General features: G+C 41.2%; 2 protein-coding genes across 3 annotated transcripts; one reads left to right on the top strand and one right to left on the bottom strand.

Moving 5' to 3' along the window:
* Nucleotides 1-12,689: 12,689 nt before the first annotated feature.
* On the bottom strand, nucleotides 12,690-20,537 carry GPR65 (G protein-coupled receptor 65). Its single transcript, XM_024568511.4, has 2 exons — nucleotides 20,455-20,537; nucleotides 12,690-14,582 (listed from the first exon to the last, which is right to left on the bottom strand). The coding sequence occupies exon 2, from the start codon at nucleotides 14,135-14,137 to the stop codon at nucleotides 13,151-13,153; it is 987 nt and encodes a 328-aa protein (XP_024424279.2). The 5' UTR covers nucleotides 14,138-14,582; nucleotides 20,455-20,537; the 3' UTR covers nucleotides 12,690-13,150.
* Nucleotides 20,538-27,610: 7,073 nt separating this feature from the next.
* Nucleotides 27,611-69,749, top strand: GALC (galactosylceramidase). 2 transcript variants are annotated; one of them, XM_053928650.2, is made up of 17 exons: nucleotides 27,611-27,830; nucleotides 34,141-34,209; nucleotides 34,469-34,532; nucleotides 35,823-35,936; nucleotides 37,798-37,937; nucleotides 39,793-39,831; nucleotides 41,297-41,427; nucleotides 45,415-45,570; nucleotides 48,328-48,452; nucleotides 49,505-49,632; nucleotides 52,479-52,568; nucleotides 53,304-53,390; nucleotides 55,484-55,634; nucleotides 58,177-58,357; nucleotides 61,668-61,831; nucleotides 63,057-63,133; nucleotides 68,765-69,749. In XM_053928650.2, the coding sequence occupies exons 1-17, from the start codon at nucleotides 27,633-27,635 to the stop codon at nucleotides 68,909-68,911; spliced, it is 2,061 nt and encodes a 686-aa protein (XP_053784625.1). In that variant the 5' UTR covers nucleotides 27,611-27,632; the 3' UTR covers nucleotides 68,912-69,749. The 2 variants fall into 2 exon arrangements, with proteins under 2 accessions (XP_053784625.1, XP_053784626.1); XM_053928651.2 differs by lacking the exon at nucleotides 27,611-27,830 and adding an exon at nucleotides 27,905-28,217 and having other exon boundaries at nucleotides 68,765-69,696.
* The last annotated feature ends 2,340 nt before the right edge of the window (nucleotides 69,750-72,089 follow it).

The following is a 72,089-nucleotide window of genomic DNA, read 5'->3' as shown; positions in this document are numbered from 1 at the left end:
GCCGAGGGGTCTCCCAGCAACCAGTGGGAAAGGATGGCTCTTCCTGTGCCTGTCAGCCAGTCTTTCTCATTGATTGCCTCTGTGCTGGACAATGGGCCCAAGAACAGAGTAGTCATGTGCCAGAGACAGAGGTTTGCATGGGAATTCTCTGATCTAGCCAGTGCTACACTTGACTGTCCAACCTGCCATCAGCAGAGACCAAGGAGATCAGCCAGCCTTTTGGTAGCAGGTTGATTACAATAGACATCTTCCACTTGGGGGGTACAGAAGTTTGTCCTAATAGGAACTGATACTTAATTGAATGTGGGTTTGCAACAACTCTGGCCCAACAGAGGCAAGGCAAATAAGGTCTCTGATTCCTCAGAGATGAAGGTCAATGTCACCCCACCAGGACATCAACCTAGACCAGTGTCTTCTTGAACACTGAGACAGGGATAATCTTCCTAAAGCACAAATTTGATCATGTCAATCAAATGCTTAAGTCTTTTTCTTGGTTACTTATTGACCTCAATAAAGAAACCCAAATCATTTATCTTAGCTAAGAGATTCTCTGAGACTTAACTTCTGCTTTCCATCTTCTATTTTTTGCCATGTCCTCCCTCAAAGTCAGCTCAACAACATTGAACTACTTTCATTTCCTTAAAATGGAGCCAGGCCTTTGTATGTGCTGCCTCTCAACCTGAAATACCCTCCCCCGCTTGACTAATGCCTACTCAGCCTTTGATCTCAGAGGAGACGGTGAGTTCTCGCGCAGGTATCCGGACCCTCCAAGACTGAGCTAGTAGTGGTCACACCCACCCACCCTTCTTAACTCTTACTGAAACACACACTATCCCATTATACTCACTCTTGCTTGTCCCTGGGTCCCCTATTAGACTATAAGCTGCCTACTACTTCTAGAACCTACCAAAAATTAGTCCTTTGACAAAAGTCATTGAAAGAATTAATAAATACAGTGCTTTTCTTTTATTCCAATTACATTGTTCACTGTTACTTGTAATATCACTTAAAAAAGATGAGTATACACTTTTTTTCTCATACACTTCTCCTGTGTACTTAATAAGTGAAATGAAGTGGAATACAAATGGCATGAAACTGACTGGGGACTTTACCAAGGGTGAATTTTTTATCAACAGAATTAACCCGTATAGTCATAATTTAGAAAAAAATGATTAAATTCTATATACAGATGTTTATCATAATAGCACATTGCAAAGCCGAACACACTGCCTCTTGACCATTTATCTAACTGGTGGCTTGAGTTGTATGTGATATCAGAATAATTAAAATTTAGACTTCATCGTGACTGACAGAGAACAGCAATTTGACACCACTGTTCCCTTCTCAGCTGTTAACATGGAGTCCTCAGGGGACAGTGACAGTTTTCCCAGGGAAGCGTCTACATTGTATCTGCAACATGTACACATGTATCTCCTGAAACCAGAACAGCAAAACTTCCTCTGCATCTTTAGCCGAGTAAGACCATTTCTTAATGGCAACCAGTCACATTTTACTGTAAAGGAGACAAGATAAGCCCGCTGGAACAACACAGTAACGACAGACTACGCGTAGCCTGGTGGCTGTGGCCACAGGCTTTGGACCCAGACATTTGGGCTTCTTGTTCTGTTTTCAGCCTTTCTAAGCTTCAGTCTTTCCAGATACTCACATCTACTTCAAAAGATTGTTGTTGAAATTAGTAAAATATTGGATGTCGACTTCTCAACACATAGTCCACTCTCAAACTACTCATGGCAGCTATCACTGATAAGCTCCCAAGGAACTGGGGGACAATAAGGGCATCTGATCAAAAAGGTCTTAAGAATCAGAATATCTAGAGAGGACTGGGGGTGAGAAAAAAGAGGGCGATGTGAGGGGCTGAGGGGAAGGTGGCTATTTTCTGTAAACTTGTTTGTTATCTGGCCATAGCTTCCAACCCGGAGTTTTAGAGATCTAGGCAATCATCCTAGGAATCAGTGGTGCAGAAATGAATTGTGACAAGCCTAGTTATATTATGGAAAATATCCTCAGCAAACTGCAGGGGAGAGATGGCAGGAAGATCCATGGCTAATGCAGTGCTTTTAAAGGGCTTTCATAAGTCACTGGGACACACAGGGATGCTCCGTGCTTCTGCCTACTCACAAACAGATAATATGCACAGTGCCTCACTTGCCAGCAGAAAACTTGATTAATTTTTTTCGGCATTAAACAGAATCACAGAAAATCATTTCCTTAATGCAAGCCTGGAGTAAATTGGAGGTTAATTTATCATTAATTCATTTAAACTCTGACATAGCAAAAAATACTGCCACATACGGAATGAGTCAAATGGGCTTTAGAACTTTTCCTAATGACAAATTATTAAAATCCTTAGCCATAAATAAAACATCTTAATATATTTCTTATGCCCACACATGGAGGTTGAAGTGATCAATATGCAAGTAGTGCTTTATCACTCCTAAACACTCTATATCCAGTATTTCATCTGTACTGAGTAAGAGAGAGCGCTGGAAAGGCAGGATGAGAAAGGCAGGAAAGAAAGATGAGAAAACTCAGTCTCTGAAAGGTTTTCTGAGTTGTTCAAGGTCACACAGCTAGGAAACAAGGAACAGAAACTGGAACAAATCTCATGACCTGAAGCCAAGGAGAAGTGCCAAGCGGACCTCACTGATGCCATTGTCACGGATGCTCACAATCCCGTGTCTCCGTGGGTCTTTATCATAAACGTTTCGCAGGCAACATTGCGGTGCAGGAACGGAGACAAGGGCGTATCATCAGACATCTCATGGATATGTCCCTGATTTGGCTCATGACTCGAGTGTAAATATCACTGAGAAATTGAACACCTGCCTGCTCCTCCTCCAGACGTCCTCTTCAACCTTCTCCATCCAGCTCTGTGCCCCAAGAGGCTGACCTTGTGAACCGTGACAACGGGATTCCTTGCCTCTGGCTTCCCTGTGGCTCATCCAGGAGGGAACCCCTGAAGAAAATTGGGGAGCGAGAAGTGAGGGAGTTTTGAGTATTTTTTCCTTTCCTGTGTTGAGACTAGATCACTACTAAAGGTCCCAGGTTCAGTCCATCTGCCCTCTCCAGACAGGTGTCTGTTCTCTATGCAAAGGAGTCTAATTTCTCCCCTTATATAAAATTAAGTAAACTGACATCCCTTTCAACTAGAAGTAATACAAGGTGTCTGTCTGGAGTCACAGGCCTAGAAGGATGCAGTCCTAGAGGCAGACTCTTTCCCTCCTTCAGTCACAGCAGTCCATGGTCCTTTGAGAAGTCACCATCTCTTCCTTCAGTCTCATGGCTGGGATGTGCCTGCCCCACCCCCCCTTCCAGGAGCAGGTGTGGTCTGGGTGAGACCTGAGACTCTACACCTCTAACCGCAGCAGCCAGTTTAATGTGGGGAACACGGGCAAGCGAACCAGAATTACGACTTGTACGAGAAATATCATCAGAGAAACTCCCTCATCCTATTGGATTTTCTAAGCAGTGGAAGCTAAGCCTAGAGGTGCTGATAGCTATCCTTGACATGCTAGCATAAATAAGTAAATAAATAAATAAATAAAGTAAAAATAGTGAAGCCCAAATAACAAAAGATGGAACCAGAAGACAGCTAAAATGTCTTCCTGGCACCATGAGTTGAGCATTTTAATTCAGCCGTGCCTGAATTTTTCCCTCTGACAGTTTGATTAATCACTTGCATTCGGATGAGTCTGCAGCAAAAGAAAAACTCCTGACCTGGGAGACTTAAAAGTTATTCCAGTCTCTGTCATTTAGAAGTTGTATGACCTTTGGTAAATTATTTTCCCTCTCTGGGCTCAGATCCCATACCTATTATAGGAGGGGTTTTTGCTCGATGTTCTTCAAATGCCCTTCTAGAGCTGGGGAAGGAGAAGGAGACACAGTGGCCAATCTCCCTTCTCAGCTGGAACTAAGAGGACAGTTATGCAACAGCCCGCTCATTGTCTGCTCCCAGCACACTGAGGATAGCAGCTGGGGGCCTGCTCTCCAGCCGAGAAAGGCTGCTGCAGAGAAAAGCCACACCCAGTCCTTATGGACCCCACTGACATTCCTAGGAGAGCTCACCTGATCTTCCCCATTGCAATTCCGTCAACCTAGTACAGAGATATCGGTCATGATATCTCTCCTCCAATCTAATCAGCACGTCTGATGACCAAGTAAATATTTAATGCCTACTGTACTTGAGATGTGGTGTTAGATAGCATGATTATTAACTTTCTGTCTTTATGGGTGATCTCCTTGAAAGGGACTGATTTCTTTTGGTCAAATAAATGCCTGAGAAACAGATAAGTTTTGAAGTGAATAGGAAGGACAGTTTTTGAAGAGTATTTAGTGCACCCGTTCTTCCAACATCCAACGTTTCTGGCCCATTCACAGCAGCTCTGCTTTCTGCTTTTGTTTTCCTGTAGATGAAAATTCTGCTTACATAAACAACGCTTATGTAAAATGAACGTGGCGGCATAACCTTGTCAAATGTTTGCCAAATGCTTGTTGAGTTGCAAGGTCCCATTTTTACCTACAACATTTGCATGTGGGAAAGAAACTATTATCATCTTGCCCTGAAAACCCCACTCCCACTCATGGTGAGAAAAAACCCTTGAATTTGCACATGGAAGGGATGTCAGTCTCTGCTGGCTTATACAGTCTTTTTTTTATTTTAAAGATTCTTTTAGTGTCTTTTGAATGCACAAACTCAAGATTTACGTGTTCCCTTAGGATAGATGTCTTAGGCATGGACAAGATGGATTCTGGGCGGAAAGGAAACATCATTCTTCTCGTCCGCATGCTGGTCCTGGTGCAGTTCTCTGAGGAGGACGTCTGTCGCCTGGAGCGTGTGCCCCTGTGGAGGCAGGGTGTCTCACTCTCCTGGTGTGGATGCATGCACCAACCCGGGATTACTCTGAACCCTATACTTTGGGGATTTTACAAAGGCTTCCTCAAGTGGTCAGGATCAGTTATTGCTAACTCCATTTCCAGCCCCTCTCCCCTCTTTGGAGGATGGTGGGTAGGACTGACAATTCTAATCTAATCATGGATCATTCATTCCAGTCCTCACCCAGAGGCCATCCAGGAACCCACCCAGTCACCTCGTTAAAACAAAAGACACTCTTTATCACCCAGGACATTACAAGAGTTTTGGGAATTTTATGTCAGGGACACAGTAAAAGACCAAATATTGGTCCAAGAGATGCCTCTAGTACTCTTATCCCTTAGGAGGTTACAAGGGTTTTAGGAACTCTGTGTCAGCAATGGGGATGAAGACCAAATATGTATTTCTTATTATAATTTACAATATCGCAGGGTCCCAACACTCTGCTTTTTAGCCTTCCAGATGATTCTGCTGCATGTGAAAGCCTGAGGATCACTGCTCTAGACTCTGAAATCGTGAACTCAACCCCTCGACCCCGGGCCTGAGAGCCTTGGTGTTACCTGGGAATTTGTTAGAAATACAGCATCTCCGTGTCCACCTCAACTCTATTGAATATGAATCTTTGAAACTCAGATTCTTGTAAATATTAAAGTTCAAGAACCATTGCACTAGTGATTGGACCTGGGGTCAGCCTGGCTTGTAGGCCACAGGCAGACAGGGTTATTTTAAAGCAAGGGATGTTTTCTTCTCTCTCTGTTCTGGCAGACCACCCCCAGTCAAAGCTTGGAGATTTGGAGATAGATATATATATAATGTGTGTGTGTATATATATATATATATATATATATATATATATATATACATATCCAATGATCACAGTATGACTCAATTGTGCCTGCAAAAATGTGCCTTCATTTTCTGTTCCTTGTCTGCTCTTTCTCTTGAGTCACCCACCTGCTGGATAGCAGGGTATAAAAATATCATTTCTCTCCTGAGTTAAAAATATCTCCATCCCTTCCTGCTTAAACTGCGCCATTGGGTTAAGGCAGCTACTGGGGGGTACTGAATGCTCAACCTCTCAGCTGTACTACACCTCTCCTAGCTCCTCCCACGATGACTCTGGGGTGAGTGAAGCTTACATGGCCTTGTGGTCACAGGAGAGAAGCAGGGTTAAGCGGCTCACGTGGATTTCTGGGCAGATTAGAAAAAGATGTGTTTTCCTTAAGACACGGTCCTTCCAGGGTTGGGTAATCGCCATGTTGGTTTTGTGAGAACACTTTGCTGCCATTTACCCTGAAACCGCCATGATGCGTGTACAAATCTACGTTGTCTGTGACGTGAACGGCGCCCCGTCGGCGTGGATGGCGTGTGCAGTGCTCTCCTGCACGATTGTACTCCAGTCTCAGTTTTCGTACTATATGAACGTGCATCAGGATGAACGCGGGGTTTCTCCCAAAGGCTTGCAGCTGCCAACAGGGAAAGCAAATTACAAGCATTGACTGTTCTCCCCACCCCACGCTGCAAGTGTCTACTGCTCCTCAGTCCATAAGGTTCAATTTTTGTGCCTGATGTTTTCATTCTAGTCCTTCTTTGCCTTCTCCTCTCGGTCCACTGGGGCCAGGAGGTCAGATTTTCCATATTCTTGCATGACAAGAACTTCGTTTGCATCATAACTGCTTCCTCACTTCCCTGAATTTACAGAAAACTCCAAATTTTAGTCACCGAGGCCTAGTTTTTTTCTATAAAAATAGGAGCCTAAAGGGATTTTAAGAATATTTTTCTTTCTCCATACTGCCTGGTTTTTGAGACTGTGCTCACCAGTGACACAGATAATATTGACTTCCTTTTTCTAGCTAAAATTCACTATTTTCCTGAAGCACGAAAACGCATTGCTTCAGTAGATGGGCCCCTCGGAGCAGCAGTATTTTCTAGGTTTGAAAATATATCTGGAAAACTCTCACAAAAAATTCGCACTATTTTACCTTTCTCTTGCAGGACCTGATTGAAGGTTGTAAAAAAGAAGTTCAAGGACACCAAAGTTTTGAATTTTTCCTGACAATTCCCTGATGCGAGAGCCCTGGTAGGCATTTTCTGAGTCCCAGGATGCAGCAGGAAGTGTAACAAGGGCTGCTGACCTCACCTCTCCATCACCTATTCAACCATCTGGACTCTGCAACTTACACCACCCTCACTTCCATGTTCCACATTCCATTAGGGCCCTTTGGGGTTCAAGAAAAAAAAATCCTGACTCATTTGAAGATCAAGAGGTTTATTTGGTCCATGTAACTGCAATGTGCGGGGACTGATCACATCATAGGATCCAGCTGCGGTGCTCTTCAATTCCCAGAATTGTCCTTCCTTCTATGTGTTGGCTATCTCACAATCACAAGATGACCACAGGGATTCCAGGTACATCATCTGCCTAATGCATCATCAAAAGAAAGAGCCTTTGTCCTAGCATTCTAAGCAGCTTAGGTCACATGCTCCCCACTGAACCAATCAGTAGACTGGACTGCTTTGATTGGATTAGCTTAGGTACATGCTCCATTCCTGAAGCCAAGAACCACATGGATTTTGAAGGGAATGTCTGCTTGATGCACAGGAGTCTGGGCCATTAGCTGGCTTCTACTAAGTCTTTATCAATGAGCCCTGTGTCCCCAAGGCAGTCAGGGAGGCAGCCAAGAACCACTGAGGTTCAAAGGACCACTGAAAGCTTAGATAATGTCACTGTCCCTGGTGATCCTTAGAGACTGGCAATCAAAGGCCCTGATCTGGGTGTGAACTGAGTGAAGGGACCTCCCAGGAATGACTGAGATGGAATTTCCTATAGCTTGGTGATATGTGGGCTGGGAGTCAAAATCAAGTTGGTTTAAAGAAAAAAGGCAGAAATATATATATATATTTTAAGCACTGAATCAGTGAACAGAGAGATTCCTGCCATCATAGAGTCTGCAACAAAACTAAGGAAAGAACATCCTTAAAAATTTCTCATGAATAAAGAATGGTAGGTAAAAATCAATATTGGCTCTTCTTACCAATTTAAGATGAATAAAATGTCATTGGTAATATCTCTTTCTCTTTGAAAAATATACAAGATATGAATAAAGTTTTCTTAAAAGAAACTCTTTCTTAACCTTATTTTCCCAGATAATCTTAAAATTTTGTAACTGAAAAGAAATAGTTCCAAGGGTTTCAAAAACTGAACTCAGGGGTTAGGACAATGTACAAAATCGTACCATTCTTAGTTCATTCCGATAATGATTACTTATTCACTGAACAATGCTAATCACCCTGGAGAACCAACCACCTTAATAATCCTTTCAAGGGTCAGAACAAGATTTGTGGATCAAGAAGGAGAATCTCTGCTTATGGAGTCCGCAGCTGTTCTGGGCCCACATCTAGAGCAGAAGAGCACTCCTCCCTGGGGCATTTCTTCGTCTACTATTGCCATCCTTTCAAGTGCTTCATTTAACTGTCAAAAGAATCCCTATTTCCTAGTTAACCATTTGTTAGTAAGTGTCAATAGCCCTGGAGCCAAGACCAGAAATCTGAAGGGGATTCTTTCAGAAGGATGTTCACAAATTCAATCAAATATACAAGGAAGATCAATCAATGCTGAAGTTAATATTTTCCACAACATTGGCAAGTCACGTCATTAGAGGGCAAGATTTCTTGATTCTATTTAATTTCCCAAGTAATAAAATTTCTATTTTTATTCTAGAGCTTGCGCTGAAGAATGATGAGAAGGCCTCCATAGCTCATTCCTTTATATGGCTTGCTTTTTGAATACCAAATTGCTACATTATTTGAGGAATCATAACCTATTTTTACATGTAAAAAAATCCACTGGTGCTTAATAAAGGGCTTAATAAAATTACAGGGAGAAAAATAGATTATGGGCCATTTGTTTAATAATATGCAAATGCTGTTAAATTAGAACATGGTAGCATTACTGTTCTTTGGAGAACAGATTTAAACAATTCAAAATAACAGAGGTGATTTTTTTACTGCTGAGCTCTATGGCGAATTATATCTTGACTTTTTTACATATAGTAATCTCATCATAGGAGACACAATGGCTAACAGCTTATAGCTCAAACGTTTTGTCTCTGTTTGTATGAAAAGTAGATAGTATTGTCTTACCTGGGTAAGATAACTAAAGGAGAAGTTACCCACGTTATAGCCACAATCTTGCAGAAATTACACTACTTAGTCGATGTTCTCTTACAGGTGGACCGACTTTAACAGGCTGAAAAAAAAATACTGAAATGACAGGTGGAGTTTAAACCAAGTGAAATTATCTGATGATTACTAAGCTTTCCAGAAAGCAGAGAAATAAGTGGTGCAAACTGAATTTCAGCACTTCTCCTGATTCACTTCCAAGTCATAGGAGATATTTCTAAATTGTTTCTTGGATAGAAAAATGTCACCCTAAGCTACTTTTTGCACTTGGGGAGTGGCCGTTTGCTACAGACTTCAAAGTTCCCAGTAGAACATGATCGCCACCTAGTGGCCACAAACAGGGTCCCTGTGTGATTTTTCTTGGCCGGCAGCAAATGATGTAGTAAGAAAAGAATCTTCAGAGGAGAGGAATCTTAACTCTCACATCACTTCCCTCTCAGCCAAGATGACTGGATTTTGTCGTCCTCGGCTTATTCCTGCAAATAAGGGAAATTCGGCTAATGCAGCTAATAACACAAACTTAAACACATTGTGCTCCATCTTCAAGCTGTATGAAATGCCAAAGAATAAAAAAAAATGGCCAAAAAATTCTTTACTTGACTTGAATCAGATGTTTATAATATGAAAAAAATAAGTAATACAAGATATACCCAGTAGATGTAAATAAAACATCTCCATCAGAACCGGACCTTCCCAGAATAGTAGAGGAACGAAAAACACGCAGATAGATGTTTTCTTCCCACAGCTCCCTTGGCAGCCAATTTTGGCCAGGGGGGAAGGGAGGGAGGAAGACTAGGGAGGAAGAACCTTAGCAATGGCCCTCCTGTGCTGAGTTAGTAAACAAGGAAATGAAAACACCCATAGGGGGCGTTATTGCAGAAGTTAGGGAGGTAAAGTGTGTTCTACCAGCTGGCATCAGAGAGCTTACAAAGCAGTACAAGCACGTGCTAAAAAAGACTGGGGTGTTTTGTTTGTTTTTGTGAGAAGGGGCAGGTTGTTTGTGTGTCCATGAATATGTATTTGTGTGTGGGTGTGTCTGTTGGCGGAACAGCCAGACCTAGACAAAGAAGTCTATTATCACAAAGGCCTTCCTGGGACAGGGTGTTTCAGTAGCTATTGTGTTTCCATAGCAACCTGTGGATGGGTTTAGCCAGAAAAGATCAGCAGCCCTCTGTCTAAAGGACAGAATGAAGCCGGTAATGACTGGCGAAAAGAAGCCCAGGGCAAGATAAGTGTCGTTTCGAGAAATGCCCATATGCTATGTATCACTAGTTCTATTTTAAAGTCGGCACATCTGTTTAAAAACAAATAAATCAAGTTCACAAGGTCAACAGATGCAACTGGTGAATAATCGTTTATTTGCTTATGACATTGAAGAATAGAACTATGAGGTTGTTGTGGATGCGTTTCAAGTTCCTCCTCACCGATGAAGCATCTCCAGACGAGGTAGGGAAAGTGGAGGTTTCAAACACCTATCCTCAGTCCCTTCACTGGTCTATCCAGAGGTCTAATCGAGTTCATTAAGTTAAAAAATAACATTCTTAGTAAGAAAATAAAAAGCCAAAAATTTAATAAATTAAAAGTGGATATTTATCTCTGTGTTTATGATAATGTCCTGCGCGTATCTCCTTAGAATTGTGAACTCCTACGAGCAGGCGTACTGAAGGTGTCTCACAGAACCAGGAACAAGAAAGGCCCTGAAGATACCTTCGCCGACGTGTTTAACCACCTGGAGGAAGTCACCGTAGCTGTGCGTGCCAGAGCCGCTCCTCCCAGCCCACACTGCTACCTTCCCACCCACTGTGTTCCTCCAGGGACTTTTTGATCTCTTGGGTAGCTGTCCCCTATTCCTGACAGCAATGAGAATAATAAGGATGAATATTAACAAATCTCATCAAAATCTACAAAGTGTTTTTCACATCTCCTCATTAAAAGCAAGTGTTACTATTGTCTCTGCGGTTTATAGAAACAGCCTTGGGGAGAGCACAGAAAATTTTGAGGTCAAACATCTTGTGTGTAAGTGGATCGGTAGTGTTCCAATCCAGGTTTTCTGACCTCAAAGTCCCAGATGATGAAAGCTACAAGGTCTTATTCCTTTCTGGGGTACTTTCAGTGTAGTGGAGAACTTTAATCAAGAGCCTAAATAGCCTTTCAAAATTAACGGATTAACTTCCCAGTGTCAGGAGAGTAGATAATTTTGGATCATGTGTGGAGGCTTTGCCCTGCATCCTCCGAGCATCCTCCCAGCGTGGATTCTCTGTGACTGGCCCTGCTCTGATAGGAAGGGTAGGTTGCCCCAAGGTTTAGACAGCCTGGTTTATTATGGAACTTATCTCAAATCTCCCCATAACGATGGTTTTGCTGTTAATCATTAGGTAGAGCATTCTTATTAAAGGTGCGACCCGTGCACTTGCTAACCAACTGAGACGAATCTTAATCAGGTCTCTGTAACAGTTCAATTACTGTCCAATGATTAATCAGATTCCAAGAGGTATTAATTAAGGAAACAACTCTTCCTGACCGAAGTTCAATGACTACCCTGAACAGCTCTTCATGCATTTGTCTTTAGTATGCCTGAAAAAAGAGAGAGTAGAAATATTTTTAAAAGTAAATAAATCAACAAAAGGGGCAAAGCAACTCTGGAGGGAAGTCAGGAATCTTGGGAAGTTTTGTGGTCTTGGACAAGACACAAGACTTTTGCACGTATTCAACTCACAGGCTGGCAATAACTTATCAATAATTAATCAAACGGCCTACACTATTTCGGTTACTTTTCACTTTAACAGTTTACCTTCAGTTTTTCAGCACATGTGTTTCTCTGAGTCCCCAGGCACAATTTATTAATTCTCTAAAAACTTTATAACCAGAAAAATGCACAGAACACAGAATGCACAGATGGCCTCGAAGCAAGGTGTTCCCTCACGTGCACACCACCACGGAAAACTTTCCCGGCGAGTGCAGTCGGTTTGTGCGCTCACCGATTTTTCAGTGGGTCCAGAAATCCTTCTTGAAGGGAGATGAGTCTGTCTTATTACCTGGCTTTTTGTTTTCCAACGTGAGGGTAGCAAATGTAATCAAAACATTTGCTGTCTGATCATTTTTTTGGTGTGGGGGGGTAGTTGAAGGAACATAGGAAAAAGTAGGAAGAAGAGGAGAAGAGTAGGATAAAAAACACACTGGTTGGGGAAAAGGGTTACCTAGTACCTGCTTAGAACTAGGCAGAGTGATTTCTACAATGAGAATCTGAAGGTATCTTATATCAAGATTCTCTAAACATTCTGAGTCCCAAAGGAAGTCTCTGCATGTAACATTTAATATAAGAAATGTCTTTCTCGTCTATAATTTTTTGTTTTAGCATTAAACTTCTGTTAATTTCAACTATCACGTGCCCAACTGTGAATATTCGAAAAGTCAAAATAAAACAAGAATACGATTTGAGAGAAGGTAGAGAAGGTCTTCAAGCAGCTTCCAGAGCTCCCACACTCTGGGCCCATTTCCTGTCCCTTTACATAGACGTGACTAGGCGTCTGAGCTGAAGAGAGCTCCGCAGGGCTTTCTGGGACCATTGTGTTGGTGACCCCAGTACGAAATACAAAACAGTACGTAGAGTGGGCTCAACAGATATTTCGTAATGCGTGAGAAGATTAGAAGCAGTATTTTGTAGTAGGGGTTCTAAGTACATATGGTTGGGAGAAGTTACAGCTGACAGCCTGAAATCCATAGAAAGAGTGAGAACAATTGTAAAAAGCCGACATCAAAGTCACTACATGAAAGACACACAGTCCTGTATATCTTACTAACCTCTCAGGGATTACAGCACAGACACAAAAACAATTCTCATCAATAATAATGATCCCAAGTCATTAGGAAAAGATTAAATTTTGTTTAATATTCATTTAATAAAAGTCAGGGAGGTGTATAGTGCACTTTTGAAATATTTCCGTCGGAGAGGATGTTCAAATATTCACACAACCTAGCATGGGATGGAAAACTTCATTCCATGCCAGGCTAGGTTTCCTTTTCAAAATGTAATCTTGATGATATAAAACTGTGCACCTGAAAACAAATTCCTTGGTTCTATTCCAGGGTGTCCAACTCCATAGTATCTTTTGTAGACATAGAAAGGGTTCGTGATCGATTGATCTTCCCAGTACAGAACTTTAATATACTCCACATATCGGATCTTCCTGTTTCCGTTACGAAACAGTACAGGATTGGATCAGCAACACAATTTAAACTCGTTAGTGCAACTGTGATTCTATACATTTTGTAAGTCTGCTTCCCAGACTCGGGGGCAGCCATGGGTTCTAAAATGCTGCGAAGCAGCAACATCACGTGAAAGGGAGTGAAGCACAAGACAAAAGTCAACATGATACTAATAAGTAGTCTTACGATTCTTCTCTTTTCACCGTTTTCCGTGGCTTGATTATGCTGCACCGCTCGGTAAACTTTCTGGTTGCAAACCATCATAATGACCAAAGGTATGGCATAGCCTGTAGCTGTCCTAAACAAGTTGAACCTAATTTGCCACTTCTCCAGAGGGTATTTGTCATAGCATAGAGTAAAATTAGACTTCTTGGCATCACAGTATTCTCTAGATATCTCGTCTTCCCACAGAATGACAGCATTGAAGACGGTTTCCACTACCCAGATGGACAGGCTGACCATGAACGCAAATCTTCTTGTTCTTAGAAAAAAAAACTTCAAAGGGTAGACGACTGCTAAGAACCGATCAACAGCGATGCAGGTGAGGAAGGCCGTGCTGCTATAGAAGTTCATGTACATGAAGAAAGCACACACCTTGCACAAGCCAGCAGAGTAAGTCCAGTTGTCATTATTCCAAGTGTAGTCAATCCATAGAGGGAGAGTGAGTGCGTACAGCAGATCTGACAGTGACAAGCTGAAGAGGTAAATTCCTAACTCATTTTCTTTCTTTGCTTGCAGGAAAGACACACAGAGCGATCCAATGTTGGCTGGAATGCTGACTATGACCACAAAGATGTAAACGATTGGGAACAAATAGTGATCCAGGTCATGCTGCTCATCAATACACGTGCTGTTCATTTTTCTTCCTTTTAACGTGGCAATTACATTAGGTCTTACAGGCTAAAAGGCAAAGTAAGTCTTGCCCCGTTTAGATTGTTCTCAACATCGAATTCTCTCTTAGCCAGACTTCTTCAATTTTTCTTTGCTTCCAAAAGTTCTGATTAGTGCATCAATGCTTTTTAAAAAACGGCTGTGGATCGCTTTCACACAGATGTCAACGGGGAGAAGTCAGAACCCAGGCACCTGGCGGTCAGCCAGAGTGGCCTGTCAATTTTGACGAGCAGACGCCCACATGTCTGTCATCATGGAATGCTCATGGAGAAGTGTCAAGGGTCAGTCTTTCAGAGAGTGGTGTCCCCAGTTTGTTTTCCAGTCTTGAAACTCAGGAGATTGGGGCAAACACAAACACTTACACCTTCGATCTTCCCAGAGATTGATATCTCTTTTTAAAACGCCTTTGTTTCTGTAATAAAAGATGAACTAGACTAGTTTAGATGTTTAGCAGGTGCATCATGATTTTGAAACAATCTTCTTTTATTTCATTTGTTAGAAATATCACACTTGTGTTAAATTACAATACAGGTGTTTATAAAGGCAAGATGATCTCATTGACTTCAGTAAATGAAATCAACCTGAGATATTTTACCTACTTCAAAGAAGAATTATCCAAGGAATGCCAGATTAGAGGGAATTATATTTCTCACCAGACATGATCTAAGAAACAAGACTAAAGTTGAAAAGTCATTTTAAGAGCTAATAAAAACGATGCCGAATTCACTGATATGTTTATAATCAGTGAATGCTTTTCAGTGCATGATAAACTATGTGGTTGTATGATTTCACATTTTTAATGCATCCTAGGTATAAGGCACTTTCAAAACCAGCTTACTAGCCAAGAAAATATAACCACAAGAAATTTGATAAAGTATTTTAAACTACCACAGCTCACCGAACCTTCATACGGATTTAGATAACATTACCACTTCTGTTTTCCCTTTGCTTCCCTTGTGGGTTAACTGATTTTTTCTTTCTGATACCCTGTGAAATAGGGGGCAGAATGTTCTCCGTTCTGGTTAAAATCTTGTGGACATCAGTTTCCCCCTTTATACCTGGTTGTTTATTAGGTTAGTTCATTTTTGTTTTAATAGAAGTTTGAAGTTACGGGTTCATGTCGGAAGAGTGAAGCCACCCTTTCCTCCACACTGGGGTAGAGAAACACTTTTCTCTATCTTCCTTCGCTAGTGAGGCCCGCTGGTGCTTCAGATGACTTATCTGACGGGGACGTTCCCAGGAAGCTTTGCAGAGTCGCTAGGCAAGAGAAGCAAGGTTTGCCGTCTTCCTGGGGGCTGTGGGGCCTGTACACCATCAAAAGACTGCCTTCCAAGTGTCGTTGAACCCCAAGCACAAGAGAGACCTGTCACCACAAGGATTCTTGTTGTAGAGTAACTAACACCCAGAGGACATGTTATAAACACGTCACTCTTAAAACAAAATGGAGAACTGAAATCTTCTAGTTTCACCACACATAAAAATATGAGTAGAATGTGAAAAACAGCCCTTAAATCAACGAGTGTAACTTCAAGAGGGAAAAAAAACTGGCGGAGAAAAGGAAGTGGGAGCTGAGATCAGGGAGGTAAGTGAGCAGTAAAGCTCTGGATGTGCGGGGGGCTGATGGGGACCTGGAGGGACCAGAGCCTGTGGATACTGAAAGACTGGGAACAGAGCGTGGCCCCATGCAGGTAAGAAGTGGTCCTGGGCCATCCCACACAGGCTGGGATCCAGGAGCCTCTGCCTTCAAGTAAACAAACTTTACAGATATTTGCAGACAGCTGGGCTAGTTCTCCGTCTCAGCTTTGGTACTATGACGAGCTATAATTTATTTAAAAAATCCTTGAGTATTCATGGCCTCTGACTGGTCCTCATGTGAGAACAGGGTCTGAGTCTACACTAATCAAATCTCAGGTTAATAGTAAATTAATACTGGATATTCATTAGTCACCGGGGAAATGCAAGCTAAAACCACAATGAGTTACAACTACACACTCAGCAGACGAAGTAAAATGAAAAAGACAGAAAACACCTAGTGTTGGTGAGGATGTAGAGAGCCTGGAGCACTTGTATGCTGTTGGTTGGGGAACCGGCACCTGTGCACACCAGGTGGGTCAGCAGCCCCACTTCTGGGTGTGTGCTCGACAGAAACACATGCATGGGATTGATTACCAAGAGACGTGATAAAATTAGAAAGTTCTCAGGAGTGCTATTTGTAATATCCTGCAAATGGAATACTCATTGGCAACACACTAGATAAGTAAATTGCTGTATATCAACACAGTTGAAATCCATACATAAATGAAAATGAACAAATGATTGCTACATGCAAGCACGCGGCTGAAGTTCAGAAGCATAATGCAGAGTGATAGAAAAAGGCCGGCACAAAGCAGTACATACTGTCTGATTAAAAAGCAGATAAAGTTCACCTGTGCTGTCAGAAATCAGTGTAGTGAAGCACTTACTGAGGGCTAGATGTTCTGGGAACTGCATTAAATGCCATGCGTACTTGGAATGTAGGTTGCACTAGAACTCTGAGCTATGAACTATAATCCTGTATCACAACTAAAGAACTGAGCCACATATTAAGCAGTTTCTCCTAAATGATGTCATTGGTAGAACTCAGACACAATCCTTTATTATAGTGCTGGAGTGTCTTAACTCTTAATTACTTTGTCTTTTGCTTTTTGTACAAAAATACCTTAGAAATCGGAGGTATTTTTGCAACAATGCAGACTGGCTTTGTTGAGAAGGAAGAGAATATTTTCCATTTTACATCTAAATAGTAGCACCAATAGATTAGCACAAGATCTCTAGCTATAACAGTTCTCATTGAAGAAAGTGACTTACAAATAATCATTTCTGCAAATTACAGATAAAATAATCCCATGTTTTCTAGAAGACATCACTTTTGTGTTCTCCATGTGAGTACACGGGCTTCATATAAACTTGTAAAAATCACCATCTCGTATCTCGTCCTCACACCTGGTGACAATGTGTTATGTTTCTATATATCTATCACCGTGTTTTCTTTGAAAGGATAAAAGTGTTTCAACAATCTATAAGGGATAATGTAACAATTTTACTTAGATAGGCTTTTATTTTTCCTATACTAGCCAATATCCTATTAGCACACTAAGAAAAACCAATCTCCCAGTTCTCAGAGTCATAAGGTTGAATTCTGAAGTCTGTTGTTTAGTTTAGGAATCCTCTGTGAATTGTTTTAAAGTTGAAATTATCGTGCACTACTCATGATATGTCGATGAAAAAAATGTTACGTCCTATCGTTAGACCAATCAATCATCTATTTATTGCAAGCCAAGAAGAGCCATTGTGCATTGTTCTCCCTTCTCAATAAAGCTGAACTGCGTTATGTCAGACAACCCTGTAAGGTGTCATATTAACCACACGAGAGAGGGAGAGAGATAAGGCAATCAGGTAGTGCTTACCTTAGGGAGGGGCTGTGTAATGAGTTAAAGAGCATTTTGGGACCTGAGAATTTGTGATGTTCTGTTTCTTGATAAGAGTGTTTATTCCATAAACTAGTTGTTTGTAAAAGTTAACAAGCTATTCACTTAGGATATGTGCATTTTCTGTATGTCTGTTATTGTAATTTAAAAGCTGAAAAGGCCCTGGCTGGTGTGGCTCAGTGGATTGAGTGCCAGCCTGCAAACCAAAAGGTCACTGGTTTGATTCCCAGTCAGGGCACATGACTGGGTTGTGGGCCTGGTCCCCAGTAGGGGGGCATGTGAGAGGCAACCACACAGTGATGTTTCTCTCCCTCTCTTTCTCCCTCACTTCCCCTCTCTCTAATAAATAAATAAAATCTTTTTAAAAAGCTGAAAAGTGAAATCAAAAGGCTATGTGAGATAGGGTATAAAGACTCTTCACAATCAATATATGTTTTATCTGCAGGTAGAACACATATGCCTTCCTCAAAAAGGATATGGTTTAACTTTCTCCCTCACCTATAAAAAGCAATTCATAAAAACAAAAAAAGATTTCAATAATATGAAAATGGATGCACCAAAAATTTTTATTACACAAAAAATAAAGATTTTGGGCACTGGGAAGAAGTAAATACAAATCTTCCCTTGAGTGAAGCTCCCCAACCCAGGCTTCAAAGAATTCTCACAGATAGACTTCCTCCAAATATGAACTCATTAACACAGAGAGAGAGAGAGAGAGAGAGGGAGGGAGGGAGGGAGGGAGGGAGGGAGGGAGAAGCCACTGCGTGGGAGGTTCAGCAAAATAAAAAATGCAGGGTATCAGATCCACAAAAGCTTTAGAGAGAAAATTAATAGACATATAACACAAAAGCAGTGTGACTGACAGCTGTCTAGAACTGCTGAAGGACATGGAATCCTCCAATTTATGAAGCCCAGCAAATCTCAACTAGCATTAAAAACAAACAAACGAAGACGGAAATCCACTCTTAAACACACTGCAATCAAGCTGCAGACCAACAACAATAACAAAAAAAACTAAGGAAAAAGAGCCAGAGAGAAAAGATGCACTAGCTACAAAGGATAAAATTCAGACTGATAAAGTACTTCTCAACAGCAATAACAATAGAAACCAGAAGACAGCAGATTACTATTTCCAAATTGCTAAGAAAATATGTCATCTTATACTTGTGCACTGAACAGAGCTAAATTTCAAAGCAGAGCAAAAATGAAGACATGTTCAGGTAGACTACCATTGAGAAGACTTACCCCCAAAGTCCTTACTAAAAAAAGGCTGTAAGTGAAGAATGAAAACAACACTAGAGAACAGTCTGTATGCATGAAGGATTGACTACGCTGTGGACGACGGAACCCTGATGAGTGCAGAGCACCCTGTCCATTACTAGGCCCCCGTGGCTGGGGGAACACCTGGACCATGCAAATGTCCTTTCTCGGGACAAGGACTGAGAGAGCTGGGTGATGGCCCCTGGATACCCCTTCCTCCTTTATCCATGGTACTCAGTACATATCTTTTCTCTCTAAAGAAAAGATAAGATGAATAAAATGGAAAGAATAATTTTAGGAGGACTTATAAAATTCTCAAAGACAGACAATTTCTTTCTGTGTAAAAACATTTCCTGTCTTGACAGAAACAACCACAGACTGAACGGTTTGATGAAGCAGATACTGGGCGTCTTCTCTGTGGGCAACAGAGGCAGTGGTTGTGGAGGCTTATGGGTAGATGCGTGGGCTGCTCTGGAGCTGGAAATGCTCTCAGCCGTCCTCGGGGGGTGTCTGACCATGGTGTCTTCACTTCTCTAAGTCTCAGTTTTCACAGGGTAAGATAGCACCCACTTCACAGAGTTGTGAGAATTCAATGACATTAACACATGAAGCAAAGTACTAGCACATGGTTAGCCTTTACCGTGGATGAGCTAAAAGGAGGTCATCTTTGGCCATCTACCCAGAGCATAACAGAGAAGCCAGAGGCACTCAGAGGGCACTCTGTATAGTAACATTTCACGTACGATACCAGCTCTGCAGATAATAGTTGTTAAATTAATTTGCGTGAATCTGAGATTTTAATGGAATACATAATTCTTATTATTCATACATCTTTTCAGATATGATGCTGATTAATCAAACTTTGAGAAAAATTATTTTAAGAACCAGTTCTGAGAAGTGTGGATGAGTTTTTGATTTTTGTTTTGATTGTTACCAATGGCCAAAAGAAGATAATCCATAGGATATTAAAATATATCTGTTCTTAACTGGCTCCTAAGATAGTACAAATCATTGATGACAATGATTAAAAGATAAAATATTTGTCCACATTGTTATGGGAAACACTTGCCTTCATTTATTATTTTACCAGCTACTTATTAAGACTCTACTATGTGTCCAACACTTATTAACAATGGAAATACTATTTCCAAATTTTACATTATTTCTGATGGTATAAAAAGTATCACTGGACCATTATGCTGATGAGCAAACGGTGGCAACTAGTTCTACAGCCAGGGGCTCTCTTGGCTATTGAGCTGTTTTTCTAACCACGTATTTCAGTTTGCCCATACACTGCTTCTTGAAGAGGACGCAGAGCATAAACATTCTTCTTTTGTATATGGATCGTTTTACCTAACTATTTGTAAACACAAATTTTGACATCATTTCCCCACTGCTCAGAGTAGACGGAACGTGTGTCGTCCTCGCCTCTCTCCTACGATGCTCCGCAGTGCCTCATACATGCAACCTCAACTAGACAGACTTGCACACACCACTGACCATCATGCAAAAGTATGTTATTTCCTTAAGAGCCTCATCTAAAAATTTTATACTTACCCGTGTTTCTTAGGGTGACGATTTTGTGAAAGGAGGAGCTGGATAAATCTGCTTGCATCAAGAAGAGAAACCCGCACTCTGGAGCAGACAGGAAATTGCACTTGTATTTCAGCACACACCAATGAGGAAGCAGCACCTTAACAAGAAGGGTGCCCCTTAGCCAGTGCTGAACCAAAAAAGTTTCCTAAATACCTTAAAATGTGTTTTATCTATTATTTACTATAATATGTTTTTATAACTCGCTTTTCTCTTTGCATGTTAATTACAACTGTATACCAAAATTATTTGGGGATTATTTAATAGAATATGTTAGAATTCAATTATTCCTTGATTCATTCATTCATTTGTTCTGTCGACAAATATATCTATTATACACTTAGAGCACAGTGCTGGGAGATATTCAAGACCTGGGTGTATAGCCCGTAAGAGCTCATCACCTAATGTATGAGAAAGGAAGGTATGTGCAATAAAAACCGTAATGCAATGGCAAAAACACATAAGTGCTCCAAGATAGGTACAAACCATAGGATGAGTCATTGGATGTGTGAGATAGGAGAGGATGTCGTAGATGGACTCAGGTGGTCAGCATCCTTGGGGGGAAAAACCCCAGCAGAAGAAGGGTTGGGGGCTGGGCGTGCACTGAGCGTGCTCCATTGCCTAATGGCAGTGGCGGAGCTGACCAAGGTCAGGTAGCTGACTTGATAGCCTTTGGTTCTTGAAAGGATTAGCTATATAGTATTGTATTGCAGAAACATTTTCTCCTTTGAATCTTGAAACAGAAGACGATCGCTGAAACCATGCTAACACTAGTTGAACTGTTTTAGAAAAACCAACAATTTTATGAAACTTGAACATGTATGTTTGAAAGACCTAGATTGTTATAATGAGAACTCGGGAGGCACTGGAGCACAGTGACAGCGGCAGCCAAAGCTGTAAGTGGTTTCATATGAAGTGAAATGAACTCCTAGAACTTTTCAGATATGAAAAGTCAGACAGCACTTTTGAACTTTGCTATCTTAAACTTTTATTACAAAATGAAGGGGAGTATATTACTTAATAAAGGCAGAATTAATTTGAGATAGAAATATTTAAATTAAAAAACTGTAATCAGGACAATTTGAGTCTATTTTTGTGAAAGAATATTAGAGGTTGTTGTTGGTACCTTTTAAAAAGTCTCCCCAGGGATAGAAAAGATATCTTGTGAGATAACCATGACTTTCAATCTTGAGGTTATTCAGGATATAACAGGAATGTAAAGATGTTCTATACTTCCCCTGTAGGTCTTTCATAGAGAATATTGAAAGTAATAACTTACAATGCACAAAGTTCATGAGAACTTGCAAAGTAATTGAGCATATAGTAATACAAGAATTCAGAATACTTTATATTTTTACTGAAATAATGAAAAATTTAAGTATAATGTGAAAAGTTAATAATAAAACCGCTAAGCCTTCCCAAAAACGAAAGTAATGTTTTCAGTTTACACACTCAAATTCTCATTTTTGCTAGGTTTTCCACATCTGCTTCTCTGTTGCATCTACACATGGGTATTTCACGACTTTCAATATCTCCTGTTTTACCTCAATAGACTATACTTCTGCTTTTAGGAAAAGGGTATTTTTTATATCAAACATTTATGTGTTTTGCTCTTCAAAAAAAAAAAAAAGGATGTAGTTAAAAAAAACAGAGAAACACAAACTTTCGCTTTTGATTAAATAGGAGAAGAACTGTGGCTGACCTATGTTGAGACATTGCCAATTCTACACAGTAAGACATTTAATAATTTTTATTCAATTTGCTTTTTATTTAGTCCAGAATATTGGGCAATACTATATATTTTCAACCACAGGGTTATCTAATGAAGAACTGGAAATTTGAGAGCTGTTGAGTCTCTTGTGGTATTTTAAACACTGACATAAGAAAAGCCAATTAGCAATTATTCAAAACACTACCTTCAGGGGGTTTGTATCTCTGGTGTGCCGGTGATCTGGTCTTCTGAGGCCAGGAAATGGACACCGAACACTGGCCGGTGGCAAAGCACTTGGGCCACCCCTGCAGAAAAGGGGAAGGGAATGTGATTCTGCCCAGTTCCAACTTCTCCATGGGACTGACGGTGCAAGAACCGGGCCCACTGACGAAAGGTCCTTGGTGAGGCTGCCTTGTTGGCTTGGTACAACTTCGCTAGTTAAAGCAGCATTTACTGTTTTTTCTGGAGGAATCTTGGGAGCAAAGTGGGAGGTGGAGACGGGGGAATGACATTCCTAGGTTTTGAGTTTTAAAAAAATCTAGGCAACGCAGGAGAATGGAAAGGACTGGGGCACAGACAACATGTTTGAGAGAATATCTCTTGAGATAAGGCAAAGCTTCCCACCACCAAGAACAGAAAACAGTGTTTTTCTGTGTGGAGGAGGTGGGGCTTAGGGCTGTGAGAGAACAGCCATGAGAGCTCAAATGTGGTGGTCTGAGATGGGGACCCTCCATCTTCACTGCCTGCACCCCCTCCCCAGCAAGCCCGGGGGGGGCATTGGGTGACAGTTACCCAGATGAGTTGCATGGGCTGGGGAGGAGAGTGGACCTGTGTCTCATGTCCAGGGTGAAGTCTAGACAGGTGGCAAGACTCAAGGACACTGGTGGGAGTGGCCAGAGACAGCCTCACCAAGCTCCCTGTGCCCAGCACAGCCCAGGCAGGGTAGAATGATTTCTGGAAGGCCCTTGAGGGGCACACAAGTGATGGAAAGCCTCAGCCCACTTAATGGGTGCTTCGAGTGGCCCTGTGTGTCATCGAAGCAGCCTTGCAATTACAGATGAGGGACACCCCAAGTGAGTCCTGCATGAGACTCACTGGAACCTGAATGAGTGCATCTCAGGCCAGCACTGATAGCAGCCTTGGGAACCAGGGCTTGAGCGACTGCCTTCCAGCCTTGGCCACATGCAAACTCCTTGGATCTTAGGTGGTGTTGTGGGCTGAGTGGCGTACCCCTACCCCTCTGCCAAAATTCATTTTAAGTCCTCACCCATAGTACCTCATAATGGAGGTGTATTTGAAGGTAGGGCATTTAATGGGGTAAGTTAACATGAAGCTCTTATCATGGCCCTAATCCAATATGACTGGTGTCCTTATAAGAAGGGATTTGGATATACACAGAGACACAGGGACATGCACGGTACATGGGAAAACCATGTGAGGACACAGAGACAGGCAGCCATCTGATACTCAAGGGGAGAGGCCTCAGAAGAAAGCACACTTACTGACACCTTGACCTTGAACTTCCCAGCCTCCAGAACTGTGAGAAAATAAATTTCTATTGTTTAAATCACAAAGTCTGTGGTATTTTGTTATGACAGCCCAAGACCATTTATACAGGTGGAACCTGGAGGAAAGAGAGGTTGGACTCTGAATTGACTGTGGTTAAGTTTCCACCACCCTTGGCAGAATGGCAGATTGAAACAGAATTTTAGTTGAGTTACAGAAAGATAACATTCTATTGCTTGCACCTGTGGTTATGTCCCGAGACTGGAATCCGCAGGGTTAAGATCCCATATTTGATCCGAGGCGTGTAATTCAACAGACATTTGCTGAGACTTCGTGTAGGACTATTGAGCAAAGACATTTTTTCTCGTTCCTTGTCAGGGGCCTATAATGTGACTATTAGAAAATCTTTCTTTGGGGTCTTGAAAGTTTTGTTTTCAGGCTTCCTTTCTAAAGATGCCAATATTCCTGGGAGGGGTAAAGTTTAAGTTATCAGGTAAAACCTTGGTTGGCGGCTACATCATGGCAGAGCTCCTCAGGATCCATTACATCAGTTTTCTGGTGTGGTCCTTGGAGATGCGGCAGTAACGTCACCTGGGAGAGTGTGAGAACTCCGGTTCTCGGTTTCACCCCAGGCCCCGGGACTCAGATGCTCTGGGGCTGGAGTTCAGCAATGTGTGTTATAACAAGTGATTCTGGTGCCCCAAAGTTTGAGAATGATGGGTGCATGGAGCGGGTGCCTGGGTAAGAGACTGTGTGGGGTGGCGGGGAACAGAACCTCTGAAAAGGGAGGAGAGTAGGAACACTTTGGGTTCAAATTCTTGTTTGTTTTGAGTACTTAACCCTATTGTCTTTTCATCAGTAATTACATTCTCTTATGCGTCATTGTACCATTAGTTCATTTGGCTCTACCTTTTAAAATAAATTTGAGCTAATACGGCCCCTCATTTCAGACTCATAAATGTTTTTGACTTCGAGGTTAAGTAAGAACGTGCTTAGATACAATAATAGTTAAAGTGGAGATATGTTATCAAACTGAAGACTAGAGACGTTAATATCCTAAACACCTCTTTAGAAGATATAATATTTACTTCTTGATGCCTATAAATTGTATAAACAACTTTAATGCTTTCATTATTCCCACTTACTAAAAATAACAACCAAATGTTAAGACTATTAACTTCAAGTAGTTTCCTCTGATGCATCGTCGGTGTGCAGACTGCCGATTAGCTTGATTTTTGGAGTCAGGATAATACGTGCAAGTTCTTGTGGAAGTGTCTGTAATGGCCAGGTTACTTGTGATGGGGACAGCCAGCTGATAGTTTAAGATTTAAGAGCCAAAAAGTGTTTCATGAATTCAGGTTAAACCAAGGCATGCATTAATATTTATGGAGGTTTAATCCAAAGGATAGGACACAGAAGAAATACAGATGCTTGGCAAAAATTTGAGTGAGCTGGGGCAGAGTGACCAGGAATGGATAGGAGGGACGATCTGGAGCCAGCGTGCTTGGTGTGGGTTTCTGTGGCATCAGGACGGGCGAAGGGTAACATCAAAACCCACAGAATGAGCAGAGCAGAGGTTATCATGAAAATCCAAGCGCAATAGGAATACCTGACATTTTGTAAAAAAATAATACTAGTCTTTCATAAGTGCTTTTAAAGAGGATGCTAAAACATCACTGCAAATGCGCAGCAATTGAGTAACTCTTTATGGTGTTTACAACATCCATTTCTTTCAGAGAGTTCAGTACTGAACTGCAATACTTTCAAAAGGTGAACCCTAATTTCCCTCACCTGGAGTGTGGGCTAGGCTTGGTGCCTCACTCCTGGCGAATGGAACAAAGCTGAAGTGATGGTGTGCTATTCTGGAGAAAGGTCAGAAAAGTGCCGTGACTTCCTCCTCTCAATCTCTCTCTTTGATCTTTTAGTCTGAGGGAAGCCGGCTGCCAAATCACGAGGAAAGGCCCACATGTGATCACTTGCATAACTGTCATGTCTGTTTTTCTCACACCTTGAGGAAACTTGAGTTCTAGGCCCAGCAGTCCAAGATTTCTTTTTCAGCTTGTATTTCCTGTTTGCTCGTTTTTTAACTTTTTATTAGAAACTTCATTGTCTAATGGTTTCCTGAGCACAGAATATAAACTCGAAGCAAGAGCTATTTTCTCTAGTGAAGAATTACTTTGGTATATGAACTAAGAGGAACTAGTGGTTTGTCCTGGCAGCAAGGCTACTTTTTCTGTTAAATATTTTGTGTTTCCGCTTCTGCAGATTTCACACATTGCACAAATATTTTTGGCGTGCCGTCCAAGTACAAGGTGCAATGATGCGCTATAGGATGACTAATGCTGGGGACAGCTTCAACTTCCTAATTTCACATACATGGCATTTTCCTCTATTATAACCTTGGTACTTCCCATCTAGTGACATTATTGTATGTCTGTTATGAGCATATTATAAAAACAAAATCCCAGGGTTGGTAAGAAACTTAGCATTCAATTGATGTATCATCCTTGGTGTTACAAGCATATGTTCGTGATACGGTCTTTCCTATAAGTCAGCTGGACTATTGCTTGGCTAGCTGCCTGCTGAGCAGCCCGGCACCAAGGAATAGACAAGGGTCACGCACAGTAACTATGCTGTTCACTCAGCTTTTATTGAATGCAGGTTCACTCAAAGTAGAACATCAACATACATTAATATCGTACTCACACTCCACCAATCTAAGAGAAATATAAAACACACACACACACACACACACACACACAGCAATCAGTGGGGAATAATGAACCCGAGTCCCAGAGTCCCAGTCTGCAGGTCCGGGAGACAGCACGGTGGGCAAGAGAGTTGTCAGCGTCTTTCAGGGAAGGTCCTCTGGAGCCAGGTGGGCAACAGGGCAGAGTCCAGCAGGGCAGAGTCTCCGGCAGCCGATGCCAAGGGAGATCAGAGGGGCGTGGGGCAGCACTCTGATGTGTGGAGTTCGTCTGTCTCCACCGTGATCTGGAGCCCACTTCAATTATACCTTGAAAGTGGTGCACTCCACCCTTCTGGGTCTGTTCGATACATGTCTTGGCGTCCCTGATGCCAAGTGGGGAATTCGCCCAGGAGCCTACGGGTGGTACATGGCCGTTCTGCTTGACACCCCTGATGTAACAGAACCGCTGGGTTCTGTTGCTCGGGGTTCTGTTGCCCACCACCAATAAGAACCATGGCTCCCAATGCCAGAGTCTTATGAACAGGAAAGGAACTATTATCCAAAAATTATATAGGTTTAAAAAAATGGTGGAATTCTGCTGTTAAATCCCATGTTCTTTAGAAACAAAAAACCCCACAGACCCACACAGCCCTGCCCCCACCCCGCTTGCCAAACCAGGCCAGTCACACTCAGCTAAAATTGACCGAGTGCCTTCTACTGTACTCGTATGTAATCACGTCCCCAAGCAGCTGCTCTTCCCGTTTCATCTTACAGGAGCGGACACAGGCTCAGAAAGGTACGTGACTCGACCAAGCTGACTGCTGAACGAACGGTCAGGGGCGGCAAGCCCCCGGTCCGACCGCTCTCCGGCACCGCCACCGCCGGCACGTGGTAGACGTGCCCTGAAATTGACAGTAGAGGGCGTGGCAGGGCCTTCGCTACCTAGTTGCCTTGTCGGGCCTTGAACGTCCACTTCCCTTTCGCTAAAGTGCTCTAACCGGGGAAGACTGCGGAGAAGCAGCTAGGTGAGCACACAATAAGGCTGGTGCCGGACCCCGACTAAGGCCCGAGTGGAAAAGGCTCGCAGGGCTCTCCCATAACAGTTCGGCGGTAGCCTCTGCGACCTGTTGCCCTTACCCAAGATGGCGGCAGAGGCGTCGGCAGCCTCTCGCCCTTTCCCATCATGGCGGCGACCGGACCCGCCTCCCTGGGCGCCTGAGTCATGTGACCCACACAATGGCTGAGAGCCTACTCCAGGCTTCCCAGCAACGCCGAATGAAAGCCATGACGGCCGCCGCCGCGGGTTCGGCGGGCCGGGCCGCCGTCCCTCTGCTGCTGTGCGCGCTGCTGGCGCCCGGCGGCGCGTACGTGCTCGACGACTCCGACGGGCTGGGCCGGGAGTTCGACGGCATCGGCGCGGTCAGCGGCGGCGGGGTGAGCGGCGGGAGGTGCGGTGCGCGGGGGGCGCCGGGGCGCGCCTCGTCCCGCCCCATAAGTCCCCAGTCGCGGCCACTCTCCGGGCGGGCGCCCATGGCTTGGCGGTGGACTGGGACCCGCGCTTGCCGGTCTCGGATGAAGCCGTAGAGGCAGTTAGGTTTAACAGATGAGCATCTAGAGGTCCGCCGAATGACAGGTGTAGACAGAGACGAGGCTGGGACCTGAACTTTCAGCCTGGGCACCGGGGCCGGGGCCGTGTTCGCCGCAGAGAGGGCGCTCCGGGAGGGTTGCTGCAGAAATTCTGGGAGCCGGAGAGCCTCTCTCCCGGAGGCGGAGAGATGCCCCAGTGAGATTCTTTGGCTGCCCCTTTTCCCTTTCTGAGAGGTAGGTCTCGGAATCAGAAGCGAAGCGCTGGACCGCTAGTGCAGGCAGGGTGCACCTGGGCTCTTTCAGAGTGGCCCGTGCAAAATAGTTTTTTAAAAAAATATATTTTATTTTTCTATTACAGTTTGCATTCAACACTAGTTTGTATTAGTTTCGCGGGTAGACATTCACAGAGGTTACAAAGTTTTCCCTCCGATGATTTAAGTGAACACCTGGCACCATAGATAGCTATTACAATATTGTTGACTATATTCCCTATGCTTTACCTTACATCCCCAAGCCTGTTTTGTAACTACCAATTAGTATGTCTTAATCCTATCACCCTTTTTTTACCCCGTCCTCCAACTCTCCCCCGTGGCAACCATCAGTCTGTACTCTGTATCTTTTACTGGAGGCAGGACAGGTGCCTGACGTCTTTAGTAAGGCAAGAGGCCTGAAACCATCTGGGGCTTTTTTTTTTTTTTTTAATGGCGGGCTATACTAGTATCAACTGATCGTCTAGGATTGTTTATTGCTGGGGGGCAGTGTTGCCTGCAGATGAGCAAGGCCTGCGCCTGTGAGTTGCCCACTAGAAGTTTCAGTACCTCTGTACATCATTTTTGTGCACAAGGAGGGGGAACAGGGTTCAACAGCAAGGACAGTGGCTAGTTACCGTTAGGGTGCCTAAGAATCACCTGGTGTGCTTGTTGAAATGCAGATGCTGGCCACCCCCCAACCCCCATGCAGACATAGCCTGGAGTGGGGCCTAAGAATCTGCATTTTAACAAACACACCGTTTGATTCTCATAATGAGTATTTATTGAGCAACAGTTTTTTTTTTTGGTTCAAGGATCTCTGGAGTAAGGGATGAATTTTTTTAAAACAAACATTTAATTTTAGAATCATTTTAAGTATGCAGGAGAGTTTGCAGAACAATATAGAATTCCCAGGGACCCTGCAGCAGATTTTCCTGTTATCAGCATCCCACATTAGTATGGTACATTTGTCACAAGCAATATTGGTAACATTAATGGAAGTTTGTATTTCCCTTCACATTTCCTTAATTGTTAGCAAATGTTCTTTTTTCTGTTCCGGAACCCTATGCAGGATACCAGTTACATTTAATTGGCATCTCTCCTAAGCCCTCTTTTGGCTGTTACCGTTGGGACGAGTCAGTGTTATTTATGCCAGGGAGACAGGAGGGCCGCTCCAGCTTCGTGCAGAATTGTGTGGGCACAGCTGATAATTTCCTTAGCCTTCTGGTCATGCGGTCAGGTGGCCTCCGGGCGTAGGAATTTGTAGCAGGACTGTTCTTGGCTCCGAACCAAATTTACTTGATTTTTGTCCCCTGATTGTTGCCACAGGTGGCAAACACAAGGCCTGCAGGCTAACCTTGTTTTATCTGGCCTGGCACCTTGTTTCTACCCGGCGGCTGCGCTGAGCTCCTTGCTCCTAGTTAAGGAGTAGTTACATTTCTACAGTCCTAAAATTACATTTGGCCCTTCAAAGGCAACCGCGAGCCTGTTGTGGCCCCCAGTGAAAATGAGTTTGACACCGCTGTATGTAACCTTTGTCTGGTCTTTGTTTTATTCTTGGTAACCTCTGGGTCTGTAGGGTTTATGGTGGTAGACCTTTGAGTGGGAGGGATTTTCTTTTTTGTACCCCAGATCAAAGCTAAAGCTAATTTTATTGGAAAATATTAATGCTGAGCTCTTGGATGGGTTGCTTGTCAGGTTGAATCAGATGGAACGTGTGTCCTCAAATGCAGTTCAGAGCTGGCTTGCTGGGTGGATGTTTTAGGCTGGTTTCAGTAGGTAGGTAGACAACCAGTGTTGTGGCTGGACTGGTTCTTACTATGATTGCAGTGCGCTCAGCAATAACCGTCAGGAAACTTGGGGTGGGGGGGAAGATTCGTTACTCACAAGTCCCGAAAAGCAGAAGGTTGATTGCTTCACAGCTCATTGAGCACCTGGGACCACACACTGAGTCTGCAGGTGAGGAAGAGAGAGAGGGGGTGTGTGGCTTGAGGCGTCTGCTTTTATTGGGTTGCAGGTGGGTGCCTAGTATTTTGTAGACTCCCTCTGTTGGTGAATTTAGACTTAAAAGCCCCACCTCAACCTGCCTCTTTAGGTGTGTGCCTGGCAGTGTGTTTATTTGAGACAGCCATCTTTGAAATGGATGCTGCTTTGAAGTGGATGCCACAGTCATCAAAGCTTAAGTCAGGCAGTTGCATCACAAAAAAAAGAAGAAACCAACTCTCAGCGTTTACTATGCAATTCATCCTTGATGCTGAGGCATCAGAGTCAATGGTGAAGGTATTAACTGCCTGGGGAACTAATCTGCTGAAAATCAGGGGTAGGGCCCCTTGTAACCTAGAAAGTACACATCTAATAGGATTATACTGACACTCCTATCATAATTACATAGGCAATAGTTTGAAATCCAGTTCATAGCCATTGTCCCAAACTTGAACGGTCCTGCTGTGAAATCGGGCCAGTGATCTAGGGCCCTAGGAATCTGTTCACTGGTTTTGGTAACATTGTGAAATGTGTTAACCTTTTGGGCCATCTGGTGTAAGTAGGTTTGAACCTATCCTGAGTTGATGGATTGCTCCATATCTCCCCGAACCAGTCTCTTAGTCCTGAGAATAGGTCAGTTCAGTTTCCGGGTTGTGTCTCGTTTCAGGAGGTGGTGATGCAGGTGGGCTCCCAAAGTTAGGCCTACGTGGTGTAAGTAATTGTGATGTTAAATCAAGGGTTTAAACTTGCTGAAAATGGCAGTCTTTGATTATGCTTAACTCAGTTTAAAATTACTACAATGAGAAGAATTGTTTCATAACTCAGAGTAGGTGGATCTTATCTATTTTGATAGAGTGTGTGTAGTGTGTTACACATCTTAGAAGCTCAAATGCCGATGAAACGAACAGGGTGGCAACACATTATTTGCACACCATTTTCAGCTTCTTTGTGGAGTCCCTAGCACAGTTTGTGGTGGTGAGGGTTTGGAACGTTCTCATTTACTCTTCATGGCTGACAGGGAAGGCGGTGTGGTGTAGTAGTTAAGACTGTGGACTTAAGCGCAGATTGCCGGGCGCCCTCCCTGGGCTCTGCCGTTCACTGTACATCCTTGGGAAGGTGACTTAACCTCTTTGTGTCTTAGTTTCTTTTCTGGGGACCCAGTGATACCTGCCTGGTAGGGACGTTATGAGGAAATATGTAAAGTCCTAGGGATGGCGTCAAGTACGTGACTAATTTGAGTTAACGTCATCCTATTTCATAGATCAGGAAGGAGGAGGTTATCCGGAGGACGGTGGCTGAAACAGGTGTTCCACTTTGTGTATCCAACGCCTGCCCTTTATTGAGAGCTTATTACGTGGCAGCTACTGTACTCAGGCTCCCTCCGGTGCTGGCTGGAAAGAGCTCCAGGCCTCATTCAGAGATTGTGATTAGTAACTTGGTAATTTGTTACTGCTTGATGGGGATTTCCACATTTGGCTACCCTATCCTTCACTGGCTATTCTCATGGGCTGATCCTTTTGCAATGGGTGTGACTAGGGACTTGCAGTAGTGCGATGATGTAGTGTGTTTGCTTAAAGTTGGCGCTTTTAGTGTTAAGGATAGGAGGGTAGAGAGGGCTAAATAACACCCCCCCCCAAACAGCAAAACACACCATAAGGGCATAATGCAGGGCAGGAACATTGTTTACGTTGGGTCAGATAGGTTTGTATGCATATAGAATGTTCATTCGCTGAGTGCCTGCGTGAATGTTTGAGCCTCTGCTTGTCAGTAAGCTGTTTGGGAACAGTGACTGCCTTATTAAAAACAATTTGTGTGTATGATGCCTGTCACTTATTAAGAGCTTACTATGTGCCAGTTACTGTGCTAAGTCTTTTGCATCCATCCTGTTTTATCTCAGAACAGCTGAATGAGTAGGCTAACCCACTTCACAGTGATTTGCCCTTACACAGCTTGTAAATGATGGAATCAGGATGCAATTAGATTGCCTGTACCAGTGCAACAGATGATAATGTGAAAGATATTAAGTAAATGTGTGTTGAATAAGAGAATAAATGGGATCTGAGCTGAAATAAGACATAATCCCTGTCCTCAGGGAATTTTAAAGTGAAAAGAGTAAAGCAATGATGGTAGAGATATGGGCCTGGTGCCAAGGGAGTCCACAGGAGAGGCACCTCGTTCAAACTAAGGGGTGGGTGGGAAGAGCAGGGAGCAGCCATATTCTTCCTTGGGGAGTTCGAGCAGAAGGCTGAAGGATGAGTTGGAATTGGCCAAATGAGGATGTGGAATGCATTCCAGGAAGAAGCAAGAGAAAAAGTAGTTTGATTTGATTATTATCTAGATCAGCGGTCCCCAGCTTCTTTGGCACCAGGAACTGGTCTCGTGGAAGACAGTTTTTCCATGGACTGGGGTTGCGGGGGATGGTTTTGGGACAACTTAAGGGCATTTCATTCAAGCTCAGCTCCTGTTGTGTGGTAAGGGGGTTGCAGATTCCTGATCTAGATCGAAGATGTAGAGTGACAAGGGATAAAGTGTCAGAGTTAGGATGCAAATAATTAAGGAATTTGGGCATAAGATTGAGCAATTTGAACTTTATCCTGAAAGCTCTTGGAGGACAGGTAGGTTTATGCTGAGAAGTTTCACGATTAGATTTGTGTTTTGTGTAAATTAATCTGGCCAGTGGTGTAGAGAATAGAATACAAGAGGCAGATGGGAGACTCTGAGACCATTGAAGCTACTCTAATAATTGAGAACCCTGGATGAAGGCAGTTGGGTTGAAGAGGAAGGGATGGAGTTTTTGAGACAGTAAGGAGGTCTTGGTGACTGAAGATGGATGGGAAGTGGGGTGAAAGGGTGACTCAACTTTTATGGTTACGGCAGATTGTTGTTCTTTCCTAAGACAGCAAAGGCAGGAGAAGGAACAGATTTAGGAAGAAGTGGCCCTGTTTGGTTGGGGATGTGTTGCGCTTGAGGTGGCTCAGTGAAGGCTGGGGAGGTTCCGGGTGTGGGGGAGACAGATACGGTGCCACTGAAGTGTCAGAGGTAGCACACAGGAGAGTATAAACCACACGCTGAGTTCCATCAAAGTCAAGCATCTTGTCCTTGTCATTCGCCTGGCAGGGTGTCAATGGCTTGAACCCAGGGTCCATCTGGAAGTGATGTGCCGGCGTTTCATGATAAAACTTATTTCTTCTCTTTCCCTTGGCAAACGTTATTGCTCAATCACCAGTTTTGTGGTTTCTTTGTTCAGGCGGTCATCAGCCATGGTTAGGTGTGGTCTGGTGTTGGTCCCTGTGCCATCTACCTCTGTCTTTCCGTACATTCCGATGCCAGTCTTGTGTGAGGTTTCCCTAGTGCAGCTCAGTATGGGGATCGTTGTGTGGTCATTCATAACAAGAACAGAGAGCACTTACAAACCTCTAATAAGGAAGAGGAGGGTAGTGGTTCCTTTCAGCATCTTTGCTTGTAATATCTTCCTGCAAGATGTTGGGGGTGAAGTTACCCGAGATTCATCCTTCTATCCTGGCCCCCAGATATGGTAGTTGACAAATGGCCTTAAGATAGAGAATTCAAGTTTCATTTCTTATAGTAACCACTCTCTGAGCCCAGGCTCTCAAGGTAAATTTGTAATCATGAAGTTCATCAATAGAATTCACAAGCTTACCTCCCAGTCAGCTTGTTGCTTGGAACCTGTGTTTTAGCTATTGGACAAACAATAGCCCCATTTGCCCATTGAGGGGCAGTGAAACAGATGCAGGCAAAAAACAAAACGAAACAAAACAAAACAAACAAAAAAACCTGGGAAATGACTTCATACAGCTCAGCTTTGCCTAAGAGCTGGCTAAATATGGGTGGAATGCATAAAGCAGTATGGAAAAGTATTCATGATTGGATTTGCTTTATTCATATCTTTGAAACTTTTTTTTTAGGCAACCTCCCGACTTTTAGTAAATTACCCAGAGCCCTATCGTTCTCAAATATTGGATTATCTCTTTAAGGTAATTGAAAAATAATTGTTCAATAGTACCTGTGATATTTTAGAAACTATGGTGAATTTTACCCATTATTTGTACCACCTTCACAATTGTAGTTTTTTAAAAAATGGCAAATTACTTTTGGGATTAAGTTGCTCTTTATTTGAAGTTTTGCTTTGGTTTTCTCACCTGTAAAATGAAAGGCAGCAATTAGTAATTGTCTTCAAGTGTTATGTCCGCTGTCCAATGAATCACAGGTTAATACTGTTGCTTCTTTCTCCAGCCAAACTTCGGTGCCTCTTTGCATATTCTAAAAGTTGAAATAGGCGGTGATGGGCAGACAACAGGTAGGAATTTGGGAAGTGGGTTCTCCCCCGCCCCCATCATTTGAATCTATGATTAAATGTAATTTCAGAGTATAAGTAATGCCTACATTTTTGATATTGATTATTGCTTAGTAGATTATTCCTTACTATTCTTTTTTCACTCTAGCTCTTTTTCAAAAATTGTATCAAAGTAAGTATTTTTCCCCATCAAAAACAGCATTTGGACTTTAGATTGTTTATTTAGTTGAAGTAATCAGTAATAAACAAATCTACAGTTTTCTGAAAGCTGTATTCACTAGAGAGAATATAGGGACAGCTTGGAATTGTATTAAAAAGTTAAAAAAGCTTTTAATATTGTATAAACCATGTAAGGTGTTATTAGCTTTAAATAAAATAGGTGGTAAAATATAAGTCACCAGTATTTCAGGTACATAGCTCTTTTTTCTTTTCAAAATGAAATTATTTTTAACCACCAAATCTTCACTCTTCAATGACCATTTGGATTGGCTTTGTGTTGTACATGTAGTCAATTAAAAGTTTATGGGCCATAGTTTCCAGGAAGAAGAAAAAGGAATTTGATTCTCTCAATAATACTATATAGGTCAGATTCCACTACAGTGAACACTGGAGTCTGTTGTTCGTGCACTCACATTCCTGCCACTGATTTGGAAGTAGTTTTGTTAAACACGTGCCTCCCTGTGGTGGTGTTAGTGCTTGCTTTGTGCCAATTGGGTCTTTTTTTTTTGAAGTTTATTATTATTTATTTATTTATTTTTTTATTGTTATTCAATTACAGTTGTATGCCTTTTCTCCCCATCCCTCCACCCCACCCCAGGTGAACCCACCTCCCTCCCCGCTCTCCACCCTCCCCCTTGGTTTTACCCTTTGCAACAGCGAATTGGGTCTTAGGAGCCCAGGGGTTCACACCCAGCTCTGCGAAGCTGGACGTGGAGGCGGTGTGAATCTAATGTTGGATACGGGATTTGAAAACCCCAGAGAGACCAAAAGCCCTGCAGAATGTAGTTCCAGGAATTTGCAATTATATGGGGTGTTAACACTTCTCTTAATGCTGCTTATAATAGAAATGGAAGGTGCCTATGATGCTTAGGATAATGAAAACAGATGGAATAATATGCTCTGATCACCCATCCACAAGTTATGTTATAAGATTGTTGTCCTTCGTCCCACTTCAGGATCGGAGCTGGAACACTCCTCCTGTGACATGTGTGCGTGTGTGTCGGGCGAGTGGCCCTGCCCATGGTGACCCGATAATGGAACTGCTTCCTTTCTCTTTCGCTCTCTCCCTTGCAGATGGCACTGAGCCCTCCCACATGCACTACATGTTAGATGAGAATTATTTCCGAGGATATGAGTGGTGGTTAATGAGGGAAGCTAAGAAGCGGAACCCCAATATCACACTCGTGGGTAAGAAGTGAAGTTTGCCATACGTATGCAGCCTGTTTTCCTTTAACTTTACAATTCTGAACCATGTATATGGAAGTTCTGTTCAAACTGAAGTACTAATAAGTAATTAATACTACCATATGCTACCAGTAGCAAAGCACGTGCCAGGCACGATCCTTTTTTGGCCCTTGTATATTATCTCTGATTTTTATAATAATTCTGGAGCAAGGCATTATTCCGATTTTACAGAAGAAGCAGTAAAGGCTTAGAGAGGTTATGCCACTGACTTAAGATCAGATAATTAGTAAATGGCAAAATTAGATTTAGAAACTATTCCAACCGTTGTTTTGCTAAGCTACATTCTTCAGCAAAATTTCCCATCAAAATTTGTCAAAAGGCCATCCTATTTATAAAAGTGTCTATTACACACAGTAATATATTCCAACTATTTGCAAAATTATGTATTATATGTAGTAGTAGTAGTCCCCATTTCTAGAAGCGGTGCATACAAAGGGTATTTTGTTTGTTTTGAATCTCAGGGGTGTGGGATTCCGAATGATGCAGCCCGCAGCCCCTGCCCTGAGGAGCGTAGGTCCTAGTGGCAGCATCACGGAGGGCCCTCCAATGGGACCGCGCTCATTTCCCAGTTGTCCTGTAGCAGTGAGCTTCCTTGTAAAACGCTTCACATGTGCACAGTGGTGGCGTGCTTCCATCATTTGAAATGAATTTGATTTTTTGAAACAGGCTGGCATGTTCAGGCTAGTTCAGTGAGCTCAATGAGATTTCAACAATTACGTTAAAGGACAAGTATAAGTTTTCCTAAATTAAATAATGAGGAGTCAGTGTGTTCCTTGTAAACAGACTTTTGTAAGAGATTCCAGAAATGTTTGGAGCAGTAAAAAGCACCATTGACTTCGGTGCTTATTTGCCCACTGGGCTGCCTTCAAGGTCATTTCTCGTTCAAGTGTAGAAAACCTGGCATGCGGAACCCTGTCTTAACCAAGACTGACGCGTGGTGGACCTTCGGAACATATTTGTCATTTCATTGTTTTAAAATGCTCCATTATTTTAATGTCACATTTCTTATGTAAATACCCTTAGACATTCCTTGTGAGTTTAGAAAAATAAACATTTTGTTATTTTGATTTTGAATTATTTAGTAGTGAACTAGGTTGGTAACATATAAACAGGTAAGGAACTTAACTGTTGAGTTTATTTTAATATATCAGTGACAGAATTAGGATTTAGACTTGTAATTAGTGCTTCTACTATTCTCATTTTTCACTTAAAGTCATATTAGGGTATTTGAACGATGTGGATTATTTAATATACATCATTTAACAAGGGAATATTTATTTCCCCTGTTGAGTCATTGGCATTTATATTGATATAAAGACAAACTAGTTTTGCTAAATTTCATCACCTGCTCGATATTTTGAGTAGCCTCAGTACTGAATGAGGAATCTGTATTATCCTTACCTTGTAGGCGTAGTCAAGCATAAGCTTTTCAGAACTCTCTGATTTGCCCTTGGACAACGGCAATTGGATATTGAACATCTGCTATAGTAGGTGGTAGAGATGTTAAGTTAAATTGTATGTTTTTCTTTCTATTGGTAAGTTATCTTTGGGAGAGGTGTTTGTTTTTGTTGCTGTTTATTTTTATTTCTTTTTCTTGAAAGAGCATTTGGAGTTACCATATCTGATCTAGGGATCAGTGAGAAATTATAGCGCTGAAGGGGTTTTGAGAATTTGTGTAGGGCCTGTAATCTTTCCCTTAGCCAGGTCTGTATCGTTTTCTTTTTGCTTTACCTACGATGGTTTGGTCTCTTCTGCTTTGTTTTCAAGAGTGCCAGCATTGTTACACCCCTCTGCCCCTCTGCAGGGTTGCCGTGGTCATTCCCCGGATGGCTGGGAAAAGGTTTCAACTGGCCTTATGTAAACCGGCAGCTGACTGCCTACTATGTCGTGACCTGGATCGTGGGCGCCAAGCATCATCATGATTTGGACATTGATTATATTGGGGTTAGTAATGTATCTAACACACGCTTCACGTCGGCACTTGAAAAAATTCCTTATTTGTAATTTTTTAAAGTGACAGTTTGTTGACTAACCATTTTGTGTCATGAGACAAGTTGTTCTATTGGTGTCTGATAATAACATAAATTAACTACATGTAACCCTTTACTTCCTCTTCTTTGCCCACCCATATCCTTTCCACGCTGGACAAATGTACTAAGTGTTTACATTTTTGGAACTATTTTTCAATGTTTGTTTTGGGTGTCGCCCAAGCTCAAATTCTTCTTTTTCAAAGCTTTCCCTAGTTTCTTTAGTTCTTATAACAATGCTATATTTACAATACTGATTAATCTCATTTTCTTCTGTGACTCTTCTCTTGTTCTAAACCTGGGGGTGGCACACTTCCTTAAAGGACTAGAGAATAAATAAATTTAGGTTTTGTAGGCCAAAAGGTATTGGTAAGGATATTTATGTAGGTAATTATGTAACCATTTAAATGCAACCATTTAAAACTGCAAAAAACGTTTACAGCTCTCAGGCTATAAAAATAGAGGTGGTGTGCCAGATTTGGCAGGCCGGCAGAAATCTGCCTACACTTGTCCTAAACTGTTACTTAGTGATTAAAAACATGTAAAATGTGATGCCTTGTCTTTCTAGCTGGTCTGTTGGCAGGCTGGAGGCATGCTTCAGACTGCATTGTACCATACCCAGCCTCATGCCGCACGCATAGTGGGTCTCCCCGTACACTTTAGTTTATTGATATGCCCCCTGTCAAATCTGACTTTAAAAGTTTTCATGCAGTCCACAAGCAATTATTTAGTTCCTGCTGTGCTGCAGGTACTGTGACTATTACGTTCCAGGAATACAGAATTAATAAGCTCTCGCAGAGTTCGGTGAGAGGAGTAGATACTGGAACAGATAAACCGCAGGATCGCAGGATGATACAGGACGTGAGGATGAGCCAAGGGCTGTAAGCCAGGAGCAACGGTACACTTGTTCTTATTGTCCTTCTCCAAATTATGACTGAAAATTAGTTTGTATGACAACATGTTAAGCTCTTTTGAACCCATAGTGAGACTAAATGTAGGTTTGGGCCTAACAGTATTCTATCGTGGTAAAGTCACACTTAGAAACTCTTTCTGGTGAAAAATGGGTAACTCACATCTTTTTTAGACTCTTGATAATCACATGCTATGGCGAGGAGCTTCTTTGATAAGAAGCTCTTTCCCGCATCACTGGAGTAAAAGGAGTTACAGCACCTGGACTCTAGGCCAGGTTATTAACGGTTTCCTCAGCTGCAGAATGAAAGCCGTGGAGGTTCTCTTTTCAACCCTAAATTCCCACACTTTGTGGTCCTAAACCCAAGAGACTTGTGTATGTTCCTCTTATTCTGATTAAGGGTTCAGTTTTGTGACGTAGCATGCCGCTGTGCTGCTCTCTGTGTGTGCCAAAACAATCGCTCCTGTGCGGTGCACTTAGGGGCACTTGGCTCCCCGGGGCCTGTGGGGACCTTCGGGGAGCTGCTGCAGCAGCCCCTCTGTCTGCAGGTCTGCGGTGGCACACGGCTCCTTGTTGATATTTGTTGAACGGTGACTGTTCCATTTTTGGAAATCTCTGGAATAAACCATTTTTGAAAATACCATGGAAATATTTTAATCTTTTTAAAAATAGTATTTTAATTTTAAAAGTTATGTTGTTTTATAATTATCAGTACATTCAATAACAGGCCATCCCATAAAGTAAGAAAAATAGCCTTTCATGTGATATGAGAGATGATGGGAGAAATGGCATTTAATGATAATGTCTATTTTCTGACACTTAAAAACTTCTGGTTCACACTTTTTGACGTTTTGTTTTGCAGATTTGGAATGAGAGGTCATTTGACATCAATTATATCAAGGTCTGTACAACTTAAAAATCTTTTAATCTTTAAATTATGAATAAAAAATTCCTTTGTGGTTCCATGGAAATTAGTAGTAAAACTGTATTTGTTTATAGCACAGTTATTTGTTTTGCTAGTTGTGACACAAAATTTGAGCAAAGTCTCAATAATATTTATATTCCTGATTAAAGCATATGTAATTTCCTACAAGCCCCACATTTTATATATATAAATATATATATATATGTACATATATATATTTAGTATTATAAATCTGTTCTAATTCCATTGCATTCTAATTCAACTTACCTGGTTTGGAAAACTGCTATTTTAAACAGTTTAGACCATTTCCTTTTCTCTCAACCTTTAGTTTACCTGCAGCAAAATGTTTCAGGATATAAAAACTTTTAATGTTTAATTGCCATTTGGTACAACATTTTATTGGAATCTGTGTCCTGTTGGTTAAAATGCCTATTTAGAGAGTTCAACAATGGCTGATGAATGTAGGTGTTCAGGTTTGATAGGCTTTATGAATAAATATTCCATACAGTGTAGTAAGGTGGTCCCTGGAAATGGTGTGGGTTTGTTTTTAGGAGTAGAGATTAATATAATACGAACAAGTAATTTATATAAAAATGACAGGGCTATTGTTTCTTTTGTTTTTGCTCTTTATGCTGTAGTGAAGATTTACCTGGGTTTTCAGGGATGTGGTTTTTAAATTGTGTCTGGAAAGTCCCATTTAGGGCCTGAGGGTGGTAGGTGGAAAGGGACGTGTGAGTCTCTGGACAGTACTGAGTGCCAGAGTGGGCGCTCTGTGCTTTGGGGACTCATTTCCTGTTAGAATTTAGCTTGGTACTTTTAACTTTCCTGTGTAGATAGCCCTAGCGGTGGATTTGTGTTGCCTGGCCTGTCTAGACACGTGAAAGACTTGACAGTAACGCTGGAGTGTTTCTTGTTTCTCTAAGATACAAAATATTGAGAACTAATATTTTCAGTAATGGCAGAATATTTAAAGACACTGGAAAATGCTCAAAATAAAATGACAGTTTAAAGCATTTTACCAAATGGTATGTTTATACGATTCCAATTTTATTTTGTCTTGATATAAGAAATTTCCTGAAAGAATGCATTCCAAAATAATAGTTATTTCTGGGTAGTACTATTATGCTTTTTTTTCCTACTTTCCACCTTCCCACTCAAAGTTTTTATGGTTAAACACAATTTTGAAGGTAGACCAAAAATGCCTCTAGGACACTTTAACCTCGTGGGTTTGTTTATTTTCTTTTTACATTCCCACGAAGTAGGTTATCTTGATAATAATGCTTTTATTTTGCACAGGAAGCACATTGCTACTGAGAAATAATTTTGACACTATTGTTGTCCAGGATGCTGAGTTTTGAAGAGACTTTAACTACCCTGGTTGTAATTCAACAGCTGACCACTCACTGGGGCCTTTCTCACGTGCTGTTTCTCTCTGCAAAAGGTTTTAAGAAGAATGCTGAACTACCAAGGTCTCCATCATGTGAAAATCATCGCGAGTGATAACCTCTGGGAGCCCATTTCTGTCTCCATGCTGCTCGACTCTGAGCTCTTGAAGGCGGTTGATGTTGTAGGGTAAGGAGTGTTTTCCTTTGAAAACGAAGTTTCTGGTTGCTGGCTCTGAATATTGACTGTGCCTTCCTTTTTGTGTTTTCCTCCCCATTTGATTATATTTTCAGAAAGTAGCTTTCTTGTGTTTATTTAGCAAAAGCCAGTGTCACTGAAATTTCCTTCCTTTGAAGTGTATGGATTTGGGATTTTTCTATGACCATGGAGGGTACTGGTAATTTTTAAAAGTTCTGTTAACGTTTGCAGTAATAAAACATGGCTTTGTTTAGATGAAGGGGCAGAACAGTATTTAAATTTTAGATGTTATAAAAAGCAATGTCGTGAAATTAGTTCCTAACTCTCAGACTTCCTGCGGTTGGGAGTCCTGTCACGAACACTTACGTCCATGGTGCCGTGTGGTCGCTGGCCACGGCGTTCGTCACGTCTCCCCGGCGGTGGGGCCTTGACCCTGCTCCTCAGTCCAGTCTGCCTTTCGGCCTTCTAGGCCTGCGCCTCACTGCATTTCAGCAGTATTTATTTTTCCAATTTTATTTATTTTATTTTGTTTTCTCCCGTTGGATTGAGAAGTGATTGTCGTACATCATTGTGTAAGTCTAAGCTACACAGCATGGTGGTTTGACTTCCATACTTTGTGACATGGTTACCACAGTAGGTTTAGTTAATATCTCTTGTCTCCTGCAGATGCAGTAAAAAGAAAGGAAAGCATGGTTCTCGTGGAGAGCTCTCAGGATCCTGCTCTCTTAATGCCTTTCTTAGATGCAGTGTAGCAGTGTTAACTAGTCATCACATGGCACATTACATCCCTAGTACTTATTCATCTCGTAACTGGAGTTTTGTACATTTTGACCACCTTCCTCCAATTCCACCCCCAACCCCCACCCAGCAATTTTTTTAAAAGTGGATTTTAATTTTATCTACCATGACAACGTACAATACATAAAATAGGATACACGTATGTGTGGAATTTGTTCCTTATTCACTGTGAAGGCTCTTGCTTGGTTTAATAGCTTTTTTAAATGAAGAATTGTGAATGTACACAAATATAGGCAGAATAGTACAATGAATACCCATGTTCCCCCCACTCAGTCTCCATAAGGATGACCCCATGGCCATGTTATACTGTGAATTGATAGGTGTTTTGCCTAGTTACCATATTTTGCCATATATGATGGGCATTTTTTGCCCAAATTTTGAGGGAAAAATAAGGATGCACATTATACATGGATAGTACTAATTCCATATCTATGTAAATATTTTTGATTCTTTTATTTATGCTTATGTATTAAAAGTATAATTCTAGAATGCAATTATGATATCCATATGCAAAGTAATACCTGGGAATATGATAATTGATTTTGTTTCTAAGTATAAATAAATAAAAAATTGAATTAAAAAACTAAAATGAAAGATTTTATTTACTGAAAGTTTGGACCAAAAACGTGGGTGCATATTATACATGCAAATGTGTTCTACATGGCAAAATACAGGACATACATTTAAACAGTTATATTCTTAAAAACCTTCACATTTTGTTGAATTAGCAATGGTTCTGGATATTAGGAGAGACCCAGTATTAGTTCTGTCCTTCTTTGCTCAGATTATTTAATCAGTCAGATTTAAATACGACAGTCCTGTTATTTTCTGAATGAGGGATACAACACCTATTTCTATAATTTTAAAGGAGATAACTTTTTCAGATTATAAAAATACTGCATGCTTATTAGAGAAAATATGAAAAATGAATAAACTGTGAATATAGAGTTAGAATTTACTCATAACCCTAACATCTAAAGTTCAGTGGTAACATAATAGCATGTACTTTCCAGGCTTTAGTTTTTTTATACAAGTGTCTTTTAACCAGAGATACACTGACCATACCTTTGGCTTTCGTCTGGGGCTGAATATCATGATTGTAGAATGAAGTTTAAAAAATTAAATTAATATTATTACAAATATTAGTAGTCACTTTCCAAGTTGGGCATTACAGTGCCGAGGCAGTGACTTCTTAACCCTGGCAGGTGCTCGCTCATTCTCGTGGTCTCTGTAGTGTGTGTTTACAGTACTGAAAGATGGCTGTTTTCACCTGAGTTTAGTGACTCAAAACATCTTGGTGGAACCTCATTTTTCTCAAATGTTTCTTTTTATATTCTGTATTATACACACACACACGTGTATGTGAGGTCTGTCCAGAAAGTATCCAGCCATGTATTATGAAAAATAGAGACATTTATTGAAGAAGATATAAGTTACACAAAACATTGTACATAGGACAATGACACCCCAGACCTCTTCAAAGTAGGCACCTTGGGACCTCACACAGTTCTCCCAATTGCCATCAGCTGCCCCTTTGTATTGTCTTGAATCTCCTCTATGGTCTGAAATCTCTTCCCTATCAAAGGTGATTTTAGTTTTGGGAAAAGCCAGAAGTCACGGGGCACCACATCTGGGTTGTAGGGGCTGAGTCACCTGGTGATTTGATTTTTTGTCAAAAAACTCTGCACCAGATGTTATACATGAGTGAGTGAAGTCATCATTGTTGATACATGCGCATTCCAGTCTATTCTGCTTGGCTGCCGGGTTACACCGATGTTGCAAACTGTCCTTTTTGTATTAACAGTGGCTGGACTTCTCCCAGGCAGACCTTATTTTACACACACACACACACACACACACACACACACACACACACACCCCACCAAGTTTTCCTCATGAAATCCTGAAAGGCCAAATCGATGTTGTGCCCTAATCTGTTTTACTAGGTATAATGAATTCCCAAACAGGACTTTCTCTGGAAAGATTCATGACCAAAGTGGAATTAAATAACTGCAAACTCTAATAGGACTCACAATCATTCTTTTAATGTAACGAATGCTACTGCACCAGACTACAAAGATATATAATCCAATCTTTATTATCTGCTTGTGCTAATATTACATTTTTGGTAAATAATTGTTGGCCTAAAAAGTATAGCTGAATAATAGTTATTCAGCTGAATAACTTTAGGGACATCAGCTAATGTGCTCTCTTATTACTGTATTAATTGTCAGTCTGTTTCCTATTTTACATTTGAAATTTCTTAATTGTTTTTATTCAATCGTCAATAGTTTCCACAGTCTTTACAGCAGTGTTTTAATCTTGGAATAATAAATACACATTTCCGCTTCAACTGACTGAGTCCTTCCAAATGCTAGAATAAGGGAAGTGTTCATTCCTCGGGGGCAGGGTTTCTCAACCTTTGCAGTTTTGGCATTTCACTGGATAATTCTTTGTGGTGGGGACCTGCCCTGTGCCTTGTCGGGTGTTTAGCAGCATCTCGGGCCTCTGCTCCCTCGATGCCCCCCCATGACGCCAGCAGGAAACCCTGCCTCCACTGCCTAGCAACACCCCCCCAGTCTGAGAGCCAGCACTGCCCTGGGATTATAACTTGTCCTTTTCCCAAGATAGATTATTCAAGAAAGAACTGTGTGGATTTTTATTGGTTTTTTTGTTATTGTTGGGGTGTAAATGCCAACCTTTGTCTACTAAGGGTGGGAGCAAGGGAGGAAGTACTACTGCATATAATAGACTCATGAGTCTTATTTTTTGCCTCCTTCTTACTCCTTCCTTCCTAGGGTCCCAAACTGTGTACTTCCCCTGGGAAGTCTGAATCCTGTCTCCACCTTATTCATCTCTTGCAGGGCTCTAGGCTGAGGCCTCCTGTGCTACCTCCATCCACCAACATGCTTCCATACATTTTATGGTTTCCAGACACACATTTCTCATTCACCTTCCCTTCCATTTAGTGTGTGGTTATAGGCTTATCTCATCTTAAGAGCATCCTGAGACAAGGTTGGGAAGCAGGTGCTCACAATCAGTGTGACATCTACCTGGAAGCTGCCCATTGTTTGAAAATAGAACGCGTTGGAGCAGACACATAGTTTTATTTACTCAGCAAGTGGTTGTAAGTGCCACATTTCGACCTTCTCCTATTTCCTCCCACCCTTTCTTTCCCAGAGCTCATTATCCTGGGACCCACACAGTAAAGAATGCAAAGCTGACTCAGAAGAAGCTGTGGTCTTCTGAAGATTTCAGCACTTTAAACAACGAAGTGGGTGCTGGCTGCTGGGGTCGCATATTGAATCAGAACTACATCAATGGCTACATGACTTCGTAAGTTATGGACAACTTTGAAAGGTCTTTAACCTTGAGAATTTTCTAAAACACAAAAAGTAGAAAAGTGTGCAATGGACTTCCATATTCTCACAACCTAGATTCAATGATTATAAACATTTTGCCTTATTAACTTCATCTATAACTATATCTGTACCTAGGCTACATCTATTTATTTTTCTATATTTGAATGTAATCTGTATTAAATAAAGTCAGGCTTATTGACATATAATACATATATAGTAAAATTTATGTACTTCTATGATTTTTAATAAGCTGTATATATACACTTATATTTATAAAGTAAAATTACAGATATCATGACACCTTCCCCTAAATATTTTAGCATGTGGCTCCAAAAATAAGGATATTTTTCTACATGATCACAATATCATTTTGATACATAAGAGCCTAAGAACATATAAAAAATATTTCTAATACCTAGTCTGTATTCAAGTTTTCCTAATTGTCTCCGAAAATGTCATTTATAGCTTTTTTTTTTTTTTAAAGTAAGAGCCAATCAAGCACCAAGCATTGCATTTAGATGTTATGGCCCTAAAATCTTTTTTTAGCTAGAATGGTTTCCTTCCTTCCCCATTTTTTATGGCGGTGACCTTTTGCAAAGACTAGGCAAGTTGTCTTGCGGCCTATCCACTTCCCAAACCGCCTGACTGATTCCTAGTAGCTTTGCTTAATTTGTGTAACTGTTCCTGGGACAGAGGTTCTGAAGAGAGAACACAACTCTTTCTTTATTTCTCAGGGAAGCTTTTCTGAAATGCTTTGAGAAGCTTTGGTTATAATTAGATGCAACTTAGCTTTCTAAAACAAAAATAAATAGAACAAAAGCAAGCCAATACATACTTTTGTATGTATGTGAACGTGAGCTGACATACTATTCTGACAGCCCTCTTTGTTATTTTTCTTCTCTTGTTGAAAGAAAATATGCTTGTCTGGAGCCTTTGGTTCTAATCACTTAATTTGGCATTATTAGGAATCATGCCTGCTCATTGCAGAGAATTTAGTAATTGCGTATCAGTGCAAAGTAGGACACAAAATCACTCATGTTTCTGCCATTCAGAAGTAACTGTTCTTAAAACTTTTGCTGCACGTCTTCCCACTTATATATGCAAAATTTTAGTACAGAATTGAGACCATGCTGTATAATGTTCAGTAAATAAGCTGCTTTTCACTTACCAAGGCATTATGAACTTTTCCCCATATTTAAGTACACTTTGACTTCATCATTTAAATGTTTATATGTTATTTTATGCAAGGCAGAATTTCCCAAACTTTCTGCATCTCTAGCAGCACCAAATGCTTCCTTGCACGGACTCCTGGGCAGCTGCCCAGACCCACTGAACCTGAATCTCCAGGCCCGGACCCTGGGACTGTGGTGGGCTAGTCAGTGCCCAGGTGATGCTGGTGCATGCATATTTGGGAAACTCTGATGCAGAAAATGTATTATACCTCATTGAATATTCTCCTCTTCCTAGGAATGGGCGTTGCTTCTTTCTGTTTTAGTTAACAGCTCAGTACACGCGGAGTGATCGGTTGTATACAGAAATCTTTATGGACGTCTACGGTTATTTCCTTCCCCTTAGGGTGCATTCTGGGAAATGGAATCGGTGTCTGGGTCAGAGGTTTATAGGTTTTCAAGGCATTTGTATATATTGCAAAGTGCTCTCCAGAGAGTTCACTTGTGTTTCTAGCACTAGCCAGAGAAGATGCCGTGCGTCTTGTAAATCCATGGGCAAAATCGTGAGAGCTCCTGAGATTTTTCGCTGGTAGTAAGGAGTTTTGAATACTGGGGTTATTATATTATTTCTACTGCGTGTTGACCGAATTAGAAGGCTTTGACTTTCTAAGAATGTCAGTCTGTCATTTTATTATGGGCGAGGACTTGATAAGAAGAAGAAAATCCTGTGGGTAAGCCCTTTTTTTTTTTCTTCTTTTAAGCTCTGTCCCAGGGTCCAGGGTCCAGAGCTTCCTTTTTGCCCTTGGGTTTCCCTGAGAACCACAGAGTCCCAATTGTAGGGGTCAGCACCTTCTGTGGGCGTCTCAAAGAGTGGACCAAAATCCAGACCAGCAGGCTGACCCACGTAGTCCTTGTAGATGAAGCAGATCGTAGCAGTGCCGCAGCCCGGAACACGCAGCCCCTGTTCTGCGCCCTTCCCATGCGTCAGTACACTTACTCCTCCCAGCAGTCACGTGGGCTGGGGACAGTTCTTATCCCCACTTTGCAGGTGAGGAAACTGAGGTCCAGAGAGGTGAAGCGGTAGAACCGTGATGTGAAGCCAGGCAGTCAGTCTCAGTGTTAACTCTGCAGTCGCTCAGAACTGCATACAGTTAGATCCGGAAACGGGGGCACTGAGCCGGCTGACTATCACAGGAGAGCGGGTGTGGCTAAAGCCTTTATTTGCGTTTGACTCACATTGGCGACGCGCCTGCCGCTGGTAGGGCATGGTCCATCTTCTCGTCACACCGTGACTCCGTAAAAACTGTACACCTTGTGTGCATTTGTGTTTGTTCATTATGTGATTCACCACTGACAATATTTAGATGCGTCCAACACTGGATTTCTCAGAATGGGAATGAACTTAGTCAACTTACATTTTCTTGTTTTGGGTGGTTATTTTCCGGTTATTTACATATTTTTATATAAATTATGTGTACGCCTTTTTACTGTGTAGGCCTAGACACTTACATTTTTATCACAGACTGTTTTGGTGTTTCTCTTTGATCAAACAAATCTTTTAGAACAATCGCTTGGAACTTGGTGGCTAGCTACTACGAGCAGCTGCCATACGGGCGCAGTGGACTGATGACCGCTCAGGAGCCGTGGAGCGGGCACTACGCAGTGGAATCTCCCATCTGGATAACAGGTGTGCTTCCCAGACCGGCTCTCGCTCTCTACATTCCTAAGAGCCAAAGCAGAAAATACTTAGAAAGGATTATTGGGAAGAGTGGAAATTTTCTTCTAACTTTCTTGGTTCTTTTGGCTGTCTAAGAATTAAACAGGCACAAGACAGATTAACAGGAAGGGGGAAAAATAAATTTAAGTTTGCACATCTGGAGGTCTCATAGATACGGGACCTACGGAGTGACCAAAGCAGGCTGTTGATAAATCTTTTGGACAAAGAAACTGTAAGTGTGTGAAGAACTGACAAGACAACCAAATAGGCTTGGGTGCCAGGCAGTTTGCTTACACGGCTTGGTCTGCTCTGAATGTTCCCTATTTCTGGCAATAAGGATGTCTCTCTGCCTCCTGGGGCAGGGAGGGCACCTGTGACCTGGGAGATTTATTTCCTGCTTTCAGGGGCATAGAGGGGAGAATTGGGTGTCCTTCTCGTACTGCTGTTTCTCAAGTAACTCAAATAAATAAAAATAATCATTATGCTACCTTGGGATATGTTCTGGTTGGCTAATGTTGAAATTGCCTTTTTTGGGTGTGGGTTGGGATGTAGAGTATTGCTCAGTACATTTTCAGAGCCAGCTTTGGAGGTGCCCAATAAATATATATTGTGGGACATAAACTTGTTTGAAACCATAAGCTTAGTTTTTGAAGTGCATTATTAACTTTTTTAGCCATATTTTTGTAATTATATTAGGATGGGTTAAATAGAGATGAATAAAGGTTGGGAGGGGATAACTTTATTTTACTCTTGGTAAAATACAATCGATACTCTTGAACTGACAGTGTGGTTCATTTATTTTTACTAGTCATTGTAAGAATCTCCCCACAATTGTACATTTAACCGGACTAATTATTTCAAAGTTGGAACATGGGATTGGCAAGTAGTTTCTTCTGAAATAAAAATAGCTTGTCAGATTTAATCAGACACAAATCAGTAGACAGAGTTGTTTGTTTGTTTAAAAGAAACCCTGTTATTACCACTTTTATCTTATATGGGTCTTTCTCTACTTTTCTGTGTAGCTCATACTGCTCAGTTTACTCAACCAGGTTGGTATTACCTGAAGACAGTTGGCCATTTAGAAAAAGGAGGAAGCTACGTAGCTCTGACTGATGGCTTAGGTAACCTCACCATCATCATTGAAACTATGGTAATCCTTTGCGTTTATTTGGGGGGATTAAGTCACTTTTTTTAAACCAGCTTTTGAAGATTATACATATAAAAGGTTTACAGTATTAGAACCATAAACCTACTTTTGCCCACCCCTGTGTATAATTCCTAGAAATAGGTAGTCTTATTCCTCCCACTTTGTTCTATTTCATAGCTGTTTTGGGTAGTGTAGGTAATTTGCATTTCCATGTGCATTTCAGAGCAGCTCCTCAATACCTGTTAAAAAATAAACCTGCTCAGATTTTGATTGGGATTGCCTTGAATCTATAGATCAGTTTGGGAGAATTGATGTCTGGACAACATTGTCTTTCCACCCATTAGCTTGACGTACCCTCAAATTTATTTAGGTTTTCTTTAAATTTTTCAACAATATTTTGTAGTTTTCAGTGTGTAGGTCTTTCATATATCTTTTGTCCAGATTTTGGCTACGTATTTTACTATTTCAATTCCATTGTAAATAGTGTTTTTAAAAATTTCAATTCTATTAGTAGCTAGTAGATAGTAATATAAGTTTATGTATAATGATCTTGTTTTTTGCAACCGTACTAAACTCACACTTTCAGTAGCTTTTTTGTAGATTCCATTGGATTTTCTTTGTAGATGACCTGCAAATCGAAGTAATCTTGCATCTTCCTTTCTAATCTGGCTACCTTTATTTCCTTACTCTTGCCTGATTGGACTGGCTAGAATCTCTGATACAATGTGGAATGGAAGCAGTGACAGCAGACACTCCTGTCTTGTCCTTGATCTTAGGAGACAAGTATTTAGTCTTCTGCCATTAAGCATGATATTTTCCTTGCATGCCCTTTACGAGATTGAAGTTACCTTCTATCCCTAGCATTTAAAAAAAATCTGGAGTGGATGTTGGATTTTGTCAATGTTTTTCTGCATTTAATGAAGCGTATTGTTTTCTTTTTCTTTTTTTTTTTTTTTTGCTGTTTACTAAAATGATAAGTTTATTGAATTTTAAATCGAAAATTAATTCACATACTACAAAATTTACCTTTTAAAGTATAAAATTCAGTGCTTGTTAATTTATTCACAGAGTGGGACGAATATCTAACTCCAGAACCTTGTGATTGCTCCAAAGAGAAACCCCACACTCACTCACTTGCAGTCACTCCCTCCTCCCTTGGCAATCACCGCTGGACTTTTTATCTCTGTGGATTAGCCTGTCCTTGATATTTCAAATAAATTAAATCACATAATCTGTGGATTTTTGTGTCTCACTTCCTTCACTTAATGTTTTCATGGCTCTGTATTCCTACTTAATCATTTTTATGTCTGTACAATGTTTCATTGTATGGATATAGTACATATTGTTTATTCATTTTCAGCTGATGTATATTTGGATTGTTTCTAAGTTGTGGACATTTTGAATAATGTTGAGGTCATATTTGTGTATATTTTTTTCTCTAGATGTATTTTCATTTCTGTTTTTAACATTTTCAAGTTCATCAATTTTATTGATCTTCTCAAAGAATGAGCTTTTGATTTCTTGATTATTCTTTCATGTTTTTCTGGATTTTGTCTAATTGATTTCTCCTTGATTTTTATTATTTTCTTTCTTCTGCTTACTTTGTTCCTCTTTTCCTAGTGTCTCAAGGTGGAAGCTGAAGTCTCCAATCCTTTCTTCTTTTCTAATCTAGGCATTCAGTGCTATAATTCTTCTCCTAAGTATGACTTTAGTGCATCCCACAAACCTTGATATGCTGTTTTTTATTTTCATAGAGCTCAAGTTTCTTTCTAATTTCCCTTTTTATTTTTTATTTTCTTTGGAGCCATGGGTTATTTGGAAATTAGTTATTTTGTTTTTAAATACTTCAGAATTTTCCCAGAGGTTTTTCTGTTATTCTTTTCTGATTTAGTTCTGTTGTAGAGAACAGACTTGGTGTGACTTGAATCTTTCTGAATTCATGAAGACCTCTTTTACCTCTAAGACTATGGTCTCCCCTGGTAAACAGGCCCTTGCAAAGAATGTGCCTTCTGCTGTTGCTGGATGACGTGAACTGTGGATGTCTGTCCAGGCAAACTGCCAGTCTCCTTGTTGATTTTCTGTCTAGTTGTGTATCAGTCATTGAGGATGGGGTATTGGAATCTCTAATAATAATTGTAATGTTTTTATTGTCCACGAAGCCTGGCCTAGAATCTTATACTACAAGTGCTCTGTGATTGTTGAATGCCCTCAAGGAGGGATTATGTCTCATGCTTTGTTTGATTCCAGCCCATAGTAGTGACTATTTAGTAAAAAAGGATGTCGGCCATGTGAGAATTATTTGTTATATGTATTTAGCTGACCTTAGTTGTGTATTTGAAGGTTATATTTAGATGAGATGCCTTTTCAGTAAAAACATCCTAAGCATTTGCTCTTTTGATGCATTTTACTTGCAAAATAATAACATAAAAATTAACATTTGTGCTATAAAATGACTGGAATTTAGCTATGAATTCGAAGTTGATTCAGTCAAAATGCCAGGGCTTTGACTGGTCATAGGCAAGCACGTTCAATAAATGTTACATTAAAAAAGTCTTTACAAGGAACATGCGTAAAGGACACATGGACAAAGCCAAAGGAGGGGTAGGGTTGAGGGTGGGAGGTGGGGATGGTTGGGGCGGGGGGAAGTCGTGGGGGGAAACGGAGACAACTGTACTTGAACAATGATAAAAAAAGAAAAAAAAAGTCTCTAAAAATTTTGAAATAAATTCATAGCTGTCATGTAGTGTATACAATTTCTATTTATCTTGGGACTTTAAATGTTTAAGGTGTTTTCCTACGATGGCTTGTGCATCATTTGGATAATTCATGTGATTTTCTTGTCTCCTCAGAGCCATAAACATTCCAAGTGTATACGACCCCTGCTTCCTTATTTCAGCGTGTCGCACCAGTTCGCTACCTTTGTTCTTGGGGGTTCTTTTGTAAGTAAATATGTGGGACTTCTATTTTGGTTTTCATTTTGAGAGTTTCTGTATTTTATCACAGGCTAGTAGTTCTTAAATGAAGTTGTATATTACAGTTATTAAGAGTTTGCATATGAATGGAATTAATGAGGTGGTTTCCTCTGTCTGCTGACTGGTTTTAGTCAAACACCACAGAAGTCACTAGGAGGTCAAACTCTGTGGCTTTGAAGAACACTTAACAAAAGTCACTTGCAACAAAGTGTTCTTATTACCAGCAGCGTCCATTATGGAGCCTGGGGAGCTTTCAAGTGTTGATCTTTACAGTGCTTTGTACAAAAAAAAAAAAAAGAGACAGACACCAGATTCTAGCCATTTCTACCTATTCTTAGATCTGAATACAGAAAATACAGTGCCTTTTCTGACTACTAATGACATAAGAATTGTTTTTTAATACCAGAGAATCGTTTAAAAGCTTTTGACATGGGTACAGTAATGAATATTTTTGAAGCCAGGCACTAAAATCGTTAAACATTTGCCAAAAGTCTGTAGATTTATGGGAAATAAAATATTTGCTTGAATAATGCCTTTCTACTTCCGAAATGTAGCCATTTAAAATTTGAGGCGGGCCGCTTCATAAATAGAAGAAGAGTGCTCATTGTTACTGGCTCATTCGCGGTGGTACTGATTTTGTAAACCCTCCAAAAGGCTGTGATAAACCACTCAGCTGGGCTTTTCTGTGTGTTTTCTCCTCAGAGTGAAATACCAGAGCTGCAAGTGTGGTATACCAAACTTGGAAAATCAGCTGACAGATTTCTTTTTAAACAACTGGACTCTCTATGGGTAGTTTTAAAAGAAATTCCTATATTTTAAGCATTGCAACAGTAAAAGGGAACAGAAATTTGATTTACAAATTAAGAAATTTTAATTTTATAATTGATGTTATGGCCGAAACATAATAGAGATAAAGTTGTCCCCAACCTTTTTTTTTAAATTAGAAATACTCTTCACAGCAGTTTGTGTCTTATAGGTGTGTTTGTTTTATGGGTTTTTAGTTTGTCTTGGTGAATGGTAACCGCCATCCCTTGGCTGCCCCAGCCGGAAATTTTAGTCTCATTTGAAACTGCCTTTCCCACGCACCCTTTATATAACGCTGGCGATCAAGGACAGTCGATGCTGCCGTCCACCTGTGTCTCGTGCCCGTTCCTCGTTCTGTTCCCACGGCCACTGTGTATTTCAGCTCCCCATCGTCGCACTCCGGGATTGTGGAGACTGACTCCCGCTTCCCAGCCACCAGTCTGACTCTCTCCAGGTCCCCCACCCCGCCGACACTGCTGCCAGTGATGTGTCTAAAGGGCAGACCTGAGTTTTGTTAATCTCCTCGGAGCACCTCGGTGCCTTATTTCTCCGGAAAGCTCATATCCCTTCGTGCAGCCCATGACCCTCCTATCACCTCAAGAGGGAAAAGACTGCCCTCCGTTAGATGCGTATGTCCTACGACACGGGCCTCACAGATTAAACCTGCATTTTGCAGAGCATGGCATGTCTGTTTAATTACCGTGACTTTGCACATGCTGCTTCTTCCTTTTAGAAGGCCTCTCCACATATCTTTGTCGTCCTTCAAGACTCACCCAAGTGTCACTTCCTCTGGGGCTTTTCCCACCAGCCTCAGCTCATAGCCGCCTCAGAATATGTGCTTGTGTAGTCCAACAGTTTTCCACGACACTGGACACCTCCAGGAGGGGCTGTACCTTCATTAGCTTTTTATCCCAGGTGCCTGCTACAGTCCTAAGTACACGATAGTTTCTCCTGAAATATTTCAAAGAATGGATTAGCCTACGTAAGCACAATACTTTAGCTGACACAAATCTGCTCCCTTTTTTCTGATGATTATTAACATCCTGTGAATGCACTAGTCACTCTCAATGATCGAATACCCACTAAATGTTAAATTCCAGAAAAAGAACAGTGTCTACGTTTTGTGTAACAAACTGATAGAAATAGCACAATGAAATTGATTTTCCCCATAGGAAAAATAATACCATTTGGGGTTATTTCTGAGCCAGAATATAGTGTTAGGTATTTTATAGATCCGACCAACAATTTATTTTTAAAGCAAAGATATGATACAAACCGCTTTAGTTCAAAGTAGGAAAAAAAGCTGCTCAAATTTCATAAAAACAGGCATTCGTTGAACGCCTACGTTAACTATGCCGAAGGCTGCAGTGCCCGCAGAAGTCTGCGTTGAGCACAGAACAGGTGTGACAGGAAGTGTGTCTCACACTCTGCACAAGGGCATTTTAGAAATATTATCTCATTTAATCATCACAACAGCCCTGTGAAGCCTGTATATTTTTTTCTGATTTTATAGGTGAAGAAATTGTGGCTTAAAGAGATTAAGTCACAATTGCTAAGATTGTAAATGTAATATAAACCTAACTTGCCAATTTAAATATATATTGAACATACAATGAATTGGACTTTTTTTTTTTTTTAATAGTAAAAGGTTTTCCGTGACTAATACCTGAGTCACAGTGATGTTTTATGGATTTTTCTAGCTTAGTAAAAATTCAATAGAGTCCAAAAAAGTGAATAAGATCTTTTAGTTATGTACTTTGAATATATACAAGCTTTAAGGAGCTTCCAGTCTAATGGAAAAGAACAGACTAATAGAAATTGATTTTGGGATTGTCTAATCTTCTCTCCATGTACTGAAGCTCTTCAAAAAATGCTTTCTATAAGGTATAACCTTACAAAGCCTTCAAAATAACTTAAAATTTTTTCTGAGGGCCTTGATATGGAGTGTCTCCAAGTGGTTAGGAAGTTCTAACAGAAATGAGTTTGGCTTATCTTGAAGCTTATTTGTAAAAAAGCCATTTTGCCCAAATGAGATGAGCCAAAGCCCGTGGCCTTGACTGTGATGCTTTCTGTTTCAGCTCCTCAACAGCAATGGCAGTTTCACACTGGAGCTGCAGGAGGATGAACTGTTCACACTCACCACTCTCACCACGGGCAGCAAAGGCAGCTACCCGCTGCCTCCAAATTCCCAGCCCTTCCCGAGTGTCTACGAGGATGACTTCAATGTTGGTAAGCGCCCTTCACTACAGGAACTTGGTTTCCACTTTTAGCAGTAGTGGAGAGATTCTACCTGTCAGACCAGAGCATGGCGGAGTGGCTGTGAGAAGAACATTCACGCAGTACATTCAAATCTCTGTGTGGTCACTGAGACCTGCGTTTTGTGTTACTTCACGGTACAGCTCAACCGGAGGACCCTGTGTTTTTCAGTGCCAGCAAAAACATCGAGGTCGTTGTCAGGGTGGAAGTTAGAATTCTGGCTTGTTTTTGGTGAAAGTTAAGATTTCTGCTACTGCCCTGTTTTCCATATCTCATGAAAGCCATTGTCCTTTTTTGTGGAATTTAAGACACCTTGATGTCTGTCTTCCCACAGTGTTAGTGGACTGAGTGCTTCTGGGCAGTTGTGCTATCCTTGGGTAACCCAACTCGTTATCCACCCTCTCGTGTGCCTGGGAGTTTTAGGTGTGTGCTCTCTAGGTTTTCTGGGAAGTTCTGCCCTGAAGCTGTTAGAAAAGCTTTTGATCATAGGGAATTTAGGAAACCTTCAATGGCATTGTGGACCTCACCTGGACAAGGGCAGGTGGCTCTGTCCTCTGCTCCCACAGTCTACAGCTGTAGGGAAGAAGTGGGAGGGAGACTGATGTTGAGAGAGAAACTCAAACCCCCTGTTGCTGCAGGGCTAGTGCCCCTGTGGATGGAGACTTCTGCCACCTGGCTCGTGGTCACTGCCACTGGGTTTCAGCTCCTTTTCCAGGAAGGGGTCCCTGGTTGACTGGAGTACAAGGCCCTTTGGACTGTGTACTGGAGCCCTTGCAGTTATTTGAGCAACACAGACAACAGGGACCCTCCATCAACATGGGAGCTTGGTGCTCTGTTTTCTTGCCTGTCTCTGAAATGACCTCAAGTATCTTTGCATCTGCAGCTCAGTCCTGTGTTGGCAGCAGTCCGTAAGGGGTCTGTGGGAGACAGCCTCCTCAGTGAGACTGAAGAACCGTCAACACCAAAACGATGGGTTCTGTGGCCTGAAGACTGAGATGCTTCATTGGCTGCAAAATAAGCTAAAAACTGAAGCTAAAAACTATAGGCCAGGCTTCAGAACTCTCTTGGGTTCTTAATATCTCAAATGATGTGGTGAATGTGAAAACACTAGGAAAATCATGAAGTGAGAAACGGCTGTAGGATATTATGATTAAATCAATCTCTAGAGCCTCCATCATTATAAGACTATATACAATTTAATGTACTAAAACTAAGGAGAGATTGATAGCTTAGGCTCAAACTGATTTTTGTTTTACTTTGGAAATAGAAGAAAATTTGTAATTTCTAAGTTCTGTGTTTGGCATATAGAAAGCCTTTTCTAATGTTCTCTCAGCTGATGACTGTGACCAGTGATTTAGAACCTTGTCTGACAGACATTAGAAATAACAAAAATACTGGCTTGGCCAAAAGGTTCATTCAGGTTTAAAGTAAAAATAAGAGGCACATTTTCACCAATAACTCTGTTGAACAACATATCACCCGTCTTGTTCCACTGCCTTCTGCCATCCTTCAGACAACTTGAGGATTCCATCTCCCAAGACTGCTTGTCTTTTTGAGCAAACAACTGTTCCAGGAGCCTTTTGCAGTCTTCCAGGGAATAGAATTTTTTTTCCATTAGGAGAATTTTGTAAAGACCGAGATAAATGGAAATCTGAAGGCGCAATGTCTGGTGAATATGGCGGGTGAATCAGAACTTCCCAGCCAGGCTGTTGACAGTTTTTACCTGGTAACGTGCAGTCTCGTGTTTCCTGGTGGAAGATTATGTGCTTTCTGTTGACTAATTCCAGATGCCATTTATTGAGTTCTGCGTTCATGTGGTCTAATTGGGAGCAGTACTTGTAACTAATCGTTTGGTTTTCTGGAAGGGGCTCATATAGAGAACTCCCTCCCAACCCCACCATGTACACACACCTTGTTTGGATGAAGACCCACCTTTGGTGTGGTTGCTGGTGGTTCATTTTGCTTGCCCTACGATCTCTTTGGCTCCACATTATTGTAAAGTATCTACTTTTCATTGCCCACCACAATTTGTTTTAAAAATGGAACATTTGCCTTATGTTTAAGTAGAGAATCGCATGCAGAAGTAGGATCAAGAGGTTCTTTTTTTTTTCCCCACTTAACTTATGTAGAACCCAAACATTAAAGCAATTAACATAACCAAGCTGGTGCAAATGATTTTCAATGCTTGATTTGGATAGTTTGAGTGTGTTGGCCATTTCCCCTGTGGTATAACATTGATTTTTCTCAATTAATGTCTCAATTTGATTGCTATCAACTTCAGCTGGTCCATGGAGCATTACCCAGTGAGAAATCTCCAGCATGAAAGTTTGAAAACCACTTTTAACACATTAGATTGCCACAGCTTTATTAACCTAAACCCTAAACTTTGGTTATAAGTTTCATTTCCTTGTTTAAAACTCTTCAGCAGTGTCTTCAAATGTACCATAACATCTCAGAGAGAAAAGAGTCTGTAAGGATTTGATATTAAACAGAGGATTTATTATGTTCCAAACAGATTACCCGTTTTTCAGTGAAGCTCCGAATTTTGCTGATCAGACTGGAGTATTCGAATACTTTGTGAATATTGAGGACCCTGGAGAGCATCGCTACACACTACGACAAGTTCTCAATCAGCGACCCATTACTTGGGCCGCCGACGCATCCAACACGATCAGCGTTATCGGAGATTACAAATGGTGTGTGAACCTGATGTTCCTAATGCAGACCTGGCTGACAAAACCTTGTGACGGTGTTGGGTGCATTCGGAAGCAAGGACTTTCCCACAGTCCTCCTTGTCCAAGAACCTAGTATCTGTGTGGTAGTTGTGGAATACCAGGGCTGCCACAAAGTAGCAAATTGTTTTGCTGCATCAGTTTCCCTCCCTCAGATTTGCCCAATTTAATAGTGATTATTGAAGAAGCAGATGATTTCAATATAAAAATTGAGGACTTTTGGACTCCAAAATAATTTTATATTTATTTACAGATTTTATAATTTGAGTGCTTTTTTTCCCCCCTTTTGGGTTGCTGGAGAGTTGATTTGTTATCTGGTGTTGCCACCTGCTGGATCTGTGCTAGAATCACACCGTTTTAGCCTTTGAGAAAATCTATTTACCAGGTGACAGTAGATGGCAATAGTGAAAAACAAAATTTGCTTTTAGTTGGATAGTGAATTCAACTCTTTTCTTTAGACATCTGGTAAGGAGACAAGTTGTATTTACTCTTCACTTAAAATATAATGACCGGCCTGGCTGGTGTGGCCAGGCGGGGTGGGCGTCCTCCCGCAACCGAAAGGTCGCCAGTGCGACCTGTGGTCGGGGCACATGCCTTCGTTGTGGGTTTGGCCCCAGTTGGGGTGCACACAGGAGGCAGCCGATCAATGTTCCTCTCTCACATTGATGTTACTTTTCCTCTCTTTCTCCCTTCCCCGTCTCTAAAAAAACAAATAAATTTAAAAGTATATATATAATGACCAAGCCAAAACTCCCCCTTCCCCTTTAAGTCAGTTATGGAATTCCAATGTACTGGCTATTATACCTATTTTAGGTGTCTTTTTTTCTATTTTTTCTTTTAGCTATTATAATTCCACTGTGAAACATAAAACACAAGTAGTCCAGCTTCAGGGATACTAACTATTAGTGCCACGCCACCGAACGGTCATATCTGTAGTTTGGAGGCTGGACAGGGAAGGGAATATAATTCTGAAAAGAACCTTGAATTGCTTATTGGGGGAATGCTGCAGAAAAGCTTTATCACTTCTGTTCGTCTATGCATAAATCACGATTCTAGCCCCAAGCTCGGATCTAAGTCTTGAGAAACTTTCAGCTACCCAGAGTCCCTGGAACCCTTGCAGCAGGTGCTACTGGGCGCGGGTGCGAGTGTCCCACAACCACCTTGTGGCAGAGGCATCACCCTCCGCAGTGTACAGATTGGGAGACTGAGGCTTCGGCCAGGATTTTCCCATGACCCCACACTTGCAAATTCCAGAACTGGGGTGCAGAGGCCATGTCTCTCTGGTTCTGTAGCCCATGTCTTTGGAGCACACCCCACACCCTCGTTTAAGTCATCGTCTTCTTCCTAAGAGTGGGAAAGGGAAAATTAGTGAGCTTTCTTTGTGGTTCTGTTTGAGTGAGTGTGCTCTGAGTGGGTGCAAAGGGCCCTGAGTTCTCAGAACTGTGTTTGTGGCAGAACTTCCTCTCTCATATGAACACGCAGTTAAGGACCAGCATGGTCATTACAGTACATTTTACCAAAGCTACTTAAGTTCTTCCATCGAACAAATGAGAGCTTTGTCATTAAGCTTCTGTTGGGGTCTGAGGACAATCGCAAAGTTACCTTTCGCTGCTCTTGTGTGAACTCGGCATCCTTTGATCAAATTTGCTTAATACGATGGCTGATTTTTGTTCTGTTGGCACTATGGAGAGGTAGTGGCTGTGGAAGATGAAACCACACTGTTATTATACTTCATTCATTATCCGTAAAATTGCCTGCAAGTTCTGATGCAGGAATTACTTATTCTGGAATGTGACTTAAAAGAAAGGAAAAAGTTCAATCTTCTCTCATGCTAACTCTAAATAGAACAGTTTTATGGTGCCTGTAGCACTTCCAAACTTCTGATGAAGGAGGAAAGAGGAAGGGCTGTAAGGAACTTGTGGACCCTTGGAGATTCTGTGCAGGTGACAATCTGCGGGGAGAAAAGGTCCCTCCGCTGTGTGAGGACTTGCAGGAGAGACCGGCTTCAGTGACTTAGCCTTTGAACTTCCTGTAAAAGTGCCCAGCTCTGCTTAGAGGATTAAATGTGCGTTTCCTTTATTGTTGAGTGCCTGTTGTAGGGGCTGCTTTTTTAACATCTTCATTTACATAGTAAATTCCACTGTGCACATTTTACTGGTAAGAAGAAACTCCTAGAAATGTAAAAGCCACAAAATTCTAGATCGAGTTTTGTCCCCCATTTCCAATCTATTTTTGGGCATTCTTCATTTTTTTTATTTTAGACGAATTGCTTGCTTTATTACTTGGCTGTGTTCAGGCTTTCTTTCTCATTTGCAGGTAGATTTTGTGTGGGAGGCGAGTTACGTTTGGAGCTCATGTTGGTTTAAGGTGGTCCTGTCATTGCGGAAGGTATCTGTGGCGTTGAGAAAAGGAAGCCTGGCGGAGAGCTCGTTGTCCAAGCCCTGGTGGTTCCTGTCGGCTGAGTCGTCCCCTCTTTGGCAGTCTCCTGTCCACCAGTGACCCCAGAACCAGGGTTTTACTGCCTCTGCGTAAACAGAGGTGCTCTCTAGGGGAAATGGCTCTCCGGCTGGAATTCCCAGGCCAGCAGCATCAGCATTACCTGGGAACTGTTAGCAGATGCAAGGGGCGCACCTCTGACCTGCTGGGTTTCACAAGCCTTGCAGGTGACTTCAGTGCTGCTCAAGTCTGAAAATCGCTGTTGTAGATTCAACATGGAGTTGCCACTGTCTTTGCAGAGAAGTAGTTTTAGATCTTCCACCTGGAGTTTTTAGGTCTCTTTAGGGTGCAATGTGAAACCTAGCCTTGAAGTCGTGCGCGTTCTCCCAGAGACCCCTGCCATCGTCGCCTTCGCTGCTTATCTTTGCTGATGGAAATGCAATTAACCCTTGGGTTCAGAATTGTGTGGGAACTTACCTTTTATGCACTTACCTTTTAGAAAAAAAATGGCTTTTAAAAAATATATCTTCTTAGCATGAGAAGTTGTGTTATTATGGAAAGACAAGAAATGCTCGTGTATTCTTAAGAAACTTAAAAACAGGAAATACAAGTTTCCAGTAAGTCATTAAAAGTGGCAATGAAATGACTTGACTTTAGTCGTGTAACACTGAAAACTATTATCAGTGAAGATTCTTAAAGCCATAAGCACAGACCAAGCAAATCACATACTTGCCTTGCTTAGAAGTTTGGAAGCATGTGGTTGTGAAATGATGCATTCGTGCTGCACTTGGAATGAATGGTGTAATTAAAAGCACTAATCAACAGTTTCATTCTGCAGGTCCAATATCACTGTCAAGTGTGATGTTTACATAGAGACCCCTTACACGGGAGGTGTGTTTATTGCCGGAAGAGTAAACAAAGGTGGTATCTTCATTAGAAGTGCCAGAGGAATTTTCTTCTGGATTTTTGCAAATGGAACCTACCAAGTTACAGGTGATCTGGGTAAGTGACTTCTTCTATCACACGTGAGAGAGAAGCAACTGAGTAAAAGAGAAAGTTGTACAAAGCCTTTTCAGGTGTTATGGAGTTGAGCTGGCTGTCGGGGTAGGATTTGCATACACGGGGCTGAGGGTGGTGGTAGGGAGAGAATGCTCTGGAAACATGGTAAATAAAGCGCAACTATAAGGGTGTGGCCACTGTGCCTATGGAAATATAAGGAGAGGCACTGGTATACTTCAAGCGGAGCAATCCTATTTCCTAATTTAGTTAATAATTCGAAAACAGCTGGACTTTTCTCCTTCATTTTAACAGCCCTTGTTCTATGCCGAATAGTGTTTTATCCAGAACAGCGGCTTAGACTATGTTCGAGTTGGATTCCATCCAGTTCCCTTTGGTCTTGGTATGCACACTACTCTGTTGAAACTAGACCTTATTGGTGGTGACTCCTCTTGAGTCTCAGCCTCTTGACTTTCTCTTGCATTAATTAAAAGCCCTTTCTCCTACAGTTTTCTGCTCTGTGCCTCTCCCTAAGGTGGAAAGAGCTCCATAAGTGGAATGAAAATAAAAGAGGAAGTGGGTAGTAAGGACATTAGAGTAGAAACTGTATGGTCAGAGCAAGACTGATCTAGAAGGTACCTCATGTTTTCCAGTCCAAAACAGAGAGCCAGAAGGGTTCATTGACTTGCCCAAGGTCTCAAAATGAGTCAGTGGCAGGATTGGAACTAAGAATTTAAATCTGTGTCTTTGGTGCCCTCTGCTCTGTGTTTGAACGGCCCCCTCAGCATCTTATCCTGGGTTTTTCTCAGGCACTCAACTATAATACATCCCCAAATCAACTCATTATTTTCTCTCTCTAATTCTCAGGGAAGGCTCTTACCATGTAACCAATCACACCAGCTAGAACTCTTATGGTAGTCTTTGAACACTCCTTCTTATCCTCCGTATTCAGTTTGATCAGGTAGAAGTGTATACCGGAGCTACAGAAGCTAGTGCATTACACTGTAGCTGGTTTGTAAGGGTATTTCACTGGTTCTCTGGTGAGCTCACATATATGGCCCGGAGTAGGATCTCAATATATGCTTGTTGAATGCATCCCTGAATGAAGGATGTTCTGTTTAAATCAGTTGTAGATCTTTATTAAGGTTGATTTTACCACATACACATGCCACCCGAGAGCCCCCGCTGAGTCGTGTGATTCTGTGATTCAGACAATCTTCTTGCGTTACAGCCGGATGGATGGTATATGCTTTCGGACAGGTCGAAGTCACGGCCCAACAATGGTATACACTCACTTTAACTGTTAAGGTAAGTATTGCTGGTCAGGATGCCTAGAGGTAAGACGTTCTTTTCTTGTCCGTTTCCGGCATTTTCTGCTAACAGATGAGAGGGGAACCTGTGGTAAATAATGGAAATAGAGAATCCACCACGACACTGGCAAACTGCCACTCCCTAGAATGGTGGTTTGCATCAGCGTCGACCCCAGGAGAACCATCAGCGGTTGACTGTATCTCCCCCATAAGTGAACTGTTTTTCCAGGTCTGCTTGAACGAAGATTATAATTGGAGCTTATGGGTATAAGCAAAATCATACATTTATTTTTGATGGTTGAATATAATTTGGTTTTCGACTATAAGCACAATATTTCAGAAGTTGGTTTCATGAATGTGTTTGTCAGAGAAGATGCTAGGTGAATTGTGGTGCCATGGAATCTAAAAAGGTTTGTCAGAATAACTGGTTGATCGTGAATTATGGATTGACATGCTTCTAAGGGATTCTACGTGGAGTAATTCTTCTGTATAATATACTGATCTCTGTCAAGATAGGCGTACTTTTGTTCAGGTTATACCAGAGTTTGGAAATGGAATTCAGATACTTTTTGAACTTGTTCTCTTCCCTTATCCAACCACCAGAAATGACAGTATTAATTTTTCAGGCAGTATCAGTATGTTTTGACCATGTGGTTTGGGTACAGCATAGTTTATTTAACTATACCACACTTGAAGGGCAAAACTTTGTTCCCAGTTCTTTCCTTTAGGGTAAACTGAGGCAGTAAGGGATGCCTTCACTTGCACATAGAGTGGAGGGATCTCTTATGTGCCTCCTGGGGTGCACCTGTTCTGTTATTTGCTTAGGCAGATATTTAGAAATGGGATTGCATTTTAAATTTTAACAGATACTGCCCTATTGCTAGCCAAATCAATTTTTATAGAAGTTATAGTAATGTTTGATACTGTTAAGTTTTAAAGATTATTTTCAAACTAATGGACATGATTTGTATTACATTGATAATTAGGGAGGTTGTATATTTTATGTTTGTTGACCATTCGTAGTTTCTCTTCTCTGAAGTTACCCACTGAATTCTTTCCTTATTTTCTCACTGTATTGTCTTTTTCTGATGGATCTGTGTGAATTTATATATTCTGGGTAGTAACCCATCGTCTGTTATATGGGTTACAGATATTTTCTTCTGTTCTCTCATTTCACTTTCATTGCTTTTATGTTTTATGTAAGAAGGCCTTCCCTTTTCTTCAAGTTAAGAACATTTTCCCCCCAAACTAAACAAAGTTTAGGATTTTTTTAATATTTAAGTCTTTAATCTATCTGGCATTTATCTGTGAATTGTAACGGGGAGAGCCCTATATAATTTTGAAAAAGCCAATGGATAGCTATCATGATTTACTACATAGACTGTCCTTTGGCTTATGATTTAAGGCTATTTTTTTGATGTAAAATCATCACATGTGCCTAGCCTTGTTTCTGAACATTTCTTTGCTGTTTATTTTGCTCTGTTTGTCTACTATCCAGTATCACACTTTAAATTGTGTGCGTGTTCTAAAACCTGCGATCACATGCTTTACTCCCTTACTCTTTCAGAGCTCTTTCTCGACCACCTTAAATAAAATCGCATCACCTCTTCCCTTGCTTTGTTTTTCTCCAAAGCTCCTATGACCTCCTGACTTCGTACATATTCTGTTGTCAGTGTATGTGTATGAGTCCCACTCCCTTCACGGGGACATAGCTCCTCTAATGACTGGCCCCCTTCTGTTGCAGTCACTGCTGGCTTTCCAGCACCTTGGAGAGCGCCTGCTCACCCAGGTCTGCAGGGGTGAATGAGGGGCTATTCCATGGGGCTAGTCCTGCGTTATTTCTTTTTCAAATCATCACATTGCTTTATTTACAGAGAATAATTGGCATTTTAAAATAATTTTTATTGTTATTCTATTACATTTGTCCCAATTTTTCCCCCTTTGCCCTCATCCACCAGCCCAGCCCACCCCCTGCTCCCAGTCAATTCCCTCACTGTTGTCCACGTCCGTGGGTCATTCATACACATTCTTTGTCTAGTCCCTTCCCCTTCTTTCCACCGTTATCTCCCTCCCTGTTCCATCCTGTTCACTTTTAGTCTGTTCCATGCCTGTGGTTCTATTTTGTTGGTTAGATTATTGTGTTCATTAGATTCGTCTTATAGGTGAGATCATATGGTACTTGTCTTTCACCAACTGGCTTATTTCACTTAGCATAATATTCCCCAGTTCTCCATGCTGTTGCACAAGGTAGGAGTTCCTTCTTTCTTTCTGCTGTGTAATTTTCCATCGTGTAGAGGTACCACAGCTTTTGATCCATTCATTTACTGATGGGCACTTAGGCTGTTGCCAGCACTTGGCTATATAGAGGTGCATAAGTTCTTTTGAATTAGTGATTCAGGATTTTGGGGGTATATTCCCAGTGGTGGAATCACTGAGACAAAAGGCAGCTGCATTTTTATTTTTTTGAGGAAATTCCGTACTATTTTCCACAGTGACCGCACCAGTCTGCATTTCCACCAACAGTGCACTAGGGTTCCCTTTTATGCACCTTCTCACCAGCACTTGTTTATTGATTTATTAATGATAGCTATTCTGACAGGTGTGAGGTGTGGTTTTAATTTTCATCTCTCTGATGGCTAGTTCAAAATTATCTGCTCTTCTAGTATATATCCCCTTTTATTTGAATATTTAAATCTTTTAAATTCTATGAAAAAGACTGCTAGTATTACACTGAATTTATACATCAATTTGGGCAAAAATAACTTTTTTAAAAGAATAATATATTTACTCGTCAAAAATGTGGGAATGAGAACATGCTTCATTTCACCATTTATTAAGACCTCCTGCTATGTCCTTCAGTTTTATTTTTGTAGTTCTCACACATTTTGTTAGACTTATTTTTCATTGTTTTATGAAATTCTTGAATTTATGATGGGGCTTAAAACATAAATTTTCTTAATTTTTTAGGTGCATTGCGTTTGTGGTTAAAAACGATCAGAAGGGCTTATGAAAAGAGCTGCCTCCTGCCCCACTCCCTTATGTCTCCTCCGCTCCCATTCTGTGTTCTCCTCCTCTGATACAGCCACTCGGAACCACCATAGCTGTTTCTTCTGTGTCTCTTTAACACCATGTGATTCTTACTTACAGAAACTAGCCCTGGTCTTGGTGCTGGATGGATAGGGGTTTTGCTGACTTAGTCCCATTGTTCTTTGTTCCATCAGCTGTGGGCATTCTGCTCCTCCCTCGCATCTCCAATCTCTGACAGTTCTCTAGCTCTCCATACTGAAGTAGTCTCTTGGGTACCTACACCACATCAACCTGTTTTAATTCTGCACATGCCACTCATGGCTTAGCTCTTACTGTGTGTGGGTGTCCTTCCACGAGCGTGTAAGCTCTGTAAGGGCAGGGACCACGTCTTCCTTGTGCGTCCTGAATTCCAAGTGCATTAAACAGCACTTGGAATCATAAATATTTGCTGCGTTAATGAGAACAATAAAGCAAAACATCTTCTATGATGTTTGTTTTCCAAATTACAGCCAATATGAGGATTTTCTCATTTTAACGTTGGCCAGTTGTTATTTCTTCACCCTTAGCATTGTTATGTAGTATTTAGAACAACGGACTTTGAGGTCTGTTATGTTCATTTTCAAGTATTTTGTGTTGCTCATCTTCTGTTTTCCCATCCATAATTTCATGAACACACACAATATTCTTACATTGTAAGAATATTGAACACAATCTTCTTACAAAGATTGAATGGGATGATATATGTGAACATTTGGTACAGTGCCTGGTATGTGGGAAGCACTTAATGAATCAAGTTAATATTCGTAGGAGTAGGTGTGCATAAAACCAGACGGACCAGTATTCCTAATAGCTTGCTGATAGGTACTGAAACTTCCAGCGAGTTATTTCAACTTTCTGAGTTTCTGTTTTTTTATCTGTAAAATGGGGATAACTTCTGTAAGTTTGCTCTAGGGCTAAATGTTTTTTATTCTTTTGTTCAGCACATTTTTATCAAGCATTTCCTGTATGCACTTTTCTAGGGCTACGGAGTTGACAAGACAGACAAGGGTTCTGCTCTCCTACAGCCTGTGTTCTTCCTGGACAGGGGTTGGCAAACTTTTCTGCACGGGGCCAGATAGTAAACATTTTACCCTTCGTGAGCCATATGGCCTGTGTCGTACTACTCAACTCTGCTTTTGTAATGAGCCACAGACAATAGGTAAACGGATGGGTGTAGTTGTGCCCCAGGAAAATTTTATTTATAAAAATAGGTGACTGACCTGCGGGCCATAGTTGACTGACTCCTGTTCTTTAGACAATAAACTTGTAGGTAAACCAATACATAAAATTATGAAGAAAAAATGGATAATGAGATAAAGGAGCTCCCCTGCCCAGATTTTCTGGATAGAGAGGCCAGGCAAGACCTCTTGGAGAGGGCGATGTTTGAGCGGAGGGTGCTTCTGGGACGGGCCTGGTGTGAAGAGCAGCCAGGAGGCCAGGGTGGCTGGCACCTGGGGGCATGGGAAGAGGAGATGAGGTACCATTAGATTTTGTGCTTAACATGACTTGTGTATGTGAGTCCCTTGGCTCAGTGGTAATATTCACTGTTTCATAAGAGGCAGAAGATTTCAGTAAGTACTTTTAGAGCTAAGGGTAGCCGTGTGCGTATGTAGGGATGTGTGTTGACGAGTAGGATTCAGTTCCTAGCCCTGCTGGTAAATCTGTGACTTCAATTTTTAATATTAAGTCTCAGTATTTCCATTTGTAAAATGAAATAACTAAAGTCCATTACATTATACAATTTATAAGATTTTACTTTGGTTCTTGGCCTTGTGCTTTGGCTCTTTAGCTGTCCATCTATTGAAATGAGCTAGTTTGCAATGTTTAGTTGTCATTGCATGCTGTGAATATATGCTCATAAATGTGCTACAATAATGATAGTAAGAGCAAGCTGGCATTTATTCAGCATGCACCAGGCACTTAGCTAGTAGGAATGGCAGCCATATGAAGGGGCCAGACTTTATCTTTCTGTGTCAGTGAGCCATAAGTCATTTCTCTGGAGACTTCCCTTCTTTACTCCTCCCCACCCCCATCATCACTGAATGGTTCCTGTTTTTCTAACGTAAGTGTGGGCTCCACACATGACCTTCAAGTGCTGTTCTGTACATGCAGATACAAAGGACTCACATAAATGGACGTTTGGGCTCCAGCAGGCGCGTCCGAAGGACCTGGTGGTGGCTGTCAGGCATGACCTGTGTGTGCACAAGCACTTGTAAATAACAACTGTGTTTTGTTTTACTGGGCTCTTGTCTAACAGTTTATGACGATGTTACGAAGTGTCACATTTCTGTTGGTTTTACAACATTTCGGTGGTGTCCAAGGAAATATCGAGATATTCCTGTGCCTTGGAAACATCTTTACACAGGTAGATAAGAATTTCTGCTGAGAAAACCGTTCCTGTATTTCAGACTTTTGTTCCAATGGTGGATCTGTTTTCCGGTGGTGAGGCTTAAGTGACAAGGATCGTTGCTCCACCAAGTCGGTGGGCCACACGTTACTAAGAAACAGACTTCAGGGAGTCATTTTCATATGTCTCCAAGGGATGCCTTTCTCTCTACTCCAGGGTCGTTTCGCCTCTGGCATGTTGAATGGCAGGCCCGTCTGGACAGACATCCAGGTGAATTTCCCGAAGAACGGCTGGGCTGCGATTGGAACTCACACCTTTGAATTTGCACAGTTTGACAACTTTCGTGTGGAAGCCATACCCTAATACTCACTGAGCGCCACAGATCACTCCTCAGATGTTTTTCCTCTCTTTTTGGTTTTGGTTCAGGACCAGTTCTTGTTTTGATGGAGCAACCTATGAGCCTTTGGAGGCTAAAAATAATGAAGAGTATGTGAGAAAAAGTATTTTTGCTTGATCCTGTGGGAAGTATTTTTTTTTTTTAACTAAGTCCCAGGGGAAGAAGATGAAGCTTTAACATTACCTGGAATGTACTCTACTATTCAAATGGTACATCTACTATTCAGGTGGTCTCATATGTAGGAGCGGCTTGGGTGGCCCAGACCTTGAACACTTGGGGTTAATGCTGAGGTTGCTCTCATCTTATTTGCAGAGTGATCATTCAAGGTGCCAATAACTTGATTGTCACAAAGATGTATTTATTAATGCTGATGTGTGTCTAAGTATGTGGATGTCCTTGTCTTAAAAAGATAATGCTGCCATACGAAGAAGCTGAAGAACACTGGAAATGCTGCTTTTTGAAAACCACTTCAGCCTGTTACTCTAGAAAGACATTCTAAAAAGTATTTTTTTCCTTTCCTTTTTATGATGATGCTTTAGAATTAATTATAGGTATTATGAATGGGATAAGTTGAAAAATGTCTCATTAATAAACTACCTCTAAAGCTATTTCTGCAATAATAAATACTAGCAGATTAATTGGGTATCTGTGGTGTTTTTGATTCTTTCCGATCCAACTTTTAGTCATATAACTCTATAACTCTCTGTTATAACGTTTCCCAGGTGGCTGGGAGGAGGAAGAAAATGCCATGTAGCCAATGCTGTGAGTCTAAAGATGAAAGTGAAGCAAATTTTCTTGTTTCATTTCATTGTGCTTTTTCTGGTCTGTCTTCTTGTGTGCCATTGGCAACAAACTAAAAGAGCTAATGAATCCTTTTATCTGCATATACACAGAAGAAGGGGAACATTTAGCTGTTTGCTAGTTCATAGAATTGGATCATCCTCTAATACTTTGTATGGTTAGATGCATTTATTTCATTAAACTACTGATGCATTTATATTTAATATGGGTGAGCATATTTGTCATGCAGTATAATTTATATGTAAGAATTAGTGTACCTCCTAAAAACAACTCAATTATTCATGTGGATAAAGTAACTTCTGGAATTCTTTATAATGAAAGTTTAAAGCTTCAATGAACTAACTCTTCAATTTTGGAATTTGTAATGGTTTAATATAGGCTCAACTGACATGAAATTTTATATTACTATTAAACACAAGAAGCTAAATATTAGAATAAATCAGATTAAAGAGACAGTTTTTCAATTAAAACCAAATCTAAGTGATTTCCAGTTTGGTCCCTACATATTTTTTAAAAAATAAACTCTACTGAGGTATCATTTACATACAACAAAGTGTTCGCATTTTACGTTATAGTTTGGTGAGTCTTGATAAAAGGTCACATCCATGAAAGCAACACCCCAAACAGAATATCAGACATGCTCATCACCTTGGAAAGCTCTCCCGTACACCTGTGCACTCAGTTCCTCTCGCTCCCTGTCTCAGACAACCCCTGATCTCCTTTCTTTCACTACCGGTAAGTTTTCTTTGTTCCAAAACAGCTTACGTGCAGTGTACTCTGTTGTGCATGGTTCATTTCATTCAGCACGAGCCTTTCGAGACTTATTATGCTGCTGTGCACGTCAATGGTGTGCTCCTTATTTCAGAGAGCATTCTGTTGTGTGGCTCTACCAATTTGTCCCCCGTGGTTTGGTGTCACAGATAAGGCTGTTACGAACGTTTGTGTGCAAGTCTTGGTGGGGAGATGTTGTTTGCAGTTTTGTTTTGTTTGGGGAGATTCCAAGAAGTGACTTAGAAGAGTCAAGAAGAGTATGGAAAACAATTAGGGAAATTGTTTTCCATAATGATTTATGATTTTACCCTCCTGTCAGCAATGTTGGAGAATTTCAGTTGCTCCACATTCTTGTCAATGCTTCATATTGTTGTTCTTTATAATTTAACCCTTTCTTGTGGGGGTGTGGCAGGTATATGAGATGTTGAGCATCTTTTTATGGGCTTATTTGTCATTCATATATTTTCTTTTGTGAAATCTCTGCTTAAATATTGTGCTCATTTTAAAAATTGTGTTGTCTGCCTTAGTGAGTTGTAAGAGTTCTTTAAATATTCCAGATGCAAATTTCTTTTCTTTCTTTTTTTTAAATATCAGGTATATGTTTTATGAATCATTTTTTCCAAGTCCATATCTTTACAACAGTGTAAAACTTTAATTTGGAAGTCCAATTTATCACTTTTTCCTTTTATGGTAGGTGTTCTTTTGTGTCCTAAAAAATCTTTGTCTATCCCAAGTTTACAAGGACTTTTTCCTTATGCTTCCATTTAGAAGTGTTATATTTTTAGCTTTTACATTCAGGTCTGTGATCCATTTTGCATTAATTTTTGTATATAATGAGGGGTTTTAGGTTCATTTTTCCCTTTATTGGGTATTCAGTCTTTCCAGTGTCTTTTATTGAAAAGACCATTCTTTGTCAAGTGTGCACAACCAGAAATAAACTCTTTATTCTGTTCTGTCGGTCATATATCCCTAGGCAAATACCATCCTGTCTTCGTTACTGTGGCTCTGTAATAAAATTTGAACTCAGTCTAAATCCTCCAACCCTGTTCTTCAAAATTGTGTGGGCTAACCTAGGTCCTTTTACATTTTCATATAAATTTTAGACTCACCTTATATACTTCTGCAAAGAGCTTTCTGGAATTTTGATCGTGTTACAATGAAAGTATGGATCATTTTAGGAGAATAGATATCTTAATAATATCGACCCTTCAGTCTATGAGCCCGTTACATTTCCACATTTTTTGCCTTTCCATAATTTCTCTTTGCCATTTCTGTAGCTTTTTGAGTACAGGTTCTGCATATATGTTATTAAATTTATCCTTAAATTTTTCATGTTCTTTCAATGCCATTGTAAGCGGTGTTTTTTTAAATTTTCTTTTTCAGTTATCTGTTGTGGGTACATCAAAATACAGTTGCTTCTTTCACGTTGACCTGCAGCCCTGCCGCATTGCTAAATTCACTGAGTTTTACTAACCCTCCCCCCTTTCCTTCGGTAAATTCTTTCGGATTTCCATCTGTGAGATAATGCCATCTGTAGATGCAGATGGTTTTACTCACTCCTTTCCCATGTGC

This window comes from Desmodus rotundus, chromosome 7, assembly GCF_022682495.2.
Source record: "Desmodus rotundus isolate HL8 chromosome 7, HLdesRot8A.1, whole genome shotgun sequence".
Taxonomy (NCBI): Eukaryota; Metazoa; Chordata; class Mammalia; order Chiroptera; family Phyllostomidae; genus Desmodus; species Desmodus rotundus.
Note: the sequence above shows the minus strand (reverse complement) of the source record. Positions and strands in the feature narration are given on the sequence as shown.

Coding starts and splice junctions, on each gene's coding strand:
- GPR65 (XM_024568511.4), bottom strand. CDS start 14,137: ATGAACAGCACGTGTATTGATGAGCAGCATGACCTGGATCACTATTTG.
- GALC (XM_053928650.2), top strand. CDS start 27,633: ATGGCTGAGAGCCTACTCCAGGCTTCCCAGCAACGCCGAATGAAAGCC. Junction 39,832..41,296: donor TTGACATCAATTATATCAAG/GTCTGTACAACT, acceptor TCTCTGCAAAAG/GTTTTAAGAAGAATGCTGAA. Junction 63,134..68,764: donor CACTCACTTTAACTGTTAAG/GTAAGTATTGCT, acceptor TCTCTACTCCAG/GGTCGTTTCGCCTCTGGCAT.